At 41.7% G+C, this 60,948-nt stretch overlaps 1 protein-coding gene across 2 annotated transcripts; it reads left to right on the top strand.

Moving 5' to 3' along the window:
• The first annotated feature begins 2,720 nt into the window (after nt 1-2,720).
• On the top strand, nt 2,721-48,982 carry WBP2 (WW domain binding protein 2). Of its 2 annotated transcripts, none has more exons than XM_053709148.1 (8): nt 2,721-2,833; nt 6,616-6,724; nt 7,229-7,364; nt 9,342-9,434; nt 9,662-9,793; nt 42,047-42,175; nt 48,340-48,413; nt 48,495-48,982. In XM_053709148.1, the coding sequence occupies exons 1-8, from the start codon at nt 2,775-2,777 to the stop codon at nt 48,546-48,548; spliced, it is 786 nt and encodes a 261-aa protein (XP_053565123.1). In that variant the 5' UTR covers nt 2,721-2,774; the 3' UTR covers nt 48,549-48,982. The 2 variants fall into 2 exon arrangements, with proteins under 2 accessions (XP_053565123.1, XP_053565117.1); XM_053709142.1 differs by having other exon boundaries at nt 48,337-48,413.
• Nucleotides 48,983-60,948: the final 11,966 nt, after the last annotated feature.

The raw sequence follows: 60,948 nt of genomic DNA, 5'->3' as shown, positions 1-60,948 counted from the left end.
GCACACACTGCAAGATGCTTGAAGTGCAGTGTGAAGTTTCCACAGTCTGTGTTGATTTGGGGAGCCATTTCATCTGCTGGTGTTGGTCCACTGTGCTTCATTAAGTCCAGGGTCAATGCAGCCGTCTACCAGGAGATTTTGGAGCACTTCATTCTTCCTTCCGCAGGCGAGCTCTATGGGGATGCTGACTTCATTTTCCAGCAGGACTTGGCACCTGCACACACTGCCAAAAGCACCAAAACCTAGTTCTATGACCGTGGGATTACTGTGCTTGATTGGCCAGCAAACTCGCCTGACCTGAACCCCATAGAGAATCTATGGGGCATTGCCAAGAGAAAGATGAGAGACATGAGACCGAACAATGCAAAAGAGCTGAAGGTCGCTATTGAAGCATCCTGGTCTTCCATAACACCTCGGCAGTGCCACAGGCTGATAGCTTCCATGCCACGCCGCATTGAGGCAGTAATTGCTGCAAAAGGGGCCCAAACCAAGTACTGAGTACATACAGTATGCATGCTTATACTTTTCAGAGGTTTGATATTGTTCTATGTACAATCCTTGTTTTATTGATTGCATGTAATATTCTCAGACATCCCAAACTGCAAAAACTCATTTCAGGGAGGTGGCTTCTCCCGCTACTGTGCCGCCCCCCCCCCCCCCCCCCAGTTATATATTGGACACCTTGAAACCCTAAATAAGATAGGGACATCATTAAAGTAGCTTCCCACTAAAGTCACATAAAAAAGTAGCTTTATTGCACAACCACATACAACAAACCTATTTTCCAGTGATCGTACGCTTGTTGAATGCTCAAACATTTTAGAATACAAAGTTTAATTACATGCAGTAAATAAGGTAGTTGTGTTTTATTTTATTAAAAATAGTGGGGGCTTTTTGGTTACTGATGCCTGCTTTGAGGGTTCTATAACGTCCCAGCAGCTAAAGGCATTCCTTAAAGAAACACTTTTCCGGATTTGGGCCACATTGAATCATAGCACTTGGAGTTTCTGGGAGATTGCGCTCCATTTGCTGGCATCAGGGAGCTGCTATTACAATCAGGGAGACTCCCTGAACTTCAGGGAGACTTGGGATGTCTGTATTCTAATTTTCTGAGATTGTGGATTTGGGGTTTTCATGAGCTGTAAGCCATAATCATCACAATTATGACAAATCACGGCTTGAACTATCTTGCTTTGCATGTAATGAGTCTATCTCATATATTAGTTTCACCTTTTAAGTTGCATTAGTGAAATAAATGAACTTTTGCACGATATTCAAATTTTTCGAGTTTCACCTGTATCTATCTTTTTAAATAATACAAATTCTGGTGTAGACTGCCCCTTTAAGAGTATTTGTAATATGATTTTGTAGTAGTACTCAACAATAACTATTTTAGACTGTATTCTAATTACTTTGAAATATAACAAAAAGCTGCAAATTCTAATTGTGAAATATAATTGTGCATATATATTGCACTGAAGCATCATTAGCCATTAAGAAATAATACTGATTTACAGCACTTTTATCAATATAATCTATTTTTTGTATTTACACATTATGTCTGATTGTGGAAACCAGACTATCTATTTATGTGGAAGATGACTCCAGGTTATGAAACATAGTTTTTGTAACATTAACATTCAATATTTATTATTACAGAACTACATTATGTGTCAGATTTGATAAATTCAGACTTGCCAACTTTTACAAATATTTTATAGCGTGCTCTAATTTTCATATTTGATGATGTCCTTAAAAAGCTAATATAGTGTAAAAAAATTATTTATTATCATTTGCTTCTTAGCTGGAGATATTTATTTTATATTAATTGTTAAAGGGACACTGAACCCAATTTTTTTCTTTCATGATTCAGATAGAACATGCTATTTTAAACAACTTTCTAATTTACTCCTATTATCAATGTTTTTCGTTCTCTTTTTATCTTTATTTGAAAAAAAGCAGGATTGTAAGCTTATGAGACGGCCCATCTTTGGTCCAGCACCTGGGTAGCGCATACTGATTGTTGGCTAAAATATAGCCACCAATCAGCAAGCGCTACCCAGGGGTCTGAACCAAAAATAGGCCAGCTCCTAAGCTTATAATTCTGCTTTTTTCAAATAAAGATACAAAGAGAACGAATAAAATTGATAATAGGAGTAAATTAGAAAGTTTCTTAAAATTGCACGTTCTAGCTGAATCATGAAAGAAAAAAAATGGGGTTCAGTGTCCCTTTGATCTTGTTTTAGAAAGAATAGTACTTGCCAAAGATACTATAAAATAGAATGCTTCAGAAACATCTATTGTCGCTTACAGATAGATTTATATTGACTGAAACTTTCATTTGATTTTGCAAACCAGTATGGAACACAGACTCCAAATAGTGTGTCTGTCACGCTGTCTCATTATATGGCCTGACTACTGTGCCACCTTATAGAAAAGCTAGGTAAGAAATGCCAACCTTAAAGGGATATCCCTTTAACTAGTAACACTTTTGTCTAACTGCCAACCCACCTAAACTATAGCGGACAGTTACCCATTCTGCCAGCTCTCACCCCCTGCACACGTGTTTGTCTTGCTTATGTTTTTTCCGCTTCTATGTTCAGCCAATGGGAACAAGCAGCTGTGTGACATCATCGTCTGTGCCGCTTCCGATTGGTTCAGGACATGACAGGTGGCGTGTACTGAAGGTTTGCGTCTGACAAGGGCTCTGTGCGGTCTGATTGGCTGTTGCTAAGACAGACTGCGTGTTCCGTGTTACTCTACGTTTCAGCAACATGGCGCTTAACAGGAATCATACGGATGGCGGAGGCGTCTTTATTAACAATAGTGAGAGGTAAGTGCCCAGTGCAGTGGATCTAATCGACGACCTAAGTATATTACAAACACAACTGTTTAACGTTTATGTATACTGACTGCTAGCCACTATAATCCGACCAATCTGGGAATGGCATTTGGTGATGGGCGTTGTCGTTAACCAACCAAAAAGCTGCAATCCCAATACGTCCAACCTATAACGCGCCGTTACCCTAACTGTCCAATCAACAACAAGGGAAATTATTGATGGTTTATTGTTGTCGTCCACTAAATCTACGCAATGCCCCCTGTACCACTATAATATTGGGAGATGGAGGAAATAAGTATCATGAAATGTTTGCAGAAATATCAATAGAAATATAAAATCACATTCTACTGGTTGTCCTTATTTTGTTCTGCTGCAAATGAGCCACAGCCGCCATTATATGTAACTCATTTGTGAGAGCTCAGCCTTTAAAAATATGTAAAGAGATGAAAGTAAGAGTGAGGGGCTTTCTCCCATGGTATTCTAGGTCTCTATCCTTAGGAAAGGGGTTAAATACATAGAATTGCTGAGAATACAGCTAATAAACCAATAAGCAGGCATACTTGCGTATCTGGAGCTGAATATAGGTGCACCAAGAGTGTGACTTAGTCCAGTTGTTTAACCCTTGTAAGAAGTTAAACACATAGTAAAAGAAAGTGATCTGTTTCAAAATAAAATGCTCTACAAAATTGAGCCTTCTGTTGTTAGCAATGGGATGATAAGAAAGGTCTAATTGTCAGTGAATGGGACACGGACCCAAATGGTTTCTTCCATAATTCAGATTGAGCTTTCAGTTTTACTTGTGTTGTGATTTTTACTCTATTCTCTTGGCATCGTTTGTTGAAGAGCATACCTATGTAGGTAGCGTGCATGTGCCTGGACCACTATGTGGCAGCAGTTTTGCAAGCATGTTTTTAACAATGTTATACACTATACACCTTTGAGTACTAGATGGCAGCAGTGTTTAACATTCTTACAAAACTGCTGCCATATAGTGCTCTAAGAAGTATAGTATATAACATTGTTAAACACATACTTACTAAACTGCTGCCATATAGTGCTCTAAGAAGTATAGTATATAACATTGTTAAACACATACTTACAAAACTGCTGCCATATAGTGCTCTAAGACGTATAGTATATAACATTGTTAAACACATACTTACAAAACTGCTGCCATATAGTGCTCTAAGATGTATAGTATATAACATTGTTAAACACATACTTACAAAACTGCTGCCATATAGTGCTCTAAGACGTATAGTATATAACATTGTTAAACACATACTTACAAAACTGCTGCCATATAGTGCTCTAAGAAGTATAGTATATAACATTGTTAAACACATACTTACTAAACTGCTGCCATATAGTGCTCTAAGACGTATAGTATATAACATTGTTAAACACATACTTACTAAACTGCTGCCATATAGTGCTCTAAGAAGTATAGTATATAACATTGTTAAACACATACTTACAAAACTGCTGCCATATAGTGCTCTAAGAAGTATAGTATATAACATTGTTATAAACATTCTTACAAAACTGCTGCCATATAGTGCTCTAAGAAGTATAGTATATAACATTGTTAAACACATACTTACAAAACTGCTGCCATATAGTGCTCTAAGAAGTATAGTATATAACATTGTTATAAACATTCTTACAAAACTGCTGCCATATAGTGCTCTAAGAAGTATAGTATATAACATTGTTAAACACATACTTACAAAACTGCTGCCATATAGTGCTCTAAGAAGTATAGTATATAACATTGTTAAACACATACTTACAAAACTGCTGCCATATAGTGCTCTAAGAAGTATAGTATATAACATTGTTATAAACATTCTTACAAAACTGCCGCCATATAGTGCTCTAAGAAGTATAGTATATAACATTGTTATAAACATTCTTACAAAACTGCTGCCATATAGTGCCCCACACGTGCATGCTACCTACCTAGGTATGCTCTTGAACAAACAACAACAACAAGAGAATGGAGTAAATGTGATAAAAGTAAATTGGATTTTTATTTATTTTTTATTCTGCACTCATAAGCTTAGAGAACATTCCATACGTATGCCACATCACATTACTTAAAGTGATACTAAACCCACATATTTTCTTTCGTGATTCAGATAGAGCATGCAATTTTAAGCAACTTTCTAATTTACTCCTATTATCAATTTTTATTTATTCTCTTGCTATCTTTATTTGAAAAAGCAGGAATCTAAGCTAAGGAGCTGGCCAATTTTTGCTTCAGCACCTGGGTTCTGCTTGCTGATTGGTGGCTAAATGTACCCACCAATCAGCAAGGGCTATCCAGGGTACTGAACCAAAAATGGGCCGGCTTCTTAGCTTAGATTTCTGCTTTTTCAAATAAAGGTAGCAAGAGAACGAAAAAAAACTGATAATAGGAGTAAAATAGAAAGTTGCTAAAAATTGCTGCTCTATCTGAATCACGAAAGCGAGAAATTGGGTTTATTATCCCTTTAAAGGGTCCTGAAATCCACATTTTTTTTTTTTTTATAATTTTAACCCCTTAAGTTTTTTTTTTTTCCTGTTGAAAGGGACATGGAACCCAAAGTTTTCTTTTCTTTCATGATTCTTATAGATCATAACATTTTAAACAACTTTCTGATTTACTTGTCTTATCAAATAGCTGAAGACATCAGGTTAGCCAGTGGCAAGAGGCATATGTGTGCAGTTAGCAGCTAGCTCCCAGTAGTGCATTGCTGTTTCTTCAACAAAATATCTGCTCTCTTGTTAACCCATACATATTTTATACCATTCTACATCAGGCTAGCAGGACTCTATATGGATAGATACAATAACAATATAAAGAGGAATGTAATACTGACAATTAGGGGTAAAATACATTTATTTTTTTCAGTTTTCTTTATAATAATTTCTACACAACTAGTTTGGCTAAAGATAAATTAAAGGGACATAAAACATCATTTTCTTTTCTCTTTCAATACTCAGAGCATACAATTTGTTATAATTATATGCTCTATCTGAATCTAGAAAGAGAAAATAAAATTGGGTTTCATGTCCCTTTAATGGGACATTGTACACTGGATTTTTCTTTGCATAAATATTTTGTAGAAGATCAATTTATATAGCCCATCTGGAAGTGTTTTTTTAAAATGTATAGTTTTGCTTATTTTTTAATAATATGCTGATTTACAGACTCCTAACCAAGCCCCAAAGTATCAGATGTAGACTGAAGTCTACAGATCCCTGCTACTCCTGTTTGCATAATCTTTCTTTTCATATGCAGGGGAGGGCGGTAGTGTTTGGTCTTCCTGCTTTGTACAAAAAAAGGTAATTCAGCACCAGTGTCTCCTGTGCTAGCTGCTATGCTTCAAACCAAAGCCCCAGAATTAGTATCCATTCAAAAATGCAGCAGCACTAGTGAAGTAAATTCTTCCTGCTTTCCCAGCCCCTTTCACTGGGTGTCCCAGCCTAACCTCATCAACAGTGCTAAACTGGGAGCTTATAAGTACGTTTTTAAAAGGTTTTATAATGGATTTTTTAATCAGTATCTGTGCATATTCCTCTTTATAGTAGCGTCTATTACATTGTTAAATGAAAATTACAGTATACCGTCCCTTTAAGCGTTTTGCATAGATTAATCAAAAGCTATTGTTGGGACATGAGTTAAATTATGGATGTGATGCATACAGTGAACGCTGCTTTATCCAAGAGCTAACAATCGAAAGATGATTGTGCAACGTGACCATTATCTCTGTTTTCTAATCTTGCAGCGTCCTGATGTCGTATGATCACGTTGAAGTCACTTTTAGTGACATGGAGAACACCCCAGATGCTTTTCGAGGGACCAAAAAAGGAAGTGTCTTGCTGACCCCATACAGAGTAAGACCTGATTCATACGATTTTATGTGCTATAATATCTTAAAGGCGACACTGACGAGCAACATTTACATGCACTTATTCATTTTAGCACTACCAATCCTGCTAGTTTGTGTCCGGAATCTCAGCAATATTTTACAGGGAATAATTGATCACTTCTAATGAAGATGCGCTGTAACTTACTTTTAATCTAGTTGTGCCATTAATACCCCGCACTCTGCCGCACACTTCAAAACTCAATTTTTTTTTTGGTGAGCAACGAGTTTGAACTGTTTCCTAATCAGTGCTCTAGCTAAAAAAAAATAAGAGTACTGATTAGAGAACAGTTCAAACCATTAGCTCACCAAAAAAATATGATTTTTTTGAAGTGGTGCGCCTAGAGCGTGGGGTATTAGAATGGCACGGCTAGATTAGAAGTAAGTTACAGCGCATCTTCATTAAAAGTGAACAATTGTTTGGTATTGGTGTATTAATGAGTAGAGAATTTTTTTTGTTTTCATTTCTCAGGTGATCTTTATATCCAAAGGAAGGGACCATATGCAGTCCTTAATGATGCCATTCTATCTTATGAAAGACTGCGAGATCAAGCAGCCGGTCTTTGGCGCCAACTTCATCAAAGGCTCTGTAAGGCCCGAACCTGGTGGTGAGTTTGTCAGACTATGTGACACACATACCTGTAATTTACTGGGCCACCCACAAGATTCACTTTTACCATAACAATTCTAAGTGAAATCATGCACGAAAAAAGAGGACGTTGGGAGTTGGGTAATTGGTTAAAATTTTACTTTTATGGCTCAATATAAAAATATTTTAAAGAACAAGGTTACAGCTTCTACACTCTTAACATGATACATGTTTGCTCAGTTGAGCCCTTCCCTGCCTCAGAAATTTCTAGTAGGTGTTCATAACCCCTGCACTATATCCTGCCTGAAAACTTAAAGGGACGGTAAAGTCAACATTTAAAGTTAATGTAAACTTTAATGATTTAAAGGCCAGTATCAAATAATAATCTTAAAAACGGGCATTTAATTCATTAACGTTTATATTGACTCGTATTTTTTAAAATACTTACCTTTGTGTTATGATAAAGATAATGCCGATCCTCCACACAAAGCTCCTGCTTTCTTTAGCAGAACGATTGGAGGAAGCCGGATTTCTTCATCTATATGCTAAAGAAAGCAGGAGCTGCAGGCGGAGAATCAGCATTGTCTTTACCATAACGCCAAGGTAAGTATTTAAAAAACGAATCATAATTGTAAACGTTAATGAATTAAAGTGCCCCTGTTTTTTAAGATTATTATTTGATACTGGCCTTTAATTCATTAAAGTTTACATTCACTCTGATTCACAGCATTCAGTTTTAAACAACTTTCCAATTTACTTCTGTTATCAAATTTTCTTTATCTGTTGTTGAAGGAGCAGCAATGCACTACTGAGAGCTAGCTGAACACATCTGGCGAGCCAATGACAAGAGGCATATATGTGCAGCCACCAATCACCACGTAGCTCTCAGTAGTGCATTGCTGTTGCTGAGCCTACCTAGGTATACGTTTTAACAAATGATACAAAGAGAACAACCAAATTTGATAATAGAAGTAAATTGGAAAGTTGATTTAAAGGGACAGTCTAGTCCAAAATAAACCTTCATTATTCAGATAGAGCATGTCATTTTAAACAATTTTCCAATTTACTTCTATCACCAATTTTGCTTTGTTCTCTTGGTATTCTTAGTTGAAAGCTAAATCTAGGAGGTTCATATGCTAATTTCTAAGCCCTTAAAGGCCGCCGCTTAGCTCAGGGCATTTTGGCAGATTTTCACCACTAGAGGGTGTTAGTTCATGTGTTTCATGTAGATAACACTGTGCTCACGCACGTGGAGTTCCTAGGATCCCGCACTGATTGGCTAAAATGCAAGTCTGTCAAAAGAAATAAAATAAGGGGTCAGTCTGCAGAGGCTTAGATACAAGGTAATCACAGAGGTAAAAAGCGTATTAATATAATTGTGTTGGTTATGCAAAACTAGGGAATGGTAATAAAGGGATTATTTATCTTTTAAAATAATAAATATTCTGGTGCAGACTGTTCCTTTAAATTACATTCTCTATCCAAATAATGAAAGCTTAATTTTTTACTTTTTTTGACAAAACATATGGATAAGTTGTTATAGGGAATAGTAAGCCCTATTTTAAAAGACATGGATTTCAGCACTCAATTTATAGTAATTCCAAAATGTATTATTAAACCCATTCAAAAATAAATAAATTATAAAGGCAAGACCTTGTTTATTATAATTTTAATAAAAATATACATTTGTTTCACAGTTCTCAAGTGTCATGATATAGATAAAATAATAAAGTTTAAATATGCTGAAAAAAATAAATGTTGGTTTCTCTCAGTGAGAAGCACCTACAACACCAATACAGCTCAGCACAGGGGGGTGGAAAAGGCTCAGCAGTTAAAGGGTTAATCTGCCTTTTACATTGTTGCTGCTGCTATGCCAAGCCAACACCATGCCAGTTCACAACTTTGCTGACACAATTCATTGCTAGCCCATTTGTTCTGTCTTGGCATCCTGTGAGAATTAGAGGTTTTACCTCCAATGTTAAATTTTTATTTGCAGGTGGCTGGGAAGGTTCCGCTACGTTTAAACTGACCTTTCCAGCAGGTGGCGCTATAGAGTTTGGCCAGCGTATGTTGCAAGTAGCTTCTCAAGGTGAGCTTGGGACAGAAAGAAGGGTGGCAAGTGACAAAAATGGTCTGACAAGCATAATAAAGGGCACGTTTAAAGGGAAGGGTGGCAAGATTATTTCATACTATAAAATATCTGAGCTGTCAGACACAAATTGTTTCTTTGCTGTATACTACAAGTATAATTGTGTATTTTTATCATTTAAAATTTAAAAACTGTTTGTTTTTTTTCTCGTTTTTTTTTCAATGCAGCCTCAAGAGGTGGCCCACAAAGCCCTGAATACCCATACATGCCCAACGGTGGCTATGCCTTCCCACCCCCTTCTGCTAATGGTATCTACCCTCCTCCCCCAGCTGGATATCCTTACCCTCCACCCCCCAACCGTAAGTCCAAAAATTATCTTTACACTTTTTCCTCTTTGTTTCTTCTTAAACCTTTATTGCAGCTCACATATATCTATATAGGTCATGTTTTCTCCAGTCAGACCGTTGTAATTTTGTCTGTACATAACAAACACGGTTATTACATGCAACTGGAGGAGGTAGATCTGAGGAAAGCCTGTGTTGTAAAAAGAGAACATTAGATTTATTATGTAAAATAAAACGAAATTTATGCTTACCTGAGAAATTCATTTCTTTCATGGGGGTGGATGAAAGTCCACAAGCCATAAAAAAATAAATCAAGCTCCTCTCCACCAGAAGTCAGGCAAAAATTAGGCATCACCAAGAGCTTTCATCCCTCACACTTCCTGACTCCCCTCAGTCTATCGTGTAGCAGAGAAAGGGGAGAACAACAAAGCAGGGTAAATGAGGAGCATGCTAGAACAGTCTCAACAGGTGTAGGGAGGGTCTTGTGGACTCTCATTACCATGAGAGAAATTAATTTCTCTTGTAAGGTGTATCCAGTCCACGGATCATCCATTACTTGTGGGATATTCTCATTCCCAACAGGAAGTTGCAAGAGGACACCCACAGCAGAGCTGTAATATAGCTCCTCCCCTAACTGTCATACCCAGTCATTCTCTTGCAACTCTCAACAAGCTAGGACGTTGTAGGAGAGAGTGGTTAAATATAGCTAGTTTATTTTCTTCAATCAAAAGTTTGTTATTTTTAAATAGTACCGGAGTTGTGCTATTTTATCTCAGGCAGTAAATAGAAGAAGAATCTGCCTGAGGTTTCTATGATCTTAGCAGGTTGTAACTAAGATCCATTGCTGTTCTCACATATGTCTGAGGGGATTATACAGATGAGGTAAAACTTCAGTGAGAGAATGGCGTGCAGTTTATTCTGCTATCAGGTATGTGCAGTTATAATTTTTTCTAGAGATGGAAAACACTAGAAAATGCTGCTGATACCGGATTAATGTAAGTTAAGCCTGAATACAGTGATTTAATAACGACTGGTATCATGCTTACTCCCAGGGGTAATACCCTTATGATATTGCAATATAAAACGTTTGCTGGCATGTTTAATCGTTTGTATATATGCTTTGGTGATAAAACTTTATTGGGGCCTAGTTTTTTCCACATGGCTGGCTTAAATTTAAACTAGAAACAGTTTCCTGAGGCTTTCCACTGTTGTAGTATGAAAGTTACAGTTGGTGCAGTTAAAATTACAAACTGTGACATCCAGCTTCCCTCAAAGGCCCTCTGAATGCTATAGGACATCTCTAAAGGGCCCAAAGGCTTTCCAAAGTCGTTTATTGGGTAAGGTAGGGCCACAGCTTGCTGTGGCAGTTGGTTGTGACGGTTAAAAAACGTCTATTTTGTTTTTTTTGATCCGTTTTTTGAACTAAGGGGTTAATCATCCATTTGCAAGTGGGTGCAATGCTCTGTTAGCCTATTATACACACTGTAAACATTTCGTTTGATTTACTGCATTTTTTTCACTGTTTTTCAAATTCTGACAAAATTTGTTTCTCTTAAAGGCACAGTACCGTTTTTTATATTTGCTTGTTAACTTGATTTAAAGTGTTTTCCAAGCTTGCTAGTCTCATTGCTAGTCTGTATAAACATGTCTGACATAGAAGAAACTCCTTGTTTATTATGTTTAAAAGCCATGGTGGAACCCCCTCTTAGAATGTGTACCAAATATACTGATTTCATTTTATGCAATAAAGATCATTTTCTGTCTTTAAAAATTTTTATCACCAGAGGAATCTGACGAGGGGGAAGTTATGCCGACTAACTTTCCCCACGTGTCAGACCCTTTGACTCCCGCTTAAGGGATTCACGCTCAAATGGCGCCAAGTACATCTAGGGCGCCCATAGCGTTTACTTTACAAGACATGGCGGCAGTCATGGATAATACACTGTCAGCGGTATTAGCCAGACTACCTGAACTTAAAGGTAAGCGAGATAGCTCTGGGGTGAGACAAAATGCAGAGCATACTGACGCTTTAAGAACCATGTCTGATACTGCCTCACAATATGCAGAAGCTGAGGAAGGAGAGCTTCAGTCAGTGGGTGATGTTAATGACTCAGGAAAGATACCTGATTCTAATATTTCTACATTTAAATTTAAGCTTGAACACCTCCGCGTGTTGCTTAGGGAGGTTTTAGCTGCTTTGAATGACTGTGATACCATTGCAGTGCCAGAGAAATTGTGTAGACTGGATAAATACTTTGCAGTGCCAGTGTGTACTGATGTTTTTCCAAATACCTAAAAGGTTTGCAGAAATTATTAATAAGGAATGGGATAGACCAGGTGTGCCGTTCTCTTCCCCTCCTATTTTTAGAAAAATGTTTCCAATAGATGCCACCACACGGGACTTATGGCAGACAGTCCCTTAGGTGGAGGGAGCAGTTTCTACTCTAGTAAAGCGTACTACTATCCCTGTCGAGGACAGTTGTGCTTTTTTTTTTTAGATCCAATGGATAAATAATTAGAGGTTACCTTAAGAAAATATTTATTCAACAAGGTTTTATCCTACAGCCCCTTGCATGCATTGCCCCTGTCACTGCTGCTGCGGCGTACTGGTTTGAGTCTCTTTAAGAGGCTTTACAGGTAGCGACTCCATTGGATGAGATACTTGGCAAACTTAGAGCACTTAAGCTAGCCAATTCTTTTATTCTGATGCCATTGTTCATTTGACTAAACTAACGGCTAAGAATTCTGGTTTTGCTATACAGGCGCACAGAGCGCTATGGCTTAGATCATGGTCAGCTGACGTGACTTCAAAATCTAAGCTACTTAACATTCTCTTCAAGGGGCAGACCCTATTCGGGCCTGGTTTGAAGGAGATTATTGCTGATATCACTGGAGGAAAAGGTCATGCCCTTCCTCAGGACAGGTCCAAATCTAGGGCCAAACAGTCTAATTTTCGTGCCTTTTGAAACTTCAAGGCAGGTGCGGCATCAACTTCCTCTAATGCTAAACAAGAGGGAACTTTTGCTCAATCCAAGACGGTCTGGAGACCAATCCAGACCTGGAAAAAAAGTAAGCAGGCCAAAAAGCCTGCTGCTGCCTCTAAGACAGCATGAAGGAACGGCCCCCTATCCGGTAACGGATCTAGTAGGGGGCAGACTTTCACTCTTCACCCAGGCGTGGGCAAGAGATGTTCGGGATTCGTGGACGTTGGAAATTATATCCCAGGGATATCTCCTGGACTTCAAAGCTTCCCCCCCAAAAGGGAGATTTCACCTTTCACAATTATCTGCAAACCAGATAAAGAGAGAGGCATTCTTACACTGTGTACGAGACCTCCTAGTTATGGGAGTGATCCATCCAGTTCCAAAGGAGGAACAGGGATAGGGTTTTTACTCAAATCTGTCTGTGGTTCCCAAAAAAGAGGGAACCTTCAGACCAATTTTGGATCTAAAGATCTTAAACAAATTCCTCAAAGTTCCATCATTCAAGATGGAAACTATTCGTACCATCCTACCAATGATCCAGGAGGGTCAATATATGACTACAGTGGATCTAAAGGATGCTTATCTTCACATTCCGATACACAAAGATCATCATCGGTTTCTCAGGTTTGCCTTTCTAGACAGGCATTACCAGTTTGTAGCTCTTCCCTTTGGATTAGCTACAGCCCCAAGAATCTTTACAAAGGTTCTAGGGTCGCTTCTGGCGGTCCTAAGGCCGCGGGGCATAGCAGTAGCCCCTTATTTAGACGACATCCTGATACAGGCGTCAAACTTCCAAATTGCCAAGTCTCATACGGACGTAGTACTGGCATTTCTGAGGTCGCATGGGTGGAAAGTGAACGAGGAAAAGAGTTCTCTATCTCCACTCACAAGAGTTTCCTTTCTAGGGACTAGATAGATTCTGTAGAAATGAAAATTTACCTGACGGAGTCCAGGTTATCAAAGCTTCTAAATTCCTGCCGGGTTCTTCATTCCATTCCGCGCCCTTCGGTGGCTCAGTGTATGGAAGTAATCGGCTTAATGGTAGCGGCAATGGACATAGTGCCGTTTGCACGCTTACATCTCAGATCGCTGCAACTATGCATGCTCAGTCAGTGGAACGGGGATTACACAGATTTGTCCCCTCAACTGAATCTGGACCAAGAGACCAGGGATTCTCTTCTCTGGTAGCTATCTCGGGTCCATCTGTCCAAAGGTATGACCTTTCGCAGGTCAGATTGGACAATTGTAACAACAGATGCCAGCCTTCTAGGTTGGGGTGCAGTCTGGAATTCCCTGAAGGCTCAGGGATCGTGGACTCAGGAGGAGTCTCTCCTTCCAATAAATATTCTGGAACTAAGAGCGATATTCAAGGCTCTTCAGGTTTGGCCTCAGTTAGCAACTCTGAGGTACATCAGATTTCAGTCGGACAACATCACGACTGTAGCTTACATCAACCATCAAGGGGGAACAAGAAGTTCCCTAGCGATGTTAGAAGTTTCAAAAATAATTCGCTGGGCAGAGATTCACTCTTGCCACCTATCAGCTATCCATATCCCAGGTGTAGAGAACTGGGAGGCGGATTTTCTAAGTCGTCAGACTTTTCATCCGGGAGAGTGGGAACTCCATCCGGAGGTTTTTGCACAACTGATTCATCGTTTGGGCAAACCAGAACTGGATCTCATGGCATCTCGCCAGAACGCCAAGCTTCCGTGTTACGGATCCAGGTCCAGGGATCCCAAGGCGACACTGATAGATGCTCTAGCAGCGCCCTGGTCTTTCAACCTGGCTTATGTGTTTCCACCGTTTCCTCTGCTCCCTCGACTGATTGCCAAGATCAAGCAGGAGAGAGCATCAGTGATTCTGATAGCACCTGCGTGGCCACGCAGGACCTGGTATGCAGATCTAGTGGACATGTCATCCTTTCCACCATGGTCTATGCCTCTGAGACAGGACCTTCTACTTCAGGGTCCTTTCAACCATCCAAATCTAATTTCTCTGAGGCTGACTGCCTGGAGATTGAACGCTTGATTTTATCAAAGCGTGGCTTCTCCGAGTCAGTTATTGATACCTTAATACAGGCACGAAAGCCTGTCACCAGGAAAATTTAACATAGGATATGGCGTAAATATCTTTATTGGTGTGAATCCAAGGGTTACTCATGGAGTAAGGTCAGGATTCCCAGGATATTATCTTTTCTCCAAGAAGGTTTGGAAAAAGGATTGTCAGCTAGTTCCTTAAAGGGACAGATTTCTGCTCTGTCTATTCTTTTGCACAAGCGTCTGACAGATGTTCCAGACGTTTAGGCATTTTGTCAGGCTTTAGTTAGAATCAAGCCTGTGTTTTAACCTGTTGCTCCACCATGGAGCTTAAATTTGGTTCTTAAGGTTCTTCAAGGAGTTACGTTTGAACCTCTTCATTCCATAGATATCAAACTTTTATCTTGGAAAGTTCTGTTTTTGGTAGCTATTTCCTCGGCTCGTAGAGTCTCTGAGCTATCTGCCTTATAATATAATTCTCCTTATCTGATTTTTCATACGGATAAGGTAGTCCTGCGTACCAAACCTGGGTTCTTACCTAAGGTGGTATCTAACAAGAATATCAATCAAGAGATTGTTGTTCCATCCTTGTGTCCTAATCCTTCTTCGAAGAAGGAACGTCTATTACACAATCTGGACGTGGTCCGTGCTTTAAAGTTTTACTTACAAGCTACTAAAGATTTTCGTCAAACATCTTCTTTGTTTGTTGTCTACTCTGGACAGAGGAGAGGTCAAAAGGCTTCGGCAACCTCTCTTTCTTTTTGGCTAAGAAGCATAATCCGCTTAGCCTATGAGACTGCTGGACAGCAGCCTCCTGAAAGGATAACAGCTCATTCCACTAGAGCTGTGGCTTTCCACTTGGGCCTTTAAAAATGAGGCTTCTGTTGAACAGATTTGCAAGGCGGCGACTTGGTCTTCGCTTCATACTTTTTCAAAATTTTACAAATTTGATACTTTTGCTTCTTCGGAGGCTATTTTTGGGAGAAAGGTTTTACAGGCAGTGGTTCCTTCCATTTAAGTACCTGCCTTGTCCCTCCCTTCATCCGTGTACTTTAGCTTTGGTATTGGTATCCCACAAGTAATGGATGATCCGTGGACTGGATACACCTTACAAGAGAAAACACAATTTATGCTTACCTGATAAATTTATTTCTCTTGTGGTGTATCCAGTCCACGGCCCGCCCTGTTATTTTAAGGCAGGTAATTTTTAAATTTAAACTACAGTAACCACTGCACCCTATGGTTCCTCCTTTCTTGGCTTGTTTTCGGTCGAATGACTGGCTATGACAGTTAGGGGAGGAGCTATATTACAGCTCTGCTGTGGGTGTCCTCTTGCAACTTCCTGTTGGGAATGAGAATATCCCACAAGTAATGGATGATCCGTGGACTGGATACACCACAAGAGAAATAAATTTATCAGGTAAGCATAAATTGTGTTTTTTCAGGTAAGTACAAATTTTGTTTTCTTTCATAAGGTGGTGAGAGTCCACAAGCCATAACAAATGGGGTTTAATACCGAAGGTGGGGAGTGTACAATACTATGAAAAGGTTGAGACAAAAAGAGGCATGCGCATCATTGAGCAGTCATTGCAGCCTGGAGAACGTTCCTGCCAAATGCAGGCTCTGAAGAGACAAAAGCTTCAAAATGAGAAATTTTCGAAAAAGTATGAAAGGAAGACTAAGGGGCAGCATTGCAATTTTTTTTGACTGAAGCCTTATTTTCTAAAAGCCCAGAAAGAAGATACAGACCTAGTAGAATGAGCCGTAATATGAGATGAAGTCGATTTTCCTGCCTTCAAGTAAGCCTTGTTAATAAATGGTTTTAGCCAAGAGGCTAATGTAACTGTAGTCGCCTACAGACCACTACCTGGACCAGAAAAATAAACAAACAATGTAGAAGACTGTTGAAACTCCTTAGTGGTTTGGAGATAAAACTTAAAAGCGCTGACTACATCCAAATTATGTAGAACTCTTTCCTTATTATTCTTTGGAGAAAGACACAAAGAAGGAACAACAATCTCCTGATTAATAATTTGATAAGAAACAACCTTCGGTAAGAAATTTATAGTGAGTCATACGAACCGCCTTGTCCTAATGCAAGACGACGCTGAAAGTTCCAAAACTCTTCTGGCTAAAGAAATAGCCAATAGAAACAAAACTTTATATGAGAAAAGTTGAATATCCAACGTATGAATAAGGGCAAGGGGGGTGAACTTGCAATACACTCTGTGACTCCACAGAGCAGAGGCCTGACAAGGGCCTGCACAAAAGATTAAATATGTCACAATCTAGCAAAAAAAAATGTAAAGGTACAAAATTAAAAGGGATGAAATCTGACCATTCAAGGAACTGGCTGATAAACCTTTATCTAGACCAGAGTTTTTCAAACATTTTCTTTCCTAAGAAGAGTCCACAACATCATTCCAATTATTAGTGGGAATATCACTCCTGGTCAGCAGGAGGAGGCAAAGAGCACCACAGCAAAGCTGTTAAGTGTCACTCCCCTACCCCTAATCCCCAGTCATTCTCTTTGCCTCTGTCAATGGAGGAGGTACAGTTTGGTGTCTGAAGAAATTAATTCCTTTTTCGGTTACTTTTCCCTGCAAGCGAGGATTTGGGTTTAGCTGAGTCCACGTCAATCTCTTCAGTAGAGTAGTGGTGGCTTTTAAGCAGTTAGGAAGTTGTTAGGTAGTCCTTGCTTTGTTGCCTAACACATTGCTGCCCATGGTACAGAAAGTCAAAGTTGGTTACTCTGTTCTTTCTTTTTCTACAGGTCTCTGTAAAGAGTATGTGTTCTTTCACGCCTTGTGAGCTGTCTTCCTGCCGGACAGCTAGACTGCAGGTAAGTGCTTTTGTCTTCAAGGTCTTGGAGACTTGCACTTCAGAAGAATATGTCATATGCAGTAGATGGGGACATTTTTAAAATCCTTTATAGAGGATTTTCTTTGGCAGTGGGCAGGCACACTGTATGTTGAGACTAGGGGTTAATCTTCCCTTTATTGGGACGTTTATAAGTTTTACTGTAAGGCACCTCAGCCTGTCTGAGGTGTAGGGGGCCTGATTGGTTTATTATTTTAAAGAATTTTTGCATAACATTAAGCGGCTGTGGTATTAAAAATTCTTAAAGTGACAGTGTATTTAAAAAAAATTCTGCAATTTGGGGAATTTTTTATTTAGTATTGGGCATGGACCAAATGCTTCTTATGCCTTGAGGCACAAATTGTTTTGCCTATGCACGTCTGTGCAGCATGCTTAGCTAGAACACTTCAATTTAAAGATAAATTGTTGCCCTCTGAGCCCAATGTCTCTCAGGATGATGCTGTTCATGCAATGCCACAGCTTTCTCCTCAAACATCCCAAGCCTCTGTGGTGTCACATACAGTGCCCTCCAGGTCATTTCAGCCCCTAACAGGAGTTTATTTGCCTGCAGATTTTGCTGCACAGGTATCTTCTGCAGTATCTGCGGGATTATCTGCTTTGCCTATGTTGGGGAAACGCAAGAAGAATATTAAACATTTTTCAGAAAGTAAGGTATCTTTCCCATCTGCTGCTACGCAGGTTGCCCTACCTCATACGTCTGAGGATACGCCAGTAGCCTCTGAGGGAGAAATCTCAGATTCGAACAGTATTATTCCTTCATCTGATACTGAAGTAAACTTCAAATTTAAGCTTAAACACCTTTGTGTACTGTTAAAGGAGGTATTGGCTACTTTGGACGACTCCGATACTTCTGTCATTGTCAACCCTAAGAAGTCTAGTAAACTTAATAAATACTATGATGTTCCTTCCTCTGTGGAAGTGTTTCCTGTTCCAGACCGTGTGACGGAGATTATTTCACAGGAATGGAAGAAGCCAGGGATACCTTTCTCTATGTCTCCCGTCTTTAAAAATATGTTTCCTGTTGCTTATTCCTTTAAAGATTCATGGTGCACGGTGCCTAAAGTAGAAGGGGATATTTCTACTTTGGCTAAGAGAACTACGATCCCTATAGAGGATAGCTGCTCCTTTAAGGATCCCTTGGACAAAAAAGCTGGAGGCTTATTTGAAAAAAGATGTATGTTCATCAAAGTCTTCAGTGGCAACCTGCAGTTTGTATTGCCACAGTAGCAAGTGTGGCATCTTATTGGTGCGATGCCTTGTCTGAATCAATTTTAGTAGAGACTCTGTTGGAGGAGATCCAAGATAGGATTAAGGCTCTCAAACTAGCCAATTCCTTTATTTCTGATGCTAGCATGCAAGTTATTAGACTGTGAGTCAAGATGTCTGGCTTCTCTGTCCTAGCCCGTAGGGCTTTGTGGCTGAAATCTTGGTCAGCTAATGTTACCTCCAAGTCCAAGCTTCTGGCGCTTCCTTACAAGGGTAAGACCTTGCTTGAACCTGGTCTGGCAGAAATAATTTCTGATATTATGGGTGGAAAATGGTCTTTTTCGTTCCTTTCGTAACTTCAAAGGTCAAAAGTCTTCCTCTTCCAAGCAGGAACAGTCCAAGTTTTCTTGGAAGCCCAATCAATCTTGGAATAAGGAAAACAATCAAAGAAACCCTCAGCTGAGTCTGTGTCAGGGTTTTTTCCCTCTTTTGTTTGCCATGTGCTGCTGGCAGCTATTTTGCTCACCTCTCTTGCTGACTTGGTGCATTCTGTGTGATGCTGCTCATTTCCTGCACTTTTTTTTATGGCCAGACTGGTGTTCATCATCAGTGTGAGACAGGATGCAGTCTCACAATTGTGATGTCATCACTTATTTAAAGGGCCTCTGTTCATTATGCTTTGCCCTTGCGTTGTCTCAGACCTGTTTGTGAGAGCTCCTGTTTATTACCTGGCTGTCTGACGTCCCTCCTGGTTCCTGATCCCTGGCTTCTTCCTGACTCTGTTGTTATCCTTGTTCCTGATTCCGGCTCGTCTGACTATTCGCTTTGGCTCCTGACTCGGCTCGTCTGACTACCAGCTCTGGTTTTGATTCCTGGCTTATTATTTGTTTTGTGGAGTTTTTATTATTTTTTGCTATTAATAAAGGTGTGATTATTTTTGCACTTCTCGTCTGTCTGATTCCTTGCACCCTGACAGTCTGTCAGCATGAAGGGTCGGCCCCCGATCCGGGGGCAGACTTTCCCTGTTTTTTTCAAGCGTGGATATAAGATGTCCCCAGATCCTTAGGCTGTGGACATAGTATCTCAGGGTTACAAAATAGAATTTAAAACTTTCCCTCCCAGGGGCAGATTCCTCCTCTCAAGATTATCTGCAGACCAGGTAAAAAGAGAAGCATTCTTGAACTGCGTTCAGGACCTTTCCTCCCTGGGAGTGATTGTTCCAGTTCTAGTAAGGGAACAGGGTCTAGGATTCTATTCAAATCTGTTCGTGGTTCCCAAAAAAGAGGGAACTTTTCGACCCATTTTAGACCTAAAGTGTCTCAACAAGTTTCTTAGGGTACCGTCCTTCAAAATGGAAACCATTCGTTCTATTCTTCCTCTGGTCCAATAGGGTCAGTTCATGTCGACCAGAGACCTGAAGGATGCGTATCTTCATGTTCCCATCCACAGGGATCATCACAAGTTCCTGAGACTCGCCTTTCTAAACAAACACTTTCAGTTTTTGGCTCTTCTGTTTTGGCCTTGCCACAGCTCCCAGAATTTTCTCAAAGGTTCTGGGGGCTCTCTTGACAGGTATTAGGTCTCAGGGAATTGCCGTGGCGCCCTATCTGGATGACATATTGGTTCAGGCACCATCTTTTCAACAAGCAAGCTCTCATACAGAGATCTTGTTGTCTTTTCTACGTTCCCACGGATGGAAAGTGAATCTGGAGAAGAGTTCCCTTGTTCCAGCTACAAGGGTGGTTTTCTTAGGGACCATCATCAATTCCCTATCTATGAAAAATTTTCTGACGGAGGTCAGAAAATCCAAAATTCTCTCCTCTTGCCCCTCTCTCCAGTCTACTGTTCGGCCGTCAGTAGCTCAATGTATGAAGGTTTTTGGTCTGATGGTCACTTCCATGGACATAATTCCCTTTGCTTGATTCCATTTGAGAGCTCTGCAGTTATGCATGCTCAGACAATGGAACGGAAACCATTCAGATCTGTCTCAGAGGATAGATATAGACCAGTCGACAAGAGACTCTCCCGTGGTGGCTTGCTGAGGAGCATTTGTTTCAGGGCACATGCTTCCAGAGACCTTCCTGGGTGATAGTGACCACGGACACCAGCCTGCTAGGCTGGGGAGCAGTCTGGGACTCGTTAAAGGCTCAGGGACTATGGACTCAAGAAGAGTCTGCTCTTCCAATAAACATCTTGGAGTTGAGAACGATTTACAATGCTCTGATGGCTTGGCCTCAATTGTCCTTAGCCCGGTTTATCAGGTTCCAGTCGGACAACATCACCTCACTGGCTTACATCAACCACCAGGGAGGAACTCGGAGTTCCTTAACCATGAAGGAGGTGGCTCGGATTATTCAGTGGGTGGAAGCTCACAATTGTTGTCTATCTGCCATTCACATTCCAGGAGTGGACAACTGGGAAGCGGATTTCCTGAGCAGACAGACATTTCATCCCGTGGAGTGGGCTCTCCATCCAGAGGTGTTCTCCAGGTTAACCCTCAAGTGGAGGGTGCCGGAGTTGGATCTGATGGCGTCTTGGCTCAAGATCAAGAGATCTGCAGGCCGCTCTAAAAGATGCTCTGACTATTCCTTGGGTTTTCGGTCTAGCACACCTGTTCCTCCTCTTGCGCTCCTTCCACGAGTCATTGCTCGTATCAAACAGGAGAGAGCGTCAGTTATTCTAATGGCTCCTGCATGGCCTCGCAGGATCTGGTATGCAGATCTAGTAAAGATGTCATCTCTGCCACCTTGGGGTTTTCCTCTGAGGATGGACCTTCTAACTCAGGGTCCATTCCTCCATCCAAATCTAGTTTCTCTAAAGCTGACTGCTTGGAGATTGAACGCTTGGTTCTGGCTAAGCGTGGGTTTTCTGAGTCGGTCATTGAGACCATGCTACAGGCTCACAAGCCTGTTACTCATAAAATTTACCATAAGGTATGGCGTAAATACCTTTTTATTGGTGTGAATCCAAAGGCTACTCTTGGACTAGGGTCAGGATTCCTAGGATTTTGTCTTTTCTCCAGGAAGGTCTGTAGAAAGGGTTGGCAGTCAGTTCTCTGAAAGGTCAGATTTCTGCTTTATCTATTCTTTTGGTCAGAATCAGGCCTGTGTTTAAACCTGTTGCTCCTCCTTGGAGCCTTAACCTTGTTCTTAAAGTTTTGCAGCAGGCTCCGTTTGAGCCAATGCATTCTATAGATATTAAGTTTTTATCTTGGAAGTTTTTGTTTCTTATTGCTATCGCTTCTCCTTGGAGAGTTTCGGAACTCTTAGCCTTGCAATGTGATTCGCCTTACCTTATCTTTCATGCAGATAAGTCGATTCTTCTTACTAAATTGGGTTTTCTTCCAAAAGTGGTTTCGGATAGAAATATTAATCAGGAAATAGTTGTTCCTTCTCTCTGTCCCAATCCTTCTTCTCATAAGGATAACTTGGATGTTGTGCGTTCTCTTCTCTAAAATTCTACCTACAGGTGACTAAGGATTTTCGCCAGTCTTTTGCCCTGCTTGTTTATTTCTCAGGAAAGCGTGCGGGTCAGAAGGCTACCACTACTTCTCTTTCTCTCTGGTTGAGAAGTATAATTCGTTTCGCTTATGAGACTGCTGGTCAGCAGCCTCCTGAGAGAATTACAGCTCATTCCACTAGGACTGTCTCCTCTTCTTGGGCTTTCAAAATTGAATCTTCGATGGAACAGATTTGCAAGGCTACAACTTGGTCCTCTCTGTATACTTTTTCTAAATTTTACAAATTTGATACTTTTGCCCCGGATGAGGCCTCTTTTAGGAGAAAGGTTCTTCAAGCGGTGGTGCCTTCTGTTTAGGTCTGCCTTTCTTGTTCTCCCTCCCTATTCATTTTGTGTCCTCTAGCTTGGGTATTGGTTCCCACTAGTAATTGGAATAATGTCGTGGACTCTCCACATCTTGGGAAAGAAAACAAAATTTATGCTTACCTGATACATTTCTTTCTTTCATGTAATTAGCAAGAGTCCATGAGCTAGTGACGTATGGGATATACATTCCTACCAAGAGGGGCAAAGTTTCCCAAACCTCAAAATGCCTATAAATACACCCCTCACCACACCCACAATTCAGTTTTACAAACTTTGCCTCCGATGGAGGTGGTGAAGTAAGTTTGTGCTAGATTCTACGTTGATATGCGCTCCGCAGCAAGTTGGAGCCCGGTTTTCCTCTCAGCGTGCAGTGAATGTCAGAGGGATGTGAGGAGAGTATTGCCTATTTGAATGCAGTGATCTCCTTCTACGGGGTCTATTTCATAGGTTCTCTGTTATCGGTCGTAGAGATTCATCTCTTACCTCCCTTTTCAGATCGACGATATACTCTTATATATACCATTACCTCTGCTGATTCTCGTTTCAGTACTGGTTTGGCTTTCTACAAACATGTAGATGAGTGTCCTGGGGTAAGTAAATCTTATTTTCTGTGACACTCTAAGCTATGGTTGGGCACTTTGTTTATAAAGTTCTAAATATATGTATTCAAACATTTATTTGCCTTGACTCAGAATGTTCAACATTCCTTATTTTTCAGACAGTCAGTTTCATATTTGGGATAATGCACTTGAATTAATCAATTTTTTCTTACCTTCAAAAATTTGACTCTTTTTTCCCTGTGGGCTGTTAGGCTCGCGGGGGCTGAAAATGCTTCATTTTATTGCGTCATTCTTGGCGCGGACTTTTTTGGCGCAAAAAATTATTTTCCGTTTCCGGCGTCATACGTGTCGCCGGAAGTTGCGTCATTTTTTGACGTTATTTTGCGCCGAAAATGTCGGCGTTCCGGATGTGGCGTCATTTTTGGCGCCAAAAGCATTTAGGCGCCAAATAATGTGGGCGTCTGATTTGGCGCTAAAAAATATGGGCGTCGCTTTTGTCTCCACATTATTTCAGTCTCATTTTTTCATTGCTTCTGGTTGCTAGAAGCTTGTTTTTTGGCATTTTTTCCCATTCCTGAAACTGTCATTTAAGGAATTTGATCAATTTTGCTTTATATGTTGTTTTTTCTCTTACATATTGCAAGATGTCTCACGTTGCATCTGAGTCAGAAGATACTACAGGAAAATCGCTGTCTAGTGCTGGATCTACCAAAGCTAAGTGTATCTGCTGTAAACTTTTGGTAGCTATTCCTCCGGCTGTTGTTTGTATTAATTGTCATGACAAACTTGTTAATCCAGATAATATTTCCTTTAGTAAAGTACCATTGCCTGTTGCAGTTCCTTCAACATCTAAGGTGCAGAATGTTCCTGATAATATAAGAGATTTTGTTTCTGAATCCATAAAGAAGGCTATGTCTGTTATTTCTCCTTCTAGTAAACGTAAAAAATCTTTTAAAACTTCTCTCCCTACAGATGAATTTTTAAATGAACATCATCATTCTGATTCTGATGACTCTTCTGGTTCAGAGGATTCTGTCTCAGAGATTGATGCTGATAAATCTTCATATTTATTTAAAATGGAATTTATTCGTTCTTTACTTAAAGAAGTACTAATTGCTTTAGAAATAGAGGATTCTGGTCCTCTTGATACTAATTCTAAACGTTTAGATAAGGTATTTAAATCTCATTTGGTTATTCCAGAAGTTTTTCCTGTTCCTAATGCTATTTCTGCAGTAATTTCCAAAGAATGGGATAAATTGGGTAATTCATTTACTCCTTCTAAACGTTTTAAGCAATTATATCCTGTGCCGTCTGACAGATTAGAATTTTGGGACAAAATCCCTAAAGTTGATGGGGCTATTTCTACCCTTGCTAAACGTACTACTATTCCTACGTCAGATGGTACTTCGTTTAAGGATCCTTTAGATAGGAAAATTGAATCCTTTCTAAGAAAAGCTTATCTGTGTTCAGGTAATCTTCTTAGACCTGCTATATCATTGGCTGATGTTGCTGCAGCTTCAACTTTTTGGTTGGAAACTTTAGCGCAACAAGTAACAGATCATGATTCTCATGATATTATTATTCTTCTTCAGCATGCTAATAATTTTATCTGTGATGTAATTTTTGATATTATCAGAGTTGATGTCAGGTTTATGTCTCTAGCTATTTTAGCTAGAAGAGCTTTATGGCTTAAGACTTGGAATGCTGATATGGCTTCTAAATCAACTCTACTTTCCATTTCTTTCCAGGGTAACAAATTATTTGGTTCTCAGTTGGATTCTATTATCTCAACTGTTACTGGTGGGAAAGGAACTTTTTTACCACAGGATAAAAAATCTAAGGGTAAAAACAGGGCTAATAATCGTTTTCGTTCCTTTCGTTTCAACAAAGAACAAAAGCCTAATCCTTCATCCTCAGGAGCAGTTTCAGTTTGGAAACCATCTCCGGTCTTGAATAAATCCAAGCCTGCTAGAAAGGCAAAGCCTGCTTCTAAGTCCACATGAAGGTGCGGCCCTCATTCCAGCTCAGCTGGTAGGGGGCAGGTTACGTTTTTTCAAAGAAATTTGGATCAATTCTGTTCACAATCTTTGGATTCAGAACATTGTTTCAGAAGGGTACAGAATTGGTTTCAAGATGAGACCTCCTGCAAAGAGATTTTTTCTTTCCCGTGTCCCAGTAAATCCAGTGAAAGCTCAAGCATTTCTGAATTGTGTTTCAGATCTAGAGTTGGCTGGAGTAATTATGCCAGTTCCAGTTCTGGAACAGGGGATGGGGTTTTATTCAAATCTCTTCATTGTACCAAAGAAGGAGAATTCCTTCAGACCAGTTCTGGATCTAAAAATATTGAATCGTTATGTAAGGATACCAACGTTCAAGATGGTAACTATAAGGACTATCTTGCCTTTTGTTCAGCAAGGGCATTATATGTCCACAATAGATTTACAGGATGCATATCTGCATATTCCGATTCATCCAGATCATTATCAGTTCCTGAGATTCTCTTTTCTGGACAAGCATTACCAGTTTGTGGCTCTGCCGTTTGGCCTAGCTACAGCTCCAAGAATTTTTACAAAGGTTCTCGGTGCCCTTCTGTCTGTAATCAGAGAACAGGGTATTGTGGTATTTCCTTATTTGGACGATATCTTGGTACTTGCTCAGTCTTTACATTTAGCAGAATCTCATACGAATCGACTTGTGTTGTTTCTTCAAGATCATGGTTGGAGGATCAATTTACCAAAAAGTTCATTGATTCCTCAGACAAGGGTAACTTTTCTGGGTTTCCAGATAGATTCAGTGTCCATGACTCTGTCTTTAACAGTCAAGAGACGTCTAAAATTGATTTCAGCTTGTCGAAACCTTCAGTCACAATCATTCCCTTCGGTAGCCTTATGCATGGAAATTCTAGGTCTTATGACTGCTGCATCGGACGCGATCCCCTTTGCTCGTTTTCACATGCGACCTCTTCAGCTCTGTATGCTGAATCAATGGTGCAAGGATTACACAAAGATATCTCAATTAATATCTTTAAAACCGATTGTTCGACACTCTCTAACGTGGTGGACAGATCACCATCGTTTAATTCAGGGGGCTTCTTTTGTGCTTCCGACCTGGACTGTAATTTCAACAGATGCAAGTCTCACAGGTTGGGGAGCTGTATGGGGATCTCTGACGGCACAAGGAGTTTGGGAATCTCAGGAGGTGAGATTACCGATCAATATTTTGGAACTCCGTGCAATTTTCAGAGCTCTTCAGTTTTGGCCTCTTCTGAAGAGAGAATCGTTCATTTGTTTTCAGACAGACAATGTCACAACTGTGGCATACATCAATCATCAAGGAGGGACTCACAGTCCTCTGGCTATGAAAGAAGTATCTCGAATTTTGGTTTGGGCGGAATCCAGCTCCTGTCTAATCTCTGCGGTTCATATCCCAGGTATAGACAATTGGGAAGCGGATTATCTCAGTCGCCAAACGTTGCATCCGGGCGAATGGTCTCTTCACCCAGAGGTATTTCTTCAGATTGTTCAAATGTGGGAACTTCCAGAAATAGATCTGATGGCGTCTCATCTAAACAAGAAACTTCCCAGGTATCTGTCCAGATCCCGGGATCCTCAGGCGGAGGCAGTGGATGCATTATCACTTCCTTGGAAGTGTCATCCTGCTTATATCTTTCCGCCTCTAGTTCTTCTTCCAAGAGTAATCTCCAAGATTCTGAAGGAATGCTCGTTTGTTCTGCTGGTAGCTCCGGCATGGCCTCACAGGTTTTGGTATGCGGATCTTGTCCGGATGGCCTCTTGCCAACCGTGGACTCTTCCGTTAAGACCAGACCTTCTGTCACAAGGTCCTTTTTTCCATCAGGATCTGAAATCCTTAAATTTAAAGGTATGGAGATTGAACTCTTGATTCTTGGTCAAAGAGGTTTCTCTGACTCTGTGATTAATACTATGTTACAGGCTCGTAAATCTGTATCTAGAGAGATATATTATAGAGTCTGGAAGACTTATATTTCTTGGTGTCTTTCTCATCATTTTTCTTGGCATTCTTTTAGAATACCGAGAATTTTACAGTTTCTTCAGGATGGTTTAGATAAGGGTTTGTCCGCAAGTTCCTTGAAAGGTCAAATCTCTGCTCTTTCTGTTCTTTTTCACAGAAAGATTGCTATTCTTCCTGATATTCATTGTTTTGTACAAGCTTTGGTTCGTATAAAACCTGTCATTAAGTCAATTTCTCCTCCTTGGAGTTTGAATTTGGTTCTGGGAGCTCTTCAAGCTCCTCCGTTTGAACCTATGCATTCATTGGACATTAAATTACTTTCTTGGAAAGTTTTGTTCCTTTTGGCCATCTCTTCTGCCAGAAGAGTTTCTGAATTATCTGCTCTTTCTTGTGAGTCTCCTTTTCTGATTTTTCATCAGGATAAGGCGGTGTTGCGAACTTCTTTTGAATTTTTACCTAAAGTTGTGAATTCCAACAACATTAGTAGAGAAATTGTGGTTCCTTCATTATGTCCTAATCCTAAGAATTCTAAGGAGAAATCGTTGCATTCTTTGGATGTTGTTAGAGCTTTGAAATATTATGTTGAAGCTACTAAGTCTTTCCGAAAGACTTCTAGTCTATTTGTTATTTTTTCCGGTGCTAGAAAAGGCCAGAAAGCTTCTGCCATTTCTTTGGCATCTTGGTTGAAATCTTTAATTCATCTTGCCTATGTTGAGTCGGGTAAAACTCCGCCTCAGAGGATTACAGCTCATTCTACTAGGTCAGTTTCTACTTCCTGGGCGTTTAGGAATGAAGCTTCGATTGATCAGATTTGCAAAGCAGCAACTTGGTCCTCTTTGCATACTTTTACTAAATTCTACCATTTTGATGTATTTTCTTCTTCTGAAGCAGTTTTTGGTAGAAAAGTACTTCAGGCAGCGGTTTCAGTTTGAATCTTCTGCTTATGTTTTTCATTAAACTTTATTTTGGGTGTGGATTATTTTCAGCAGGAATTGGCTGTCTTTATTTTATCCCTCCCTCTCTAGTGACTCTTGTGTGGAAAGATCCACATCTTGGGTAATCATTATCCCATACGTCACTAGCTCATGGACTCTTGCTAATTACATGAAAGAAAACATAATTTATGTAAGAACTTACCTGATAAATTCATTTCTTTCATATTAGCAAGAGTCCATGAGGCCCGCCCTTTTTTTGTGGTGGTTATGATTTTGTATAAAGCACAATTATTCCAATTCCTTATTTTTTATGCTTTCGCACTTTTTTATCACCCCACTTCTTGGCTATTCATTAAACTGAATTGTGGGTGTGGTGAGGGGTGTATTTATAGGCATTTTGAGGTTTGGGAAACTTTGCCCCTCCTGGTAGGAATGTATATCCCATACGTCACTAGCTCATGGACTCTTGCTAATATTAAAGAAATGAATTTATCAGGTAAGTTCTTACATAAATTATGTTTTCTTTCCGGATAAAGAGAGTCCACGACCACACCCTTAATTAAGACAGTTATTTTTTACTAAACCTCAGGCACCTCTTCACCTTTGTGTTATTCCTTTTTCCATTTCCCTTCGGTCGAATGACTGGGGATTATGGGTAGGGGAGTGACACTTAACAGCTTTGCTGTGGTCCTCTTTGCCTCCTCCTGCTGGCCAGGAGTGATATTCCCACTAGTAATTGAATGCCGTCGGGGACTCTCCATATCCGGAAAGAAAGAAATTAATCAGGTAAGCATATATTTTGTTTTTTCGCAAGATCTAGTGCAATAATACCACATACCTTTGCAACCCTATTTTTTAAGCTTGGTTTGAAAAATTCTGAAGAAATATACAACACCAAAGCAGGTAGGCTAATTTAAAGTGTGTATAGTACCATTAGTCAACACTTAAGAAATGTTCCCTCTATTTATTTATTTTGTGTGGACTGTGTTCAATTTTTTTTACTGGTGCAATTTTTGGCCAAGTAACTAAAATGTGTGTTGTGCACTTTATTCTTGAGTGTAGCCAACCTTGAAAATGTTGTAAAGGTAAAAACATACAAATACTAACTTGCACATACACACACACTTTTTTTTTTTTTTTTTTTTTATAAAACATTTTTATTTTAGAAGAAAAGAGTACACTTACAGTGGAAATAACCATAACATTGTCCATAAAGATACTCAGACATTTCGTACAATTTAACCATATGAAGCAAGCTATTAGAGGTGAATTGTCCGTAACGGGGAGATTCTTGTTAATAATATTGGGGAAACACCCCAAGATATGGATACAATAAACAGGCACGGTGTAGGATAGGAATAGTTCATATAAGTAAGAGGTGGTACATACCGTTGTGGCCTGGTTTTGCAACAGTTCATGTTAACCTTTATACATCTCCGACTGGTATCTCTGCATAAGAAGAGCACTCCTCACAAACAATAACAACTTAAAGAACTTAATAATTCAGAACATATGCCTATTCCGGCAAAGACACAATAAGAAAGGAAGAAAAGAGAAAAGGAAAGGGGACAAAAAGAAAGGTGAGTAAAGAGAGAGGGAAAAGGGCGAAGAAGAAAAAAGAAGGGGGAGGAGGGGAGGGTTTTTGATGAATTTTGAAAAGTGGTCCAGAAAGGGCGGTCCACCCCGAAGCTTCAGAGACAATTAGGCTATCTGTGAGTGAAGAAGAGTCTGCCAGTAAAATTGTATGTTATGGTAGAAGGCAAGACTGCCATTCTTAAGGTATGCATATTCTTCAATCTCTAGCAGCTCAGATGTATTGTGCAACCATTCCTGCCTAGTTGGAATCTGGGCAGATTTCCATTTGCGTGCAATAAGTAATTTGGCTCCGTTTAAGCTATATTGGAGGAGTTTCCACTTGAATTTGCATATTTTCTTTGGTTTGTAATTTAGGAGGGCTGTGGTTGGGGGTAGTTCGAATTGTTCTCCCATAATAACTTTCAGGCTATTAATAACGCTTTCCCAAAATGGGAGTAGTTTCGGGCAGTGCCACCAAATATGGGCCATTGTGCCAGGAGACCCACAACCTCTCCAACATGTAGCGTTAGATTGAGGGTATATCCTTTTGAGCCTATCAGGGGTAAGATACCATCGAAACAGAACCTTATGATTAAGCTCCAGTATTCTAGGGGAGGAGGAGGACTTGGCAGAGTTGTAAAATATGTTGTCCCATTGCTCTTTGGGGATAGTGATTCCTAAGTCGGTCTGCCAGTGAGAGTCATAAGAGGGTGTGGGTAGGCTAAGGGTGTCGTCTAACAGTCTTTTTGTTATAGACAATGAACCTCTGGGCGTCACTCCCTCCAGACAGAGTCTTTCAAATTTCGTCAATTCTCTCAATAAGTCCTGTTTATAGGGTGATGAATCCAGTAAGTGTGTAAGTTGAGCGTATTTTAGCCACTGAGAGAAGGTTCCACCTGCCAATTCTGTAAGTTGTGTTCTCTGTTTCAGTTTCCCACCCCCTGTCAGGTAAGTGAACGGTATCGTTGGGCCTGTATCTGGGGAGTAGGATTCATTCGGGATGAGTCCCTTATGGAATTCCGCGTTAATCGGAATAGGTGTCATTGGTGAGATGTATGTCGTGAGACCTTTGGTTTTAAGTCTTATAGTATCCCAAGTTCGGAAATAATGAGCGTAGAGAGGGGAGGCTTTGGATAATATGGGTCTACTTAGTTGTTTGATCCAGCACAGTGGTCCTATTACGGGTGAACTCAGCAGGAAGGAGTCTATAGAGGACCAAGCTTTTGTGTGTGTGACATCGTGCCATTCTAAGATTTTTTGCAGAACTACAGCCTTGTAGTATTGTGATATTAACGGTACCCCCAAGCCCCCCCTGCCTAAGGGTTTTGTCAGGATCTTTTTACTGATACGGGGCTTTACCTTTCCCCATATAAAGGAGTTTATCATGGATTGTAGGTTTGTCAGATAGGTCAGTGGCAATTGGATTGGAACAGCCTGGAGGAGGAATAGGATTTGGGGTAAGGTGGTCATTTTAACTGCCTGGATCCTACCCCACCATGACAGTGGTTTCTCCTGCCAGGAGTCAAAATCTTTCCTAAGTTTGTGTAAAAGTGGTGTGTAATTAAATTTAAATAACTTATTAATGGAAGGGGCCAGGTATATTCCAAGGTATTTGATTTTATCATGGAGTAGGGTGTATGGGCATAGGGTTTTGAGGTTCTCAAAGTTTTCTTTTGGAAGATTAATATTAAGGATTTCCGATTTTCTGGCGTTGATCAAGAAGTTAGAGTGGGAGCTGAATCTCTCGAATTCTGTTAATAAGTGTGGCAGGGATTTGTCTGGGTGTGTTAGGAAGGTGAGAACGTCGTCAGCGTACAAAGTGAGCTTATACATGTTGGGACCTAGCTGTGGGCCGGTGATATGTGGGTTCTTTCGTACGTGAGCTGCTAGTATCTCAATTGATACAGCGAACAACAGAGGAGACAGGGGGCACCCCTGTCTCGTGCCGTTGCAGATTCTAAAGCTGTCGGAAAGTGTGTTGTTCGCCCGGACCCTGGCTTTCGGGTGGGAGTAAAGGCCAAAGATCCTCCGGAGCATTATGGGTCCTATCCCAATGGCGCTCAAGCAGAGTTTTAAGAAATCCCAGTCCAGCCGGTCAAATGCTTTTTCAGCATCAGTTGAGATCAGGATAGTAGGTATTTTTGACCGGCCGGACTGTTCAATCAGATGTAAGACCCTTGTGGTATTATCCCTTGCCTCTCTTTTTGGGATGAAGCCGGATTGATCGGTGTGAATGACCTGAGGTAAAATTTTATTCATTCTGGTCGCTAAGATTTTTGAGTACAGCTTTATATCTGTATTGAGTAAAGATATCGGTCTATAATTGCCCACCTGAGTAGTGTCTTTTTCTGGTTTGGGGATAACCGATATATATGCCTCAAGGGAACCCTCCGACCATGATGCCCCATTATCTAAGGCAGTGCTTTCCAAACTGTGTGTCGGGACACACTAGTGTGTCGGCAGCAGTGTGTAGGTGTGTCCCTGCTTCAGCAAAATTTTTATTAAATAATAAAAAAAATTTTTTTTTTTTTTTTTGGTTTCTGACTTTCCGCCTGCCTGCTACGCATATCACATGGTTGACACATGATTGATACTTAGTGGGTCACAGATTATCTTAACCTATTGGCGCAGCTCAGTGGGAACTGAAACTATTCCCTTTGGCGGCACATTGGCTCCTGACTGCACATGTAGTCTCCTTAATCGTCTCGTGACTGCATGTGTAGTCAGTGAGTGGGACTGCAGTTTGCAGCGTGGGCAGTGGTCAGTAGGGCTCACGGAGCTCTGAGGGCAGCAGCTTAAACGCTGAGCTGAACTCAGTGGGGTTTTTTCTACAGCTAGCTCCCAGTAGTGCATTGCTGCTCCTGCTCTTGATATATGGATAGGAAGTGGAAGTTAAAAATGCTTGATGATGAAATGTGAGTGTCTTTATCTAATATTCCACCAAATATTCAGAAATTGTGTTCATCCCATCAACCTCATAAATCCCATTAAATAATAAGTAACTATTGGTGTTATTAAACTTTTTTTTAATTCTTGCACATACATACTGTTACTTGTAAATACATATTATTATTATATAATTTATGTATGTGTCCGTATATTTTAAAACAAGTTAGTTTAACCTCTTTTTTGCTAGTACAACTGAATTAATTACCGTGTCGCGAAATTATGTAGGTCTAAAAAGTGTGTCATCAACATGAAAAGTTTGGAAAGCTCTGATCTAAGGACTGGAAAAGGGTTGTTAGGTGGGGGATAAGCAAGTCTTTAAATTGCTTATAGTAAATGTTTGAGAACCCGTCTGGGCCCGGGCATTTTTGTGCTGGGAGGGAGTTTATAGCTGTTGCTACTTCTTGTGATGTAATGGGCCTATCCAAAAATTCTGTTAATTCTTTAGGAATGCTAGGGAGAGAAGCATCTGTTATGTACTGCTCAGTAGCTGAGGGGGTTGTGGAAGCTGGGGGGGCCTGGAGGTTATAGAGGTTACCATAGAAGTTTTTAAACTCCTCAACTATTGAAGGGCTGCTTACTAAACTGTTCCCCGCACCGTTCACTATTTTGTGGATGTGAGTGTTTAACCTACGTTCCTTAAGTGCTCTAGCTAGAGAAGGACCGATTTTATTAGACCTAGCAAGGAATGTCTTTTTAAGATATAATGCCCTGGTCTGGGCTTCCCTGTACAGTAGCCTATTTAAGTAATTTCTATGTTGCCTCAGAAGGTGAGAGAGGTGGAGGTCCGTGGGTGCTTCTTGATGTTGCTGTTCTAGGGTGCGTATGGAATGTAGGATGGTTGAAAACTGCGTTCTGAAATGTTTATTTTGTAAGGCTTTATGTTTGATAAATTCTCCACGTAGAACGGATTTATGGGCTTCCCAGAGTGTGTGGGGGGAAATGTCAACTGTGTTGTTAATCCTAAAGTATTCCTCAATAGTATCCGCAATGTGTTTGGTGAGTATTTTATTTTTTAGCAGTGCTTCATCCAATTTCCAAATAAAGGGGGATAGGGGAGTTTCCGACCATTTAAGATTTATAGACACCATAGCGTGATCGGACCAACTAGTTGGGGTGATTTCAGAGTATTGAATATGACTATATATTGATTGATCAACTAAAACATGATCTATTCGGGAATAATTTTTATGTGGGTTGGAGTAGAAAGTGTAGGTGCGTTGGGAGGGGTGTTTCAATCTCCACGTGTCTATTAAAGTCAGACTTTGAATGAGGGACATAGTGTCAGCCAGCGTTTTAGAGGGGACACTGCTGCGTCCCGACGAACAATCCAAGATAGGGTCAAATGCTAGATTAAAGTCCCCTGCTAGAACAAGGGGTCCCTTCATGTGTGCCAGTATGTGACGTTTGATTGATTTCAGGAATTTGATCTGTTTTGTGTTAGGAACATAAATATTAGTCAGCGTAATAGGTCTGTTAAATAATAGGCCAGTCACTATAATCCATCTACCTCCTGGGTCAGATACAACTTCTAATAATTGGAATGGCAAATGTCTGTGAAACAATATCCCCACACCTCCCGCCTTTCTAGCGTTATGGGAAAAGTAACCCACAGGATAATCTTTGTTAGAGAAAGGGGGGGGGGGGAATCCTTTGGAAAGTGGGTCTCCTGCACAAAAACCACATCTGCTTTTAACTTTTTAAACCAGGATAGAGCAACAGAGCGCTTAGTGGGAGAGTTTACACACACACTTTTTTTAAATTTTTTTACATACTCACACTTAAATACACACACAAACTATCTCTCTTACAGACACACACCCTCTCTAAAACACACGTACACACTCTTTTTAGTCACATACACAGTAACTCTCATACACATACACTCACAAAATCTCTCACACTCCTGTACACTACACACTCTCACTCACACACACTCTCTCACATATTCTCACACTCATATGCACACACACTCAAACTTTCCTACACACTCTCATACAGTCACACACTCATATGTCCTCACCTTGGCACTCATACACATACAGCCTCATATACACATGAACTCTGTCATGCTCATACACACTAACTCTTTCTCTTACTTACACACACACACTTTCTTTCTCTCACACATAGACACACACACTCTCTCTCACACATAGACACACACACACTCTCTCTATCTCACACATAGACACACACACAAGAAGATTCTGCACTAGAAAACATTAACTTTTCACAAACACTCATTGTATAAGTAATTTAATTAGAGTTTAATGTCCCTTTTATAAGATTTTATAATACTTCACCAGAGACCTATAAAAGAACGTAAAACTACTGAGTAGCCCACTAAAGAGGGATAAAAACATAAAACTGCGTAGCCCACCAAAGAGGGATAAAAACGTAAAACGGAGTAGCCCACCAGAGAGGGATAAAAACATCAAAGGAGTAGCCCACTAGAGAGGTATTAAAAAAAAAAACCAAAAAAAAAAAAAACCCCGTAAAACTGAGTAGCTCACTAGAGAGAGATAAAAGAACACATGGGAATGTGATAGAACAGACATTAAACTGTAAAACAAATATCTCTGCATGAAAAATATTTAAAGCTGTTTTAACTTGAAATGTGCAGGAAACGCATGTTATGCACAACTCTTATCCAGAGTTTATTTTTATATATTAGATAACAGTGTTTGCGCCGAGAGCAGGATAATGCTATATAGTAGACTTGCTATTGGGTTCTGGATGGATTTAAAAAAATAAATAATAATAATCGGCACATTTTGTTTGAATATGATAAACAATCGGTGCCCTTTGCAAAATGATTAAATGCGACAAAACTACTCTTAAGATGGGAAAAGGCTTTCTCTTGTTAAGTGTAGTCAGTCCACGGGTCATCCATTACTTATGGAATATATCTCTTCCTAACAGGAAGCTGCAAGAGGATCACCAAGCAGAGCTGCTATATAGCTCCTCCCCTCACATGTCATATTCAGTCATTCTCTTGCAGCCTAACTAAAGATAGGTCGCTGTGAGAGGTCTGTGGTGTTTTTTAACTTAGTTTATTTCTTCAATCAAAAGTTTGTTATTTTAAATGGCACCGGAGTGTGCTGTTTGTTCTCAGGCAGCATTAGAAGAAGAATCTGCCTGCGTTTTCTATGATCTTAGCAGACGTAACTAAGATCCACTGGCTGTTCTCATCTGAGGAGTGAGGTAACTTCAGAAAAGGGGAATAGCATGCAGGGCCCCCCTGCAAACGAGGTATGTGCAGTAAATTATTTTTCTGAGGAATGGAATTGACTGACAAAATACTGCTGATACCAATGTAAAGTAAGTTCAGCCTTAAATGCAGTGATAGCGACTGGTATTAGGCTGATGAGTGTGTGTACACTGAATGTATTTTTCTAAGGGATGGAATTGACTCTGAAAATACTGTTAATACTGAAATAATGTATGAGCCTTAACTGCAGTAAAAGCGACTGGTAGCAGGCTTATTAATAACACTTCATAACTTTTAAAATGTATGTTCAAAACGTTTAATGGCATGTTAATTGTTTTTTGTGAGGTACTTGGTGATAAAACTTATTGGGGCATGATTTTTACCACATGGCCATCTTTGTTTTCTGCATAGAAACAGTTATCTGAGCTTCCCCACTGTTGTAATATGAGTGGGAGGGGCCTATTTTAGCGCTTTTTTGCGCAGTAAAAATTCAGTCACAATCTGTCTACTTCATCCTCCATGATCCAGATCGTCTCTAGAGAGCTCAGGGGTCTTCAAAATTCATTTTGAGGGAGGTAATCAGTCACAGCAGACCTGTGACAGTGTGTTTTGACTGTGTTAAAAACGTTAATTATTAAATTGTTATCCGTTTTTGGGTATTAAGGGGTTAATCATCCATTTGCTGGTGGGTGCAATCCTTTGCTAACTTAATACATTTACTGTGAAAAATTGGTTGCTATAACTATTTTGGTTCATTGTTATTTCAACTGTGACAGCTTTTTGTGCTTCTTAAAGGCACAGTAGCGTTTTTTATATTGCTTGTAAATTTATTTAGAAAAGTATTTCCAAGCTTGCTAGTCTCATTGCTAGTCTGTTTAAACATGTCTGACTCAGATGAATCTCTTTGTTCACTATGTTTAAAGGCCAATGTGGAGCCCAATAGAAATTTGTGTACTAATTGCATTGATGTTACTTTAAATAAAAGTCAATCTTTACATGTAAAGAAATTATCACCAGACAACGAGGGGGAAGTTATGCCGACTAACTCTCCTCACGTGTCAGTACCTTCGCCTCCCGCTCAGGAGGTGCGTGATTTTGTGGCGCCAAGTACATCAGGGAGGCCCTTACAAATCACTTTGCAAGACATGGCTACTGTTATGACAGAAGTATTATCTAAATTGCCAGAATTAAGAGGCAAGCGCGATAGCTCTGGGTTAAGGACAGAGCGCGCGGATGAGGTGAGAGCCATGTCAGATACTGCGTCACAGTTTGCAGAACATGAAGACGGAGAGCTTCATTCTGTGGGTGACGGATCTGATCCAGGGAGACTGGATTCAGAGATTTCTAATTTTAAATTTAAGCTTGAGAACCTCCGCATATTGCTAGGGGAGGTATTAGCGGCTCTGAATGATTGTAACACGGTTGCAATTCCAGAAAAATTATGTAGGTTGGATAGATACTATGCGGTACCGGTGTGTACTGACGTGTTTCCTATACCTAAAAGGCTTACAGAGATTATTAGCAAGGAGTGGGATAGACCTGGTGTGCCTTTTTCCCCTCCTCCCATATTTAGGAAAATGTTTCCTATAGACGCCACCACACGAGACTTATGGCAGACGGTCCCTAAGGTGGAGGGAGCTGTTTCTACTTTAGCTAAGCGTACCACTATCCCGGTGGAGGATAGTTGTGCCTTTTCAGATCCAATGGATAAGAAATTAGAGGGTTACCTTAAGAAAATGTTTGTTCAACAAGGTTTTATCTTACAGCCCCTTGCATGCATTGCGCCTGTCACTGCTGCGGCGGCATTCTGGTTTGAGTCTCTGGAAGAGGCCATTCGCACAGCTCCATTGGATGAAATTATGAACAAGCTTAAAGCACTTAAGCTAGCTAACGCATTTGTTTCTGATGCCGTCGTACATCTAACCAAACTTACGGCTAAGAACTCTGGATTCGCCATCCAAGCGCGCAGAGCGCTATGGCTTAAATCCTGGTCAGCTGACGTGACTTCTATATCTAAATTGCTTAATATTCCTTTCAAAGGGCAGACCTTATTCGGGCCCGGCTTGAAAGAAATTATAGCTGACATTACGGGAGGTAAGGGCCATGCTCTACCTCAGGACAGGGCCAAATCAAAGGCCAAACAGTCTAATTTTCGTGCCTTTCGTAACTTCAAGGCAGGAGCAGCATCAACTTCCTCCACTCCAAAACAGGAAGGAGCTGTTGCTCGTTACAGACAGGGCTGGAAAATTAACCAGTCCTGGAACAAGGGCAAGCAGGCCAAGAAACCTGCTGCTGCCCTTAAGACAGCATGAAGAGAGGGCCCCCTATCCGGAAACGGATCTAGTGGGGGGCAGACTTTCTCTCTTCGCCCAGGCTTGGGCAAGAGATGTCCAGGATCCCTGGGCGTTGGAGATCATATCTCAGGGATATCTCCTGGACTTCAAAACTTCTCCTCCACGAGGGAGATTTCATCTTTCAAGGTTATCAGCAAACCAAATAAAGAAAGAGGCGTTTCTACGCTGTGTACAAGACCTCTTACTAATGGGGGTGATCCACCCAGTTCCGCGGACGGAACACGGGCAAGGATTCTATTCAAATCTATTTGTGGTTCCCAAGAAAGAGGGAACCTTCAGACCAATCTTGGACTTAAAAATCCTAAACAAATTCCTAAGAGTTCCATCATTCAAAATGGAAACTATTCGAACCATCCTTCCCATGATCCAAGAGGGTCAGTACATGACCACAGTGGACTTAAAGGATGCCTACCTTCACATACCGATTCACAAGGATCATTAGCGGTACCTAAGATTTGCTTTCCTAGACAGGCATTACCAGTTTGTAGCTCTTCCCTTCGGATTAGCTACGGCTCCAAGAATCTTTACAAAAGTTCTGGGCTCACTTCTGGCGGTACTAAGACCGCGAGGCATAGCGGTGACTCCGTACCTAGACGACATTCTGATACAAGCGTCAAGTTTTCAAACTGCCAAGTCTCATACAGAGATAGTTCTGGCATTTCTGAGGTCACATGGGTGGAAGGTGAACGTGGAAAAGAGTTCTCTATTACCACTTACAAGGGTTCCCTTTCTAGGGACTCTTATAGATTCTGTAGAGATGAAAATTTACCTGACGGAGGCCAGGTTATCAAAACTTCTAAATGCTTGCCGTGTCCTTCATTCCATTCCACACCCGTCAGTAGCTCAGTGCATGGAAGTAATCGGCTTAATGGTAGCGGCAATGGACATAGTTCCATTTGCGCGCCTGCATCTCAGACCGCTGCAATTGTGCATGCTAAGTCAGTGGAATGGGGATTACTCAGATTTGTCCCCCCTGCTAAATCTGGATCAAGAGACCAGAGATTCTCTTCTATGGTGGCTTTCTCTGCCACATCTGTCCAAGGGGATGACCTTTCGCAGGCCAGATTGGACGATTGTAACAACAGACGCCAGCCTTCTAGGCTGGGGCGCAGTCTGGAACTCCCTGAAGGCTCAGGGACTATGGACTCAGGAGGAGAAACTCCTCCCAATAAATATTCTGGAATTAAGAGCAATATTCAATGCTCTCCTAGCTTGGCCTCAGTTAGCAACTCTGAGGTTCATCAGATTTCAGTCGGACAACATCACGACTGTGGCTTACATCAACCATCAAGGGGGAACCAGAAGTTCCCTAGCGATGTTGGAAGTCTCAAAGATAATTCGCTGGGCAGAGTCTCACTCTTGCCACCTGTCAGCGATTTACATCCCAGGCGTGGAGAACTGGGAGGTGGATTTTCTAAGTCGCCAGACTTTTCATCCGGGGGAGTGGGAACTTCATCCGGAGGTCTTTGCTCAACTGATTCATCGTTGGGGCAAACCAGATCTGGATCTCATGGCGTCTCGCCAGAACGCCAAGCTTCCTTGTTACGGATCCAGGTCCAGGGACCCGGGAGCGGTGCTGATAGATGCTCTGACAGCCCCTTGGGTTTTCAACATGGCTTATGTGTTTCCACCATTTCCGATGCTTCCTCGTTTGATTGCCAAGATCAAACAGGAGAGAGCTTCGGTGATTCTGATAGCGCCTGCGTGACCACGCAGGACCTGGTATGCAGACCTAGTGGACATGTCGTCCTGCTCACCGTGGTCTCTGCCTCTGAGACAGGACCTTCTAATTCAGGGTCCTTTCAACCATCCAAATCTAATTTTTCTGAGGCTGACTGCATGGAGATTGAACGCTTGATTCTATCAAAGCGTGGCTTCTCGGAGTCGGTTATTGATACCTTAATACAGGCTAGGAAGCCTGTTACCAGAAGAATTTACCATAAGATATGGCGTAAATATTTATATTGGTGCGAATCCAAGAGTTACTCATGGAGTAAGGTTAGGATTCCTAGGATATTGTCTTTTCTACAAGAGGGTTTAGAAAAGGGCTTATCTGCTAGTTCGTTAAAGGGACAGATTTCTGCTCTGTCTATTCTTCCACACAAACGTCTGGCAGAAGTTCCAGACGTTCAGGCTTTAGCTAGGATTAAGCCTGTGTTTAAGACTGTTGCTCCGCCGTGGAGCTTAAACTTAGTTCTTACCGTTCTTCAAGGCATTCCATTTGAACCCCTTCATTCCATTGATATCAAGCTGTTATCCTGGAAGGTTCTGTTTTTGATGTCTACTTCCTCGGCTCGAAGAGTCTCTGAGTTATCTGCCTTACATTGTGATTCTCCTTATCTGATTTTTCATTCAGACAAGGTAGTTCTGCGTACTGAACCTGGGTTCTTACCTAAGGTAGTTACTAACAGGAATATCAATCAAGAGATTGTTGTTCCATCTCTGTGTCCTAACCCTTCTTCAAAGAAGGAACGACTTTTGCATAATCTGGACGTAGTCCGTTCCCTGAAGTTCTATTTGCAGGCAACTAAAGATTTTCGTCAAACTTCTTCCCTGTTTGTCGTTTACTCTGGACAGAGAAGAGGTCAAAAGGCTTCGGCTACCTCTCTCTCTTTTTGGCTTCGTAGCATAATACGTTTAGCCTATGAGACTGCTGGACAGCAGCCTCCTGAAAGGATTACAGCTCATTCTACTAGAGCTGTGGCTTCCACCTGGGCCTTTAAAAATGAGGCCTCTGTTGAACAGATTTGCAAGGCTGCAACTTGGTCTTCACTTCACACTTTTTCAAAATTTTACAAATTTGACACTTTTGCTTCTTCGGAGGCTATTTTTGGGAGAAAGGTACTTCAGGCAGTGGTTCCTTCTGTTTAAGGTTCCTGCCTTGTCCCTCCCTTCATCCGTGTACTTTAGCTTTGGTATTGGTATTCCATAAGTAATGGATGACCCGTGGACTGACTACACTTAACAAGAGAAAACATAATTTATGCTTACCTGATAAATTTATTTCTCTTGTAGTGTAGTCAGTCCACGGCCCGCCCTGTCTTTAAGGCAGATCTAAATTTTAATTAAACTCCAGTCACCACTGCACCCTATGGTTTCTCCTTTCTCGTCTGCTTTGGTCGAATGACTGAATATGACATGTGAGGGGAGGAGCTATATAGCAGCTCTGCTTGGGTGATCCTCTTGCAGCTTCCTGTTAGGAAGAGATATATTCCATAAGTAATGGATGACCCGTGGACTGACTACACTACAAGAGAAATACATTTATCAGGTAAGCATAAATTATGTTTTTCTGCAGGTAAGCAGGCTTCATATTTACACTAATCAATAACAACCCAGCAATGTACCTGTCTGTTGACTGATTCCTGCATCAGCAAAAAGTATGTAAGCTTCACTTTTATTGTTGGCCAATCCTGGCCCCATTAAAAAAAATGGCATGTAACAATATTAATGTAAGATGCTGTTGAGTTGCTCCTCTGCTACCTTAAAGATTTTATAAACAAGCTAATTCCAAATGACCTGAGCAAGTCGGTCAAGTTTCATGACAAACTATTCATCCTAAATAAAGTTGTTTGTTTGTGAACCTGTCCAGTGTGACGCATGCAGCCCGGTGACATTTAGATAATGCAACGCAATTGCTGCAGCACAGAATACGGTAAATCCAGAGAGCAGCAGCTGATCTGTAGCTACAGTAAAGAGTAGACTGAGATATGGAACAGGCTGATTCTATCATTTTTTCACATTTGCTTTCCTTCCCTCTCAGAGTTTTATCCCGGCCCCCCTGTTCCGGATGGTTCCATGATGTACATGCACCCACCTCCTCCTCCTTACCCTGGACCAATGGAGCCCCCCTCCTCTGCTTGCACCACGGATTTGCCTTCCACTGCTGCAGGTAAGAGAGCACTGAATAGCTGTAGCTAAAATATCACAAATGTGCTTTTATTTCATATTGACTCTAGATGCATTTAGCATGCAGGAAAGAAGAATGATTGTATTAATACAGTTACTGCGGTTACGTGGCAAGTGGTGACAGAATTTAGCAGTGAGAAGTCGTAGGAGGGCACTGACGAGACTGAAACTGCCAACAGATAAAAATATCATCAGTGTTGCAGTTTGTTTAAAATCTACTGCGGTTAAGGTTTAATGGAATGTGATGTGAATACAATAAATACATTTAGTTCCATTGACAGCAAATGGTATGTAAACATTTTTGAATTGTATGTCCCTTTTAAGGTGTGACACCTCATAATTAAAGGGATATGGAAGTTAAAATTAAACTTGAAGAATTCAGTTAGTTCAATTTAAAAAATAAATTTAAAAAATCCCTTTTGCTTTTTATTATCAGATCTGACTCTATATTTTGGTATGCGTTTTTAGTTTCTTTTCATTAGAGTATACTGAGGTAGGCTCAAGCGCATGCATGTGCCAAGGATACCAAGAGATACGGATTTTTGCGGTGCTATACAAATAAATGCTAATAATAATAGAACAAATAAACTGTTCCTCACACTCAAATCAGAAAAACGTAACAGCAGGGTGCATTGCAATCCAATTTATTCAATAGGCATGATACATACCAAGGAGTCAGACGCGTTTCGTTAGCACTGAGATGGTACGAGTCATTGAAAAAGTTGTGCACTAACGAAACGCGTATGTATGTATCATGCCCTTTTAATAAATTGGATTTCAGTGCACCCTGCTGTTACGTTTTCGGTGATTTGAGTGCGAGGAACTGTTTATTCATTTTGAATTGTTTGTGAGGCTTAGGTGGAGCCTCTTCTTCCTGGGCACCTGTTTTATGAATAGTGGTTCCGGAGGATTTGTTAGTGTGAAACGCATACGGAGTGAAGTATGCTAAACCCCCGAAGACTCTGGGAGGATATTTGGACTACACTTGAGCACCTACCGTACTTTGTTATTTGATAATGGAAGTAGATTTTTTTAAAACAATTTTTAATTGTACAATCTGTCCGAATCATGAAAGTTGAATTATTCTATCCTTTACCTTTTTAGTGTACGACATGTATACATATATATGTATGCTGTATCTATGGCACTAGGAGGGCAGTTTTTAGATATCCTTTACCTTTTTAGTGTACGACATGTATACATATATATGTATGCTGTATCTATGGCACTAGGAGGGCAGTTTTTAGATTTTTTTTTTACCAGGCAAAATAAGCAACTACAAATAGGGCCTATTTACTCATGGGGCTTCTGTCTGATTGGTGTGATCCAGCTTTACAATCTAGCGCTTTTGTCTTACACTATGTGTTATAAGGCCCGCACTTAATTTTGGGGGAGTGAATTATATTCTCTTTGCAGAGATGTTTCTGGGATTGTGCCCACATGCCAGTGATGGAGACTTGAGGAACGCATTGCTATTACATAAATGCAGCTTTTGAAAGAGAATATGAGGCAGTTCTCAGCAGTTTGGGAAATAATAGCGACAATCATCAAGGAAACAAGTAGTGAATATACTGATGATGATACTGGGTGATGGTACTAATCATACTGGAAACATTTTCTGTGTTTCTTACAGCAGGTGGGTGTGATTTGATGAGGACATATGGGTCAGAGGGGGTGTGATTCTGATTTTAAATGGTCTGATCTGGAGAAGATGCATAGTCCTGTCCTGAGGAGCAGGAGAGGCAGGTTGCTCTGCTTCAGATTAGTGAACCGGTTTTGTGTTTTTAGGGATTTTAAACTTAGATTACATTGCCAGAGTAAGGTGCCGTAGCTGATACAGAGATCAATATAGTGTATGCCAGGGAGGGCACTCATTTATCTCACTGTTATGGAGGCTCTAATAAGTATTCTTCTCTCTTTGTCTCTCATTCTCTCTCTCAATTTCCATTTCCCTCTCTGTTTTAATTTATCTCTCTCTGTTTTCTGTCTCATTATCTTAATCTTTTTCTCTCTCTTTCACTCACTCTCTTTGCTTCTCTCTTTTTCTCACGCTCTCTCTCGTTTTCTCGCGCTCTCTTTCTCTCGCGCTCTCTCTCTACCTTTCCCATGCTCTCTCTGCTTCTTGCTCTTTCTCTCGCGCTCTCTCTCTCTCTGCTTCTCGCTCTCTCGCTGCCTCTCTTTCTTTCTTTCTTTCTCTCGCGCTCGCGATCTCGCTCACGCTCGCTATCTCTCTCGCGATCTCTCTCTCTTGCGCTCTCTCTCTCACTGCCTCTCTCTTGCTCTCTCTTGCTGCCTCTCTCTCTCTTACTGCCTCTCTCTCTTTCGCTGCCTCTCTCTCTCGCTGCCTCTCTTGCTGCCTCTCTCTCTCTCTTGCTGCCTCTCTCTCTCTCTCTTGCTGCCTCTCTCTCTTTCTCGCTGCCTCTTTCTCTTTCTCGCTGCCTCTTTCTCTCTCTCGCTGCCTCTTTCTCTCTCTCGCTGCCTCTCTCTCGCTGCCTCTCTCTCGCTGCCACTCTCTCTCTCTCGCTGCCACTCTCTCTCTCTCTCTCTCTCTCTCTCGCTGCCTCTCTCTCGCTGCCTCTCTCTCGCTGCCTCTCTCTCTCGTTGCCTCTCTCGCTGCCTCTCTCTCTCGCTGCCTCTCTTGCTCTCTCTTGCTGCCTCTCTCTCTCTTACTGCCTCTCTCTCACTGCCTCTCTCTCTCTTTCGCTGCCTCTCTCTCTCGCTGCCTCTCTTGCTGCCTCTCTCTCTCTTGCTGCCTCTCTCTCTCTTGCTGCCTCTCTCTCTCTCGCTGCCTCTCTCTCTCTCGCTGCCTCTCTCTCTCTCGCTGCCTCTCTCTCGCTGCCTCTATCTCTCTCTCGCTGCCTCTATCTCTCTCTCGCTGCCTCTCTCTCTCTCGCTGTCTCTCTCGCTGTCTCTCTCGCTGTCTCTCTCGCTGTCTCTCTCGCTGTCTCTCTCGCTGCCTCTCTCTCTCTCTCGCTGCCTCTCTCTCTCTCTCTCGCTGCCTCTCTCTCTCTCTCGCTGCCTCTCTCTCGCTGCCTCTCTCTCTCTCTCGCTGCCTCTCTCTCTCGCTGCCTCTCTCTCTCGCTGCCTCTCTCTCTCGCTGCCTCTCTCTCTCTCGCTGCCTCTCTCTCTCTCGCTGCCTCTCTCTCTCTCGCTGCCTCTCTCTCTCGCTGCCTCTCTCTCTCTCGCTGCCTCTCTCTCTCTCGCTGCCTCTCTCTCTCTCTCTCGTTGCCTCTATCTCTCTCTCTCGCTGTCTCTCTCTCTCTCGCTGTCTCTCTCTCTCTCGCTGCCTCTCTCTCTCTCTCTCGTTGCCTCTATCTCTCTCTCTCGCTGTCTCTCTCTCTCTCGCTGTCTCTCTCTCTCTCGCTGTCTCTCTCTCTCTCGCTGTCTCTCTCTCTCTCGCTGTCTCTCTCTCTCGCTGTCTCTCGCTGCCTCTCGCTGCCTCTCTCTCTCTCTCTCTCGCTGCCTCTCTCTCTCTCTCTCGCTGCCTCTCTCTCTCTCTCTCTCTCGCTGCCTCTCTCTCTCGCTGCCTCTCTCTCTCTCTCTCGCTGCCTCTCTCTCTCTCGCTGCCTCTCTCTCTCTCGCTGCCTCTCTCTCTCTCGCTGCCTCTCTCTCTCTCGCTGCCTCTCTCTCTCTCTCTCGTTGCCTCTATCTCTCTCTCTCGCTGTCTCTCTCTCTCTCGCTGCCTCTCTCTCTCTCGCTGCCTCTCTCTCTCTCTCTCGTTGCCTCTATCTCTCTCTCTCGCTGTCTCTCTCTCTCTCGCTGTCTCTCTCTCTCTCGCTGTCTCTCTCTCTCTCGCTGTCTCTCTCTCTCTCGCTGTCTCTCTCTCTCGCTGCCTCTCGCTGCCTCTCTCTCTCTCTCTCTCTCGCTGCCTCTCTCTCTCTCTCTCGCTGCCTCTCTCTCTCTCTCTCTCTCGCTGCCTCTCTCTCTCGCTGCCTCTCTCTCTCTCTCTCGCTGCCTCTCTCTCTCTCGCTGCCTCTCTCTCTCTCGCTGCCTCTCTCTCTCTCGCTGCCTCTCTCTCTCGCTGCCTCTCTCTCTCGCTGCCTCTCTCTCTCTCTCGCTGCCTCTCTCTCTCTCTCGCTGCCTCTCTCTCTCTCGCTGCCTCTCTCTCTCTCTCGCTGCCTCTCTCTCTCTCTCGCTGCCTCTCTCTCTCTCGCTGCCTCTCTCTCTCTCGCTGCCTCTCTCTCTCTCTCGCTGCCTCTCTCGCTGCCTCTCTCTCTCTCTCTCTCTCTCTCTCGCTGCCTCTCTCTCGCTGCCTCTCTCTCTCTCGCTGCCTCTCTCTCTCTCGCTGCCTCTCTCTCTCGTTGCCTCTATCTCTCTCTCTCGCTGTCTCTCTCTCTCTCGCTGTCTCTCTCGCTGCCTCTCTCTCGCTGTCTCTCTTGCTGCCTCTCTCTCTCTCTCTCTCTCGCTGCCTCTCTCTCTCTCTCTCGCTACCTCTCTCTCTCTCTCTCTCTCTCTCGCTGCCTCTCTCTCTCTCTCTCTCGCTGCCTCTCTCTCTCTCTCTCGCTGCCTCTCTCTCTCTCTCTCGCTGCCTCTCTCTCTCTCTCTCTCTCTCTCTCTCTCTCGCTGCCTCTCTCTCTCTCTCTCTCTCGCTGCCTCTCTCTCTCTCTCTCTCTCGCTGCCTCTCTCTCTCGCTGCCTCTCTCTCTCTCTCTCTCTCGCTGCCTCTCTCTCTCTCTCTCTCTCTCTCGCTGCCTCTCTCTCTCTCGCTGCCTCTCTCTCTCTCGCTGCCTCTCTCTCTCTCGCTGCCTCTCTCTCTCTCGCTGCCTCTCTCTCTCTCTCGCTGCCTCTCTCTCTCTCGCTGCCTCTCTCTCGCTGCCTCTCTCTCTCTCTCTCTCGCTGCCTCTCTCTCGCTGCCTCTCTCTCGCTGCCTCTCTCTCTCTCTCGTTGCCTCTATCTCTCTCTCTCGTTGCCTCTATCTCTCTCTCTCGCTGTCTCTCTCTCTCTCGCTGTCTCTCTCTCTCGCTGTCTCTCGCTGCCTCTCTCTCTCGCTGCCTCTCTCTCTCTCTCTCTCTCTCTCTCTCTCTCTCTCTCGCTGCCTCTCTCTCTCTCTCGCTGCCTCTCTCTCTCTCTCGCTGCCTCTCTCTCTCTCTCGCTGCCTCTCTCTCTCGCTGCCTCTCTCTCTCTCGCTGCCTCTCTCTCTCTCGCTGCCTCTCTCTCTCTCTCGCTGCCTCTCTCTCTCTCGCTGCCTCTCTCTCTCTCGCTGCCTCTCTCTCTCTCGCTGCCTCTCTCTCTCTCTCTCTCGCTGCCTCTCTCTCTCTCGCTGCCTCTCTCTCTCTCTCTCTCGCTGCCTCTCTCTCTCTCTCTCTCGCTGCCTCTCTCTCTCTCTCTCTCGCTGCCTCTCTCTCTCGCTGCCTCTCTCTCTCGCTGCCTCTCTCTCTCTCGCTGCCTCTCTCTCTCTCTCTCTCTCTCTCGCTGCCTCTCTCTCTCTCTCTCTCTTGCTGCCTCTCCCTCTCTCTCTCTCTCTCGCTGCCTCTCTCTCTCTCTCGCTGCCTCTCTCTCTCTCTCGCTGCCTCTCTCTCTCTCTCGCTGCCTCTCTCTCTCTCTCGCTGCCTCTCTCTCTCTCTCTCGCTGCCCCTCTCTCTCTCGCTGCCCCTCTCTCTCTCGCTGCCTCTCTCTCTCGCTGCCTCTCTCTCTCTCGCTGCCTCTCTCTCTCTCTCTCTCGCTGCCTCTCTCTCTCTCTCTCTCTCTCTCTCTCTCTCTCGCTGCCTCTCTCTCTCTCTCGCTGCCTCTCTCTCTCTCTCGCTGCCTCTCTCTCTCGCTGCCTCTCTCTCTCTCTCTCTCTCTCGCTGCCTCTCTCTCTCTCGCTGCCTCTCTCTCTCTCTCTCTCTCTCTCTCTCGCTGCCTCTCTCTCTCGCTGCCTCTCTCTCTCTCTCGCTGCCTCTCTCTCTCTCGCTGCCTCTCTCTCTCTCGCTGCCTCTCTCTCTCTCTCGCTGCCTCTCTCGCTGCCTCTCTCTCTCTCGCTGCCTCTCTCTCTCTCGCTGCCTCTCTCTCTCTCGCTGCCTCTCTCTCTCTCGCTGCCTCTCTCTCTCTCGCTGCCTCTCTCTCTCTCGCTGCCTCTCTCTCTCGCTGCCTCTCTTGCTACCTCTCTCTCTCTCTCTCTCTCTCTCGCTGCCCCTCTTTGTCTCGCTGCCTCTTTCCTGTGTAGCAGAGGCCAAAGCTGCTGAAGCTGCTGCCAGTGCTTACTACAGTCAGGATAACCCTCACGTTGTGTACATGCCCACGGTAAGCCAGATGCCTGCAGTATCGCCCTGCATACAAACCCTCTGTAACATTACATGCTTCTCACTCTCTCTTCTTTTTCAGGACTTCCCACCTCCTCCTCCTTATTTCCCACCAGAGGAGAAGAAAAATCAGTAGTCATCCCACCTCCTCTTATGCCAGCCTGTGGTTTCTGCTATTGCCCCTTCAATGTTTGCAAACTACTTACTGCCCCCCGATCTGGGTTTCATGGGCCTGACAGACATGTGGAGGGAAGGGGGTGCCTCTTACTCCAAATCCCCTCTGCCAATGGGACCTGGCACACGTTGTTGAAAGATCTCTCTGAGCCAGGATGGCTGTAGTTGGTCTTAAAGGGCTTATGTAGTCTGCTCGTGTTTTTATGGCTCTGGAGACCAATTCCTGCCCCTTTGTCGTCAATGACAGGTGGGGTGGGATTTTAAAGGGATACTGAACCCAAATTTGTTCTTTCATGATTCAGATAGATCAAGCAACTTTCTAATTTACTCCTATTATCCATTTTTCTTCCTTCTCTTGGTATCTTTATTTGAAAAAGCAGGAATGTAAAGCTTAGGAGCCGGCCCATTTTAGGTTCAGCACCTGGGTAGCGCTTGCTGATTAGTGACTAAATGCAGTCACCAATCAGCAAGAGCTATCCAGGGTTCTGGTCCAAAAATGGGCCGGTTCCTAAGCTTTACATTCCTGCTTTTTCAAATAAAGATACAGAGAACGAAGAAAAATTAGGCGTAAATTAGAAAATTGCTTAAAATTGCTGCTCTGTCTGAATCATGAAAGAAAATTGGGTTAAGCATGCACTACTAGATTAAATGTTCATTGCTCTGTAAATTAAAATGCTATATAATATTTAAGAAATAATTTATTTTGGAGGAACTGTTCTAATTTTAGGAATGCAATTTGCATATTGTATTAAAAAATGTAAGTAACAAATGTTTAGTTTGACCATTTCTTTGTTTGAAAATGATGAATACAATAAACAAACGGAAGCATATACCATAACACTCTCTGTTTAAGTCTCTTAATGATTCAGTGTCTATCCATCTGCACAACTTAGTCTGCGTTTGAACTGGAGGAGCAAGTTTTAGTCTCTTGGTCATACCGGTAAGTATAGAGACATCAACATGTTTTTACACAATTGTGATATATCATAAAGTAACCTAGAGTGATCACCAGGGGATGTGAGAAAAATAAAGAAAACAGTGAGCGAATGAAACAAAACTCTTTTGCAGTAGTTGTCACTTGTTAAAGGGACAGTCATCACCAAAATTGTTATTGTTTAATAAGATAGACAACGCCTTTACTAGCCATTCCCCAGCTTTGCAGAACCAACATTGTTAGATTAATATACTTTATAACATTTAAATTTCTGCCTGTTTCTAAGGCACTACAGACAGCCTCTTATCACATGCTTTGTTATTAGTTTTTTTACAACAGGAGACTGCTAGTTCATGTGGGCTATAAAGATAACATTGTGCTCACGCCCAGGGAGTTATTTGAGTCATCACAGCACTAATTGACTAAAATGCAAGTCAATAAATACTAAATAAAATGTCATGTGATCAGGGGGCTGTCAAAAGATGCTTAGATTCAAGGTAATAACAGAAGTAAAAAGTATATTAATATAACAGTGTTGGTTATGCAAAACTGGGGAATGGGTAATAAAGGCATTATCTATCTTTTAAAGCAATACCAATTCTGGTATAGTCTGTCCCTTTAAATCTGTTTTAGTTGTTTATTTTAGCTATAACATAGCGTATCCCTTAGTGTATTCGCTAACTGGGGCAGTCTCAACCCAAACATTATGTATATGTGTACCCAGATATCTTGGACATCTGTACTGACAGCTGGTCTGTAACGCTCAGATGGTTACCCAGGAGTGATTTGCTGTTGGAGGGGGGGAAGTAGGTGTAGGGGTCCCATAAGAAGTTCATATCCTGGAAAAAGGATAATTGTCCCAGTATGAGGTAATAAAATCTTTCCAAAGATACGTTAACCTCTACTAATTTTCTCCATTCTATAACCGTGGTTGCAAGAATTGCCAGTGCCTAGGAATTAATTGATTGGCCGAATTTAAGATAATCTGAAAAAGTTGTTTTTTGATTTTTCAAATGTATTCCATTAGCTTGATTGAGCCAGGATCATCTCAGGGCAGAGTTTGATTTGGGTGTTGAGGACTTATGGACGGTGTCATGCAAGTATGCTCTTTTGAGGTTACAACTCCAAAATGTGTGTGTCATATGACCCTCTTGTGAACTACCTCTCCAGCAATTCAGATTTATAAATATTGGCTGGTGTTAATGGGACACTGAACCCAATTTTTTTCTTTTGTGATTCAGATAGCGCTTGCAATTTTAAGCAACTTTCTAATTTACTACTATTATCAATTTTTATTCGTTCTCTTCCTATCTTTATTTGAAAAAGAAGGCATCTAAGCTTTTTTTTTATTCAGAACTCTGGACAGCACTTTTTTATTGGTGGATGAATTTATCCACCAATCAGCAAGAACAACCCAGCATCTAAACTTACATTCTTGCATTTCAAATAAAGATACCATGAGAATGAAGAAAATTTAATAATAGGAGTAAATTAGAAAGTTGCTTAAAATGTCATGCTCTAGCTGAATCATGAAAGAAAACAATTTGGGTTCAGTGTCCCTTTAAGTACCATCTCATTATTATTATTATTATTATTATTATTATTTTTTATATATATATATATAATAATTTTTTATTTTGGATAATACATAACATTATGTCCCTGCTTTGTTAGACAGATAATGAATTATCAGTTACAAGAACAATCTCTCCAAAATTACAACATATTTGTATTATGACAACATTAAATAACAAAAATAAACAAATAAATGCATTTTTCCTGATTTGAGTGAATGCACCTAATTTAGTGATAAGGTATATTTTGCGAGGTAGTTTTCTGGAAGGTATTAACCTTTGTAGTGTTTATGGCCCATAACTTTGATATATCTTCTATATTGTCTTTGAAGATTTGGCCGTAATTGGGTGGTTGTGACTGCAACTTTATGGTGTTGGTCCAGATTCCCAGAGAAATAGTATTTTCTGGTAAGCATCCAAGGTATTTGCTATTAAATAATTATATCTCTCTAGCTTAAGATTGTTGTGGATTTCTTGTTTCCACATTTGGATGGTGGGGTTTGTATCTTTTTTCCACAAGCGTGGAATTAAGTTGCTTGCACTGTTTATCATGAGCTGGCATAATTTCTTGTGTGTTTTGGAGTGGAATTTTGGATAAATGTGGAATAAGAATATAAGTGGATCTATGGGTATGGGAGTGTCTATAGTTTCTTGTGTGTATTGTGTTACTGCCTTCCAAAAATGTTGTAATTTGGGGCAGGACCACCATGTGATATAATGTTCCTTCTTGAGCACATAATCTCAAGCATCTGTTGTAAGAGTTCGGGAATATATATTTCAACCTTTGTGGTGTCAAATACCATCTGGTCATTAATTTGGTATTGGTTTCTAAACGTTTGGATGAATGGGCTGATTTTTGTATGTTAACAAAAATTGAATTCCAGTATTTTGTTGATATCAAAAAGGGTAAGTCTTTGTTCCAAGATTTTGTAAAAGTGGGGAGGTTGTCTGCTTTGGGCTTATTTATGAGTTTATAAATTAGTGAGATTATATGGTGAATTGGCGTAGAGGCGCAGCACAGCTTTTCAAACGGGGTTTGGGCTCTGGTTGTTTTTTTTCTTTAGGGAAGAGTGTATAAAGTGGTTGAGTTGATGGTATCAAAACCATTTGGTAAATAATTTGTCTCCTAGGTGTTCTATGGTCTGTTTAGGTAATAGGTTGTTGGCTTCCCCTCGCATATAAATTGGTAGAAGGAGGTGTATGTCCTTTGGGCCTAACTGGGTGGTGTGGATGCCAGGTTGAATGTTTTGGTTATGTAAGATGGGAGTTAAGGGGGATGGGGATTGAGGAGATGTCTGGGTTTTTCTTAATTATGTATTTCCATACTTTGAAGGTTTCTGTAATGGGGTTTTGGTTTGTGCGAATCTGTCTTGGGAGTCTGTCCAACCAACATAGAGAACTGAGTTGGGGGAAATCGCATTAGTCATGTTCTAGTTGAACCCATTGTTTATGGTGGTGTTTTTCGTGTGAGCACCAGTCTACGATTCTAGAAAGGTATGTTGAATTTCTGTAATCTTGGAGGGTTGGGTACTGCTAATCCTCCTTGATCAGGTGTCTGTAGAGCATTGTTTTCTGTATTTTCGGGGGTTTTAGTTTCCATATATATGAATTAATTAGTGACTGTAGTTTTGGTATAATAGTGTTTGGTAATGGGATTGAAACTGTCTGTAAAATATAAAGAATTTTTGGTAGTAATGTCATTTTTACCGCCCCTATTCTTCCCATTCAGGATAAATATTTAGGGAGCCTTTGTGTAATATTTTCTGAAATGTTTGAAATAAGCGAGTCATAATTTAATGTAATTAGATCTGATAGTTCTGGGGAGAGCTGGTATTTTAGAGAACATGGGTTGATATTGAATTGGACTATTGTATTTATGGTGGTTAAATTTGTTTTTGATACATGCAGAGGGAGTATTTCCGATTTCCCAAAGTTAATTGAGAAGTTAGATACTGTGCCATAATCTTTGAAAATAGAATGTGCCGCTGAGAGGGATCTAAGTGGATCAGTAAGGGACATTAAAAGGTCATCAGCAAACAGGGATAACTTGTATTCTGAATTTTTAACCTTAATTCATTTTATGTTGGGGGAGTTAAGTAGATTAGTGGCTAAAACCTTTATTGATAAAACAAATAGGAGGGGAGAAAGTAGACACCCCTGTCTCGTTCCATTTCTGATTTGGAAGCAGTTTGATAAAAGGCCATTCACTTTAACTTTTGCAGAAGGGGAGCTGTATAGGGCTAGGATTTTTTAGATTACATTTTTAGGGAAACCGAATTTGTGTAGGGAGTGCTGTAAAAATGTCCAGTCTAAGCGATCAAACGCTTTTTCTGCATTTGTTGATATAAAGAAGGTAGGTATTTGTGATGAGTGTGGTGTAATAGATGTGCTACTTTTAACTGTATTGTCTTTAGCCTCCCTCGTTGGTACTAAACTGGTCTAGTCAGTATGTATTATGTGTGGGAGAATTGGGTTTAATCTGTTAGCTAAGATATTTTGAATAAGGTTTAAGGTCCACGTTAAGTAACGAGATAGGGCAGAAGTTAGCTGGGTTGTTTGATGGTTTACCTGGTTTGGGCAAAACTTATGTACGCTTCTAACATTTTCTAAAATTGGGTGTTCCGAATCTATTTGGTTGTAAAGTTTTAATAGTGTTGGCATTAACAGGGATTTGAAGTTTTTATAATAGAAGTTGCCTGTGACCTGGGCTTTTCCCCTGCTTTAGGGTTTTTATGGCTTTGTCTAATTCTTGTGATGAGATTGGTTCTGAAAGGGATTGGAGATGATCAGGATTGACCTGAGGAAGTGTCAGAGTTAAGTTAATTTTCGCAGTTTTGTGTGTGAATTCTATCGGGCGATTTGGGTATATGTTGTATAATTTGGAGAAATAGTCACAGAACATTTTTGTCTATAATTTTTTCTGATTTGTTGTTGGTTAGGGAACGTACATATGATACTGTTGATTTGCGTTTAAGTGCCCTCACTAATAGTTTACCCAGCCTGTTACCTTGAATGTGAAGTTTATGTTTTAATAGAAATGCTGTATTTTGGGCCTTAATATCGAGATATTCATTGAGTTGGGTTCTGGCTTGATCTAGTTTTGTTTGTGTTGCTGTATTTGATGGATGTCTCTTATGGATGTAATCTAGTTTGTTAATTTCATGAGTTAAAATTAGATATTTTTGTTTGTTTTAGTGGATTTATGCTTTATCAGAACACCTCTGATTACACATTTATGGGCTTCCCAAAGGGTTCCCAGGGAGACATCAGGGGTGTTATTTAGGGAAAAGTATTCCTCAATAGCTTTTTCTACGTCTAATTTAATTAGGGGATCTCATCTAGTCTCCATTGAAAAAGGGTCTTGTAGGGATTGAGGGCCAAACGAATGTGCTGCTCATAGTTGAATGGTCTGACCGGCTAATAGGGATAATATTGGAAGCTTTTAGATTTATTATTGATATACAGGGAGTGCAGAATTATTAGGCAAGTTGTATTTTTGAGGATTAATTTTATTATTGAACAACAACCATGTTCTTAATGAACCCAAAAAACTCATTAATATCAAAGCTGAATAGTTTTGGAAGTAGTTTTTAGTTTGTTTTCTTCTGTTATGTGTGATCAGTCCACGGGTCATCATTACTTCTGGGATATAACTCCTCCCCAACAGGAAATGCAAGAGGATTCACCCAGCAGAGCTGCATATAGCTCCTCCCCTCTACGTCAGTCCCAGTCATTCTCTTGCACCCAACGACTAGATAGGATGTGTGAGAGGACTGTGGTGATTATACTTAGTTTTTATGACTTCAATCAAAAGTTTGTTATTTTATAATAGCACCGGAGCGTGTTATTACTTCTCTGGCAGAGTTTGAGGAAGAATCTGCCAGAGTTTTTTACTATGATTTTAACCGGAGTAGTTAAGATCATATTGCTGTTCTCGGCCATCTGAGGGAGGTAAAAGCTTCAGATCAGGGGACAGCGGGCAGATGAATCTGCATTGAGGTATGTAGCAGTTTTTATTTTCTGAATGGAATTGATGAGAAAATCCTGCCATACCGTTATAATGACATGTATGTATACACTTCAGTATTCTGGGGATGGTATTTCACCGGAACTACTCTGTTAAAAGTCACTAATCCTTTTAATAAGCATTTTTCATGTTAAACGTTTTTGCTGGAATGTAGAATCGTTTACATTGCTGAGGTACTGAGTGAATAAATATTTGGGCATTATTTTCCACTTGGCAGTTGTTTGCTTTTAATTGTGACAGTTTCGTTTCTCTTCACTGCTGTGTGTGAGAGGGAGGGGCCGTTTTTGGCGCTCTTTGCTACGCATCAAAAATTTCCAGTCAGCTACTCTTATATTTCCTGCATGATCCGGTTCATCTTTGACAGATCTCAGGGGTCTTCAAACTTCTTTGGAGGGAGGTATATTCTCTCAGCAGAGCTGTGAGAATTTTATATTGACTGTGAATAAAAACGTTGCTCTATAATTTTTATGTCAAATTTAATTATTGTTATTTTACTAATGGGAACAAACCTTTGCTAAAAGTTGTGTTGTTTTAAAGTTTGATGCTATAACTGTTTTTTTCAGTTCATTATTTCAACTGTCATTTAATCGTTTAGTACCTCTTTGAGGCACAGTACGTTTTTGCTAAAAAAGATTATAACCAAGTTGCAAGTTTATTGCTAGTATGTTAAACATGTCTGACTCAGAGGAAGATATCTGTGTCATTTGTTCCAATGCCAAGGTGGAGCCCAATAGAAATTTATGTACTAACTGTATTGATGCTACTTTAAATAAAAGTCAATCTGTACAATGTGAACAAATTTCACCAAACAGCGAGGGGAGAGTTATGCCGACTAACTCGCCTCACGCGGCAGTACCTGCATCTCCCGCCCGGGAGGTGCGTGATATTTTGGCGCCTAGTACATCTGGGCGGCCATTACAGATAACATTACAAGATATGGCTACTGTTATGACTGAAGTTTTGTCTAAATTACCAGAACTAAGAGGCAAGCGTGATCACTCTGGGGTGAGAACAGAGTGCGCTGACAATACTAGGGCCATGTCTGATACTGCGTCACAGCTTGCAGAGCATGAGGACGGAGAGCTTCATTCTGTGGGTGACGGTTCTGATCCAAACAGATTGGATTCAGATATTTCAAATTTTAAATTTAAATTGGAGAACCTCCGTGTATTACTAGGGGAGGTCTTAGCAGCTCTCAATGATTGTAACACCGTTGCAATACCAGAGAAACTGTGTAGGTTGGATAAATACTTTGCGGTACCGGCGAGTACTGACGTTTTTCCTATACCTAAGAGACTAACTGAAATTGTTACTAAGGAGTGGGATAGACCCGGTGTGCCGTTCTCACCCCCTCCAATATTTAGAAAGATGTTTCCAATAGACGCCACCACTCGGGACTTATGGCAAACGGTCCCTAAGGTGGAGGGAGCAGTTTCTACTTTAGCTAAGCGTACCACTATCCCGGTGGAGGATAGCTGTGCTTTTTCAGATCCAATGGATAAAAAATTAGAGGGTTACCTTAAGAAAATGTTTGTTCAACAAGGTTTTATATTGCAACCCCTTGCATGTATCGCGCCGATTACGGCTGCGGCAGCATTTTGGATTGAGTCTCTGGAAGAGAACCTTAGTTCATCTACGCTAGACGACATTACGGACAGGCTTAGAGTCCTTAAACTAGCTAATTCTTTCATTTCGGAGGCCGTAGTACATTTAACCAAACTTACGGCTAAGAACTCAGGATTCGCCATACAGGCACGTAGGGCGCTGTGGCTAAAATCCTGGTCAGCTGATGTTACTTCTAAGTCCAAATTACTTAATATACCTTTCAAGGGGCAGTCTTTATTTGGGCCCGGTTTGAAAGAAATTATCGCTGACATTACAGGAGGTAAGGGCCACGCCCTACCTCAAGACAAAGCCAAAGCTAAGGCTAGACAGTCTAATTTTCGTCCCTTTCGGAATTTCAAAACAGGAGCAGCATCAACCTCCACTGCACCAAAACAGGAAGGAGCTGTTGCTCGTTACAGGCAAGGCTGGAAGCCTAACCAGTCCTGGAACAAGAGCAAGCAGGCCAGGAAACCTGCTGCTGCCCCAAAGACAGCATGAACCGAAAGCCCCCGATCCGGGACCGGATCTAGTGGGGGGCAGACTTTCTCTCTTCGCCCAGGCCTGGGCAAGAGATGTTCAGGATCCCTGGGCACTAGAGATCATATCTCAGGGATACCTTCTAGACTTCAAATTATCTCCCCCAAGAGGGAGATTTCATCTGTCAAGGTTGTCAACAAACCAGATAAAGAAAGAAGCGTTTCTACGCTGTGTACAAGATCTGTTATTAATGGGAGTGATCCATCCGGTTCCGCGGTCGGAACAAGGACAAGGGTTCTACTCAAACCTGTTTGTGGTTCCCAAAAAAGAGGGAACTTTCAGGCCAATCTTAGATTTAAAGATTCTAAACAAATTCCTAAGAGTTCCATCGTTCAAAATGGAAACTATTCGGACAATCTTACCCATGATCCAAAAGGGTCAGTACATGACCACAGTGGATTTAAAAGATGCTTACCTTCACATACCGATCCACAAAGATCATCACCGGTATCTAAGGTTTGCCTTCTTAGACAGGCACTACCAGTTTGTAGCTCTTCCATTCGGATTGGCTACGGCTCCAAGAATCTTCACAAAGGTTCTGGGTGCCCTTCTGGCGGTACTAAGACCGCGAGGGATTTCGGTAGCTCCGTACCTAGACGACATTCTAATACAAGCTTCAAGCTTTCAAACTGCCAAGTCTCATACAGAGCTAGTTCTGGCATTTCTAAGGTCGCATGGATGGAAAGTGAACGAAAAGAAGAGTTCTCTTTTTCCTCTCACAAGAGTTCCATTCTTGGGGACTCTTATAGATTCTGTAGAGATGAAGATTTACCTGACAGAAGACAGGTTAACAAAGCTTCAAAATGCATGCCGTGTCCTTCATTCCATTCAACACCCGTCAGTAGCTCAATGCATGGAGGTGATCGGCTTAATGGTAGCGGCAATGGACATAGTACCTTTTGCACGCCTACACCTCAGACCGCTGCAATTGTGCATGCTAAGTCAGTGGAATGGGGATTACTCAGATTTGTCCCCTACTCTGAATCTGAATCAAGAGACCAGAAATTCTCTTCTATGGTGGCTTTATCGGCCACACCTGTCCAGGGGGATGCCATTCAGCAGACCAGACTGGACAATTGTAACAACAGACGCCAGCCTACTAGGTTGGGGCGCTGTCTGGAATTCTCTGAAGGCTCAGGGACTATGGAATCAGGAGGAGAGTCTCCTTCCAATAAACATTCTGGAATTGAGAGCAGTTCTCAATGCCCTTCTGGCTTGGCCCCAATTAACAACTCGGGGGTTCATCAGGTTTCAGTCGGACAACATCACGACTGTAGCTTACATCAACCATCAGGGAGGGACAAGAAGCTCCCTAGCAATGATGGAAGTATCAAGAATAATTCGCTGGGCAGAGTCTCACTCTTGCCACCTGTCAGCAATCCACATCCCGGGAGTGGAGAACTGGGAGGCGGATTTCTTGAGTCGCCAGACTTTTCATCCGGGGGAGTGGGAACTTCATCCGGAGGTCTTTGCCCAAATACTTCGACGTTGGGGCAAACCAGAGATAGATCTCATGGCGTCTCGCCAGAACGCCAAACTTCCTCGCTACGGGTCCAGATCCAGGGATCCGGGAGCGGTTCTGATAGATGCTTTGACAGCACCTTGGAACTTCGGGATGGCTTATGTGTTTCCACCCTTCCCGCTGCTTCCTCGATTGATTGCCAAAATCAAACAGGAGAGAGCATCAGTGATTCTAATAGCGCCTGCATGGCCACGCAGGACTTGGTATGCAGATCTAGTGGACATGTCATCCTGTCCGCCTTGGTCTCTACCTCTAAGACAGGACCTTCTGATACAGGGTCCATTCAAACATCAAAATCTAACTTCTCTGAAGCTGACTGCTTGGAAATTGAACGCTTGATTTTATCAAAACGTGGTTTTTCTGAGTCGGTTATTGATACCCTGATACAGGCTAGGAAGCCTGTTACCAGAAGGATTTACCATAAAATATGGCGTAAATACCTATACTGGTGCGAATCCAAAAGTTACTCCTGGAGTAAGGTTAGGATCGCTAGGATATTGTCTTTTCTACAAGAAGGTTTAGAAAAGGGTTTATCAGCTAGTTCATTAAAGGGACAGATTTCAGCTCTGTCCATCTTGTTACACAGGCGTCTGTCAGAAAATCCAGACGTCCAGGCCTTTTGTCAGGCTTTAGCTAGGATCAAGCCTGTGTTTAAAGCTGTTGCTCCGCCATGGAGTTTAAACTTAGTTCTTAACGTTTTACAGGGTGTTCCGTTTGAACCCCTTCATTCCATTGATATAAAATTGTTATCTTGGAAAGTTCTGTTTTTAATGGCTATTTCCTCGGCTCGAAGAGTCTCTGAGTTATCAGCCTTACATTGTGATTCTCCTTATCTGATTTTTCACTCAGACAAGGTAGTTCTGCGTACTAAACCTGGGTTCTTACCTAAGGTAGTCACTAACAGGAATATCAATCAAGAGATTGTTGTTCCATCCTTGTGTCCAAATCCTTCTTCAAAGAAGGAACGTCTTCTACACAATCTGGATGTAGTTCGTGCCCTCAAGTTCTACTTGCAGGCAACTAAAGATTTTCGCCAAACTTCTTCCCTGTTTGTCGTTTATTCTGGACAGAGGAGAGGTCAAAAAGCTTCTGCTACCTCTCTCTCTTTTTGGCTTCGTAGCATAATACGTTTAGCCTATGAGACTGCTGGACAGCAGCCTCCTGAAAGAATTACAGCTCATTCCACTAGAGCTGTGGCTTCCACTTGGGCCTTTAAGAATGAGGCCTCTGTTGAACAGATTTGCAAGGCTGCAACTTGGTCTTCGCTTCATACTTTTTCCAAATTTTACAAATTTGACACTTTTGCTTCTTCGGAGGCTATTTTTGGGAGAAAGGTTCTTCAGGCAGTGGTTCCTTCTGTATAATGAGCCTGCCTATCCCTCCCGTCATCCGTGTACTTTTGCTTTGGTATTGGTATCCCAGAAGTAATGATGACCCGTGGACTGATCACACATAACAGAAGAAAACATAATTTATGCTTACCTGATAAATTCCTTTCTTCTGTTGTGTGATCAGTCCACGGCCCGCCCTGTTTTAAGGCAGGTAAATATCTTTTAAATTATACTCCAGTCACCACTTCACCCTTGGTTACTCCTTTCTCGTTGATTCTTGGTCGAATGACTGGGACTGACGTAGAGGGGAGGAGCTATATGCAGCTCTGCTGGGTGAATCCTCTTGCATTTCCTGTTGGGGAGGAGTTATATCCCAGAAGTAATGATGACCCGTGGACTGATCACACAACAGAAGAAAGGAATTTATCAGGTAAGCATAAATTATGTTTTTAGTTATAGCTATTTTAGGGGGATATCTGTGTGTGCAGGTGACTATTACTGTGCATAATTATTAGGCAACTTAACAAAAAACAAATATATACCCATTTCAATTATTTTTACCAGTGAAACCAATATAACATCTCAACATTCACAAATATACATTTCTGACATTCAAAAACAAAACAAAAACAAATCAGTGACCAATATAGCCACCTTTCTTTGCAAGGACACTCAAAAGCCTGCCATCCATGGATTCTGTCAGTGTTTTGATCTGTTCACCATCAACATTGCGTGCAGCAGCAACCACAGCCTCCCAGACACTGTTCAGAGAGGTGTACTGTTTTCCCTCCTTGTAAATCTCACATTTGATGATGGACCACAGGTTCTCAAT

Source organism: Bombina bombina, chromosome 1, assembly GCF_027579735.1.
Source record: "Bombina bombina isolate aBomBom1 chromosome 1, aBomBom1.pri, whole genome shotgun sequence".
NCBI lineage: Eukaryota > Metazoa > Chordata > Amphibia > Anura > Bombinatoridae > Bombina > Bombina bombina.
The sequence above is the reverse complement of the archived record's forward strand: the minus strand, read 5'-3'. Positions and strand labels throughout refer to the sequence as shown.

Bases quoted from the DNA above. Each gene is read 5' to 3' on its own strand.
- WBP2 (XM_053709142.1), top strand. From the start codon at position 2,775: ATGGCGCTTAACAGGAATCATACGGATGGCGGAGGCGTCTTTATTAAC. The intron at 6,725-7,228 runs GTAAGACCTGAT...TTCATTTCTCAG, and splicing joins TCTTGCTGACCCCATACAGA to GTGATCTTTATATCCAAAGG. The intron at 48,414-48,494 runs GTAAGCCAGATG...CTTCTTTTTCAG, and splicing joins ACGTTGTGTACATGCCCACG to GACTTCCCACCTCCTCCTCC.